Below are 71,045 nucleotides of genomic sequence, written 5' to 3' on the forward strand. Positions count from 1 at the left end.
CAGCTATAGCCTTATGAAGAATTTTTTAAAAATAAGACTTCAAATTTGAAATGACTCCTTTATCTACTAACTACAGAATAGATATTGTGTTAGCAGACATAAAAACAACATTCTTCTCATTGTACATCTCCATCAGAGCTCTTGGGTGACCAGGTACATTGTCAATGAACAGTAATATTTTGAAAGGAATCTTTTTTCTGAGTAATCATTCTCAGCTGTGGGCTTAAAATATTTAGCAAACCATGTTGTAAACAGATGTACTGCCATCCAGTCTTTGTAGTTCCATTTACAGAGCACAGGCAGAGTACATTTAGCTTAATTCTTAAGGGTCCTAGGATTTTTGGAATGGTAAAGGAGCACTGGCTTCTACTTAAAGTCACCAGTTGCATTAGCCCCTAACAAGAGAGTCAGTCTGTCCTTTGAAGCTTTTTTATTTTTTAATTTATTTTTTAATATGGCCTATTTTAAAGATCAATAGATCACACAAAACATTACATTAAAAAACATAAGAGGTTCCCATATACCCCACTCCCTACCCCCCCCTCCCACATCACCATCCCCTTTCATCAGTGAGGCACATTCATTGCATTTGGTGAACACACCCTGGAGCACTGCCACACCACATGGACCACAGTTTACATTGTAGTTCATACTCTCCCCAGTCCACACAGTGGGTTATGGCAGGATATACAATGTCCTGCATTTGTCCCTGCAATATCATTCAGGACAACTCCAAGTCCTGCAAATGCCCCATATCACACATCATCCTCCCTCTCCCTGCCCTCAGCAATTCCTGTGGCCACTGTCTCCACATCAATGATACAATCACTTCCATTGTTAGAGTCACAACAGTTCTAAAGTATAATAACAGCAAGTCTTTCCAATCCATATTATATTCCTCCATCCTGTGGACCCTGAGATGGCAATGTCCACTCCACCTCTACATCAAGAGGGGGCTTAGATCCCACATGACTGATGGATGAGATTCTCCTGCTTGCAGTTGTAGACACTCTCAGTTCTCTGCTGTGGTAGTTGACCATTCTCACTCCCCATCAGCTGACCTGGGTAAGTCCAATGAACTGGAGAGTAGGCGCTGCAACTCTGCTGAGGCTCAGGGGCCCAGCTGGCCCATGAACTGTCCAGAGATTCAAGTCTCCTGAGCATACACCAACCCCAGCACCAACCACAGGTTCAGTAAAAGTGACAGAAGAGGCATGTGTAGAGAGGTCACATCTGAGTTCAACTCCATCACATTCAGGAGCACAAATCCAAAGTAGGGCCCACTGGCATAGCCCTGAACTCCAGAGTCATCTGTCATGACCGTAGAACCTGTGTGCCTCTGTAGCCTTCAGGAGCACCAGTATTTGGGGTTGTATCTACTTTGGTTGTCTCGGATCCTACTGAGACGTGCATAAGTGCAACCCCTATGGTGATTTCCCAACTCTTTTTGAAGTCTCTTAGTCATGTAAACTCATTTGTCTTTACCACTTCCCCCTTTTATTCAAGGTCTTTTTCTGGTTGCATCACCACCTGGTGATGGTAGTAATCCCTCGGTGCCAGGAAGGCTCATCCCCAGGAGTCATGTCCCACAGTGAGGGGAAGGCAACACATTTACATGCTGAGTTTGGCTTAGAAACTGGCCACATTTGAGCAACATGGAGGCTCTCAGGAGGTAGCTCTTAGGCACCCTGCAGCTCTAGGCCTAGTTGAAATTTCAAGCACACAAGCTCATGAGCATAGTCATCAGTATCAAGGGCCCATCATTAGACCATCCTTCTTCACTGGTCTTTGCCGTTGCACTTGGGGGATTGTTGCTTTTCCATTGGGGAATGTAACAGAGCTCCCCAGGGTGGGAACTCAGCACTCCCTCAGTTGTCATGTGTAACTCTATCCACTACGACAATACTCAATGAACATCTGAACATATTTATATGCCCTATATGCATGCCCTGGAGAACTCCCTTCCACCCATACATCCCCCGTCACTGACACCCCACACCAGTGCTCCTCCCCTGCCATAGCTGAACCCCTCTGTGATCCAAAACGTCTTTAAAAATGAAGCCCAATATATTGCCAAATTCAATTAGTAGGCAAATGAAATAGTATTGACAGGTTTAAAGATTAGAAATAGAAAACATATTACTTTAGAAAAACTAAAATAAAGTAAAAAATAAGTTGGGGTATTAAAAAATGAAAAATATCAGGCCGTGTGCCCGCATGCGCCCCCACATGTGCATGCACACTGCTCACTTGGGAAGCAAGAGCTGTGGTGACAACGGCAGCTGCCCACTGGGTGAGAGGGCTCTCTGAGAGAAGGAGGGACCCTTGGAAGGAGAAGAGGAGATGTAATGCCTTGAGCTGAAAAGTAGCAACAGTTGTATGCAAGCTCTCTGAGGGCTGTTGTATCTGTGGAGGCATCTTAATTTCCCAGGTGGACACGGGAAGAAGGAAGCCCCCAAGACACGGTGTTAGAGGGAATACCGAATGAAGAGGGCACCAATGCAGCCTGGGGCTGCCTCACCGGGCGTTCTGCTCCAACTGTTGGGAAGGGGAGATGCTGGTGATGAGCTGTTTACAGGATTCACTGGGATTCGATCCTGGGGACCTCTGATGTGGAGAGAGGTTCCCAGTCAATTGTGCCACATTAGTTCCTGGTCTCTGCTGCGCTTCACCTTGACTCTCCTTTCATCTCCCTTTTGTTGCGTCATCTTGCTACTTGACTCACTCACACGGGCCCTGGCTCACCACGTGGCACTCAGCTTGCTGTGCAGGCACTCAGCTCACCACCAGGCAGTGGCTCACCACACAGGCACACTTTCTCTTCTTTTTCACCAGGAGGCCCCGGGGATTGAGCCTGGGTCCTCCCATGTGGTAGGCAGAGGCCCTATCACTTGAGCCACATCTGCTTCTCTGATTTAATTTTAATTGCAACTCATCCATTATGTAATGTTAATTATTTAATTTATATAAATTAGGAGATGTATCTAAAGGGCAGGATTTGTAGTTACAAGTTTGTTACCTGTTTTGTTTTTGTTTTTGTTTTTTGAGGTACCATGACCAGAGACTGAACCTGGGACCTCGTATGTGGGAAGCTGATGCTCAATCACTGAGACACATCAGCTCCCTTGAGTTGGTTTTTTTGTTTGCTGCTTGTTTTGTTTCTTTGCTTTTTCTAGGAGGCACTGGGAACTGAACCCAGGACCTCCCACGTGGGAGAGAAGTGCTCAACTGCCAGAGCCACATCCACTCCCCATTGCTTTTTTTTCTAAGTTGTTCACTGTTTAATAGAATTTCAAACACATTTTTTGTATGTGTTTTAAACAGTGACAATATGTAGATATTTTCTAGAACAGATTCAGTGTCAAATAGTTGGTTAGTAGATCTAAAAACAGACTCTTGTCAAACTCATATACACTATCACCATGGTTTTGCTTGAGATCACTGAATTAGAACGTTTTCTGATTTGGTGAGGTTAATGAAAATTAGTTCATATTCAACTGCAATGTTATAATTTGTAGTTTAAATTAATTCATATTAACATGCAGTGTTACATAGGGTTTTCTAGCTTGGCTAGGTTAACCCAGAGAGGCACATTTTTCTCTTGCTCAGTAAATATTTAAAACTTTTTTTCTAGTTTACATTTCAGGAGAGAAAATAATATATGCAAAGACAAAAAAATGCATACCATTTCAATTAGATGTCACTTATGGATCCAATTGTTTAGATATTTTGAAAGATTAGCCCCAAACCTCTACACCTGTGTACATTAGCATTGTCTAGGTTATGAGTTGACATACATACTGAAAGTAGTGTTCCTTATTCAATTCCAAACAAGTACTAGAGGATTTTAAGGGATATACTTACTAGGGCTCTCAGAGTCCAGTGGAGGAGACATATATAGACATAACAACTTAATTATATGTTTGTTATAAATACTGAGATGTAAGCAAGTATTAAGTACCATAAACAAGGAAGAAACTCCTGTAGCTGCAGACATTATCACCTTAGCTTTGATATGACTTTTATTAGGACAGTAGACTGTGTGCACTAGGAAAATTGTCTTTCTTTTTCCCTCATCAGCCTATTTTCCCCTTAGCCTCACATCCTACCTCTGTAGAGAGCGACTAACTTGCTGCACAAATGCTGTTTCTGGCATCTCTGTGGATGATGGAATCCTCAGCCAACAGCCCCAAGTGTTTTCCTTTCAGAACAAGCTGCCAGAAAGCTTGGAGTACAGCATTTGCCCTGTTTACAGCAAAAACATGCTCCTGGGAGCTAAAGCTCTAACTTCTCCCTGACTCAGATCTCTTTACTAAAATTCCCTGGTGGAAACTCATGTATGGGTGAAAGGTGCACCAAGTACAACTTTGTACTTGGGCATAATGTATACCTGGTGTCAAAATCATAGTAGAGAAATGTCAACTTTTATATTTTTCTTATAATTTCCTGTAGGTAAATAATTAAGATTTCCCATTTTGAGGAAGTAACTGTAGAGGTACATAACCATCCAGTATAATCTAATTAGAAAGAGTATCCAGGAGAACTGTGGGTTCACAAAACAGACTCACCATCTTTGAGATGTACTAAATTGTCTGCTTTATTTGTTTTGGCAGATTATCCAATACTTTTCTTTCATTCTTCTACTGCTCTATGCCTGTCTGTAAATTGATAAGTAGGGATTGTTTTTTTCCCCTTTTTGTTCAGGAAATAGTAAAACTCTAGGTATTTGCTTGAGAAGTTAAGAATTAAAATTTTAAATCACATCTCTGAAGGTTGAAGTTCATTTTCAATCCCAAATGATTATATTCTTAAACAAATCTATTCCTGTACCCTTTGATTGTATTACATTCACTTTAGATCACTTGATTACATTGTTGTTTTAACAAATTTTATTGACACAATTAATAAAGCATAAATCCATAAAAATATGAAAAATACCATAAAACTTTGTTTTTGACATTTTGCCTTTCATCACTGAAGTGGTGTTGCCCTGCATGTACATTGGCAAGGCAATCTCCCCCATTCTTTCCTCAGTATCTACATCCTTTTTTTTTTTTTTTAGTCTTCTAAAAAGTTTTAGATCACAGTAAAATCACATATACAAATAGGGGACTCCCACATACCCAACATCAAACCCTTTTCCCATTTCCCCAGCAATGATCTTTTTACATGTGGATGTTATATTTGCTACAGCTGATGCACAGAAACATAGCTACCAACCATGGTTCCATCATGGCTTACCTTGTGTTTTATATTTTAGACTGCATACTTTTCCAAATTTTTTGTAACATTATGATTTACATTTTAGACTATACACTTTTATAAATTTTTGGTGAAATTTAACATGGCTTATATCCATCGTTGCACAATCTTGTGGAACACTTCCATTGCCCCCTTGTTACCTTGCTTCCATCTATTCTATTCCTCTCTCCTTCTCCCCTTGGGACCCACAGTGACCACCAAGCTTCACTGCTTGAAGGACAAGATTCGTAGACACTTACAACAGTGCTGAGGGCTTGCACACTAGTCTGCCCTCCCCCATTGGGAGCCACCCATGCTCTCGAGAGACACCCTCTCCTCTGAGAATATCGGCCTGCCCCAGAATGGGGGTACAGCAATGCCTGGCCTTGACTTCTCTCTAGCTAAGAGACAGCTGCTTTCGATATGAGGCTGTTTCATCTACCTTGAAAATCTGTTGTTTAGTGCGGTCACCTTCATCAGTCATCTTAGCTAGATCTTCTGGATACCTTGCTGCAGCTTCTACATCAGCATTTGCTGCCTCACCCTCCATTGTCACTCTATAAAAACAGCTTCTTTCCTTAAACCTCATGAACTGACCTCTGCTGGCTTCAGACTTTCCTTCTGCAGCTTCCTCACCCCCTCAGCCTCCACAGAATGGAAGAGTCAAGGCCTTGCTCTGGACGAGGCTTTGACTTCATGCATCATCGTGGCTGGTTTGACCTTCTGTCCAGGCCACTAAAACTTTCTCCAGATCAGCAATAAGGCTGCCTCACTTCTTATCATCTGTGTGTTCAATGGAGTAGCACTTTTAATTTCCTTCCAGAACTTTTCCTTTGCATTCACAGCTTGGTAGCTGTGCAAGAGGCCGAGCTGTGTGCCTGCGGTGGATTTCTAGGCCTTCCTCTCTATCCTTAGTCAGTGCTGTCTTTTGATTTAAAGTGAGAGCCCCAAGACTCTGCCCTTCACGTCAACACGTGGAGGCCATGGTAGGGTTATTAAGGGGACTAATTTCAACATCCTGTGCCTCAGGGAACAGAGAGGGAGATGAGGAACAGCCAGCTGGTGGGGCAGTCAGGAAACACGTTCACCAATTTTGAACGGGTTCAGTTTGTGGCACCCCAAAACACACACAAAAGTAACATCACAGTTCACAGATCACAGATCACCGTAAGGGATACAATAAGGAAGTTTGAAATGTTGTGAGAATTACCAGAATGTGACAGGCGTGCAGTGAGAACATGCTGTTAGTAAAATGGTGCTGATAGACTTGCTCGAGGCAGGGTTGCCACAAACCTTCAATTTGTAAAAAACCCAATATCTGCAGGGCAATAAAATGAGGTATGCCTGTAAATTTAACTTACAAAGAATCATTGAAAATGTTGTCCATATACTAGGGAAAATTGAGAAAAAACAAAACCATAATCCCACTCTCCTAAGGTGCCAATAGTCATCAGGACCGCATGCTAATTCTGCTGCTTCGATACAGCCACAGCCTGTACCCCAGGGAGCAACACAAAGCCCCGGTGGGCCCCTCTCACGCACATCTTCAGAGGCCACGGAGGAGCCTCCGGGGGTTGGCTACCAAACGGCACGTCTTCCAGAGAATGATTCTTTTAAATTAAAGTAAATGTGGCTATATTATGAGGTGGCCTGAAAAAATGTGCAAGAGTTAAATTTTTAATGCAAACTGAGACTTGAAGGAAAGTCTGCACAGCTTCTGAGTGAAGAATGCGCTCATGGGTTAGAGGCAAGAGGCTGCAGGGAGGCCCTGGCTGGGGCAGAAAACCCAAAACGAGGCCCGCGAATGAGGCTGGAGGCCATAAGGAAGGAACAGCTGTCCTTCCAGAGTTAGGCGGAGAGGACTTGGGGGGTGGTTGCTTAGAGGGTGAGGGAGAAGAGCCTTACAATGTTTATGCCTTCCCTCGGATGATTTCCAGAAATGAGATTCGTGCAGCTCTTAAGCCACATTGCAGCACCTTGGCTAATGCACTTGCCTATTGATAATGCAGCCGGCAGTGGTGCTGGCTCACACTGACCCCACTGCCTCTCTCCGCACGCTCATTTAACTGCCACACCAGCCTACTGAGCAGGTTCTCCTGTGATGCTGGCTCTGCAGATGAAGTATGTGAAGCTCACAGAGAGCCTTGCCCAAGGTGATACGCTGTTCCTAAACCAGCCCCTCGTGGCTGCACCATCAGGGGCGCCTTCCCAGACACGGAATCTTACATAAATACAAACTCACTCCGCGGCTCGATTCGGGCGGAAGCCTTCGGCATCATCTACTCTCCTGATATTAGAAGCAAAATCCTGGCTAAGCGCCTTAAAGAGCTATTCCCCAGCTCCGTCCTCTTGCATGGGTCGTGTTTCCTGGCATTTAACCTGTTCTCAGGCTGTGACTCCGAGGACCTGGCGCGGAGGTGAGTGGGCCCTTGGCTCCCAGGTGCCCAGCTGCCTCGGTTTCTCCGCATCCATACGGCTCTCTGCCAGGTCTGCCCGGCACGCGCTCTGAGCCAGGCCCTGGCGTCTCCCTCAGGAGCCCAGGGAGCAGGCTGCATCCCTCCTGCAGGCTCCCCGCCCTGGAGCGCGGGCGAGTCTGCACCGACATCCAGGTGCCGTGCAGTCAGCACCATCCCTCGGGCAGAGGTGGGCAGCCGAGCCCTGCGCGGCCGGCGGCGAGGCGGCCTTGGGGCTGACACTGCACCTGGCTGGCTGCAGGGAGCGCTGGGAGCTTACGGGGGAAGGCAGGGACGCAGGCGCAGCCTCCCTGAGCACGTGCGGCTGGAGCCCTCTGCCAACCCTCTGGGCGGGCGCCACCAGGGCCCCTCTCCAGGCACGAAGAGGCCGGCGGCTTGCTTGCCAGGGCGGGGACCTGCTGCTCCCACCGGTGCGGGCGCCTCGGCTCCCTGGCCGCCCCTCCCCCGCCTCTGCGTCCTTCTCCCCCTCGCAGGCCTCCTCCCCGCTGCGCTCCTTTCCCCCCAGGCCTCTAGATGCCCCAAGGCTGATTTGAGGCTCCTTCGGTGCTGGGGAGCCTCAGGGGGCCCCAGGTGGGGGATCTTGACCACAGCCGCACCAAGGGGACTCAGGCAGGAACATCTGTCTAGCGCTCTTTTCTACCAGGACAGTGTAAACTTCTCTTCAGAGGAGGGGGCTGGAGGCTGGCTGGGACCCCCAGAAATGCCGGCAAGATCCTAACACGTTTATGGGAAGACCCAGAGTTGTTCCTCTGAAGCCCATTTTGCATTTTTGTGTTGAAGCCAGTGTCTGGGCAGGACTTTTTTTCTTTTAATTTAATTTAATTTATTTATTTCTCTCCCCTCACCCCATTGTCTGCTCTCTGTGCCCATTCACTGTGTGTTCTGTGTCCGCTTGTATTCTTCCCAGCAGCACTGGGAATCTGTGTTTTTGCTGCGTCGTCTTGCCGCGTCAGCTCTCCGTGTGTGCGGCACCACTCCTGGGCAGGCTGCACATTTCATGTGCGGCGGCTCTCCTTACGGGGCGCACACCTTGCGCGTGGGGCTCCCCTATGCGGGGGACACCCCTGCGTGGCAGGGTACTCCTTGCACACATCAGCACTGTGCGTGGGCCAGCTCACCACACGGGCCAGGACATTTTGATAAAACATGGGAGCGACTGGGGCGTGGAAGGCAGTCCAGGAGGGGCCGAGGCGGGTCAGCCCTTAGGGACAGCCACACATTCGTTTTCTGTCGCGGGGAGCGGGCGCTGGTCAGCTGCCGGAGCACGTGGAGATGTGGGCGCTGGGGACCCACTCTATGAGGAGGTGGCAGGGCCCCCCTGGGTCCCAGGGCAGTGGGAGGCACCGCCACACCCCCCAAACGGCACCTCATGGGCTGGAGCCCACCTGCTCCCCCTCCTCTGGAACCAGCCCGGCCCAGATGTGTCTGAGAAGCCCTGACCTTGGCTTGGACAGACACTGCATGGCGCCGCAGCGGCCTGAGCAGGTGACGCCCTCCGCCCGTCCAGCAGGACCAGGAGCAGCTCCTGAGGGGCTGTGTGAGCAAGGGGCTCTGCTCCGGCCCCTGGAGCGAACCATGACCCCCTCCCCAGCTCCAGCAGGACTAGACCTGGCCAAGGGGCCCAGGAAATGCCTGGTTTAAGGTCAATCGCTTCTCTAAATCAAAGACCACTGCGGGGGGTTTCCCCTCACTTGATGGGCCTCAGAGGATGCACCTGTGCACGCACGAGCTGGACTTCCTCCAACCAGGCCTCCAAAGCTGGCAGGGAGGGCCCCGCACAGCTGCTGGAGCACTCGCAGCCGGCGCCTGGCGCTCTCCAGCCGACAGGAAGAGGACAGGCTGAAGCTTGCAGCTTTACCTAGAGGACCATGCCTCCTACCAGCTCCTACGCCAGCGCAGCCACAGAAGCTAATGTGTGGACATGCTGGGTCTGCAGAATAAGCTTTGCCCAGGTCTGCCTGACGGCAAACCACAAGGACTCCCACTGGCTGCCCTCACCGCAGCCCATGGGCCTGTGCAGCTGCAACCTGCGCGTGACGCGAGCCAAGGTTTCATGGGTGCAAGCCCAGAAGGAAAGAGGAAGCTTGCCGGAGGTACGTGCTGCCTCACCTCTGGGGAGCTGCCTCCCTCTGCAGCACTTGTCCACGGGCAGACCTTTCCTCTCCCCACCCGAGGGCCCCTGGGCTGCAGGGTGGCGTGCCGGCCTTCGCCGTGCCCTTCATTTCAACAGCTTTCACACATTTACTCCGGAGCTACTTGACCAACCTTCACTCAGGCAGTCAACATCTGTGACCCCGAACCACGCAGAGGGGTACAGCGGCGACAAGGCGGGCCAAAGCCTCTGCCTTCGTGGAGGGGAGGGGGAGGCAAAATGCAGAAGATGAGGACAGAGCGGGGAGGTGCGCGGCAGGCCAGCGCTGGGGGGAGGTGCGGGTCAGCAGAGATGGTGGCCAGAGGGGGGAGGGGAGGGGCGGCAGGCGGGCGGGCGAGGGGGGTCTGGGCCATGCCGACGCGTGGAGGGGAAGTCGCCGACCCAAGGACGAGCTGTGCACAGGACGTGCCTCCCTCCAGGACATCGTGCACACTTCTGAGAAACTCACGAAAATACCACCGGCAGCCTTATTTCTTTCACTTCGCAGCACTGTACGTCATTCTACACAAGTGCAAACATACTGCAATTTCCACAGCCGCAGAATTCTGCTGAGGACACGTATAGATTTGTGAACCGTTCTCCTATCTTTGGACCTTTCAGCTGTTGCTGAGCCAAGCACCCTGTACATCTGTGTGTGCACATGAATGCACATCGGTGGGACAGTGTCACGAGAGGTTGTTTCCCCCATTACAGGCTTTCAGTGAGTTTTGTTAAAAATCACATTTTACCATTTTACCAATGCCAGATAATCATTTTAATAAAAGGTTAGGAAAAACTCTAGCCTTCACTTTCTGCATCCCTGACTTTTGCCATATGCCAAAAAAAAGATTTTCTTTTTGTAGCCACTGCTTTTGCACGGCCACAGCTGAACATCACCATGGGGTGGTAAGGAGAGTTTCGCTCCAAATTGCAAATATGGCAAACTTTCCTGCTATGGTTCTCATACTTCCACAAGAGTCGGTGAAGTTTGTAAGCGTACCTCTCCTTCGACAGTTCGCTCTGCTGGGCCTCGTGCTGCCCCGTGGGGTTTGAGCTGAGTGGCCGACTGGCCGCCCTTCTCCACTCTGGCCGCTGTGGACCCTCTCGGGTTTAAACCTGTTCCCCTTCCGAGCACCACACTTCTGAGATGGTGGTGGAAGGCCAACGAGGAATTCACCCCCAATGGCATGTGTGTGCACTGTATGCAAATACGTGTGTGCAGTGTGTTATGTACATGTGTGCACGTGTGCATTGTAGAGTGCATGTATATGAACAAGTGGGCATATGTGTGCCTTGTGCATGTGTGCATTGAGTGTGTTGTGTGTATCCTATGTACTGTACACATTGTGCAGTGCACATATGTATGAACATGTGCGCATAGTGTGTGCACTGAGCATGTCTTGTGTGTATAGTGTGTACATGTGATCATGTGTACACTGCAGTGTAAGTGCATGTGCATATGTGTGCACTGTGCATTATGCATTGAGTACTGTGTGTATTGTGCTTGTGCATACATGTGGTTATGAGTATACATGTGGTTACGTGAGCACAGGTGCGTGTGCATGGCGCACTGTGTGGGCATGTGTTTGTGCATGTGTGTGCCATGGCACTGCGTGTGCCTGTTGGTGTGTCTGTGTGTAGGGGCCGCCACGTGTGCTCTGGTGGCTGATCAAGCACCATCCGCCAGCCAGCCTGCAGGAGCTGCTGGGGCGAGTGCCTTGTGTGTGTGCTGCGTGAGTGGCATTCTCACTCCAAGCCCGAGGAGGGGGCCCTCCCCGTTCACATGTGGGGGCTTGCGCGCACAGACGCACAGACGCTCGCCCCCCGCACACCCGGAAGGCAGCAGACCTGGAATCGGGAGCTGGTGCGTGTCTCGGCCTCAGGCACCTGCCTCGCTTCCTGCCTCCGCGGCTCCGGAAGGCACGTCCGGCCCAGGAACTCGCTTCCCCTTAGTGCGCACGGAGCCGCGGCCAAGGCCGGCGCTGGGTCCCAGAAACACCTTGAGGGGCGTGACGCTGGCCATCTGGGCAGCCTCCTCCAAGAGGACGCTCTGCCGCGGTGTAGAGGCGCGCGTTCCCGGAACCTGGAGGGAGGCGCGAGAATGCGCGGAGCGGCCTGTTTCTGAATTTGGAGCTGGGCGCCACTGTACCTCTTCTGGCAGTGTAAGAATGGGACCCACAACAGCGCACCTTTCAGTGTCTGCCAAGGTCGGAGATGGCAGAGAGTTTCATGAGGAGAAACAGCGAGAGCTTCGAGCTGAAGCCGTCAGGGCTTCCGGAGCCTGGAGAGCGTCTTGGAAAGAGGAAGAAGCCACTCGCCAGGCCAGGCCCTGGGAGTTCCCGCCCCCGTGGCTTGTGAGGAGGGGCTGCAGAGAGAGGGGCTGGCTCAGCCGTGCCTGGGGTGGTGCAGGGCTGCTGACCGCTGACGGGCGTGCGGGCTCCTGGGGGATGGAAATGGTCTGCCCGTGATTGTGCAGACAGTTGCACGACTCTCAGAATATACAAAAACCCTTCAACTGCACACTTAAAATGGATGAACTGTGTGGGACATGAGTTACATCTCAATAAAAAATGTTCTGCTAAAAAAGGGTTTCTGGGATATACTGAAAGGAAATTGAGAAATACCATAGCTTATTGTGGGTGTTTATATTGAATACATGTCTCAAAAATAAAAAATCAAATGCTGGCTCTTTTCTGACCAGGGCACTCAGGGCAAAGTTTCAACATAGTGGTCTTCAGCATTTGGAAAGTGTTCACCCCAGGAAGAGAAGATAGAAGGAAAAAGATGAAAGCTGGAGATGAGCCTGTCTGTAGGTCCACACTTACCCTGACTCACGCCGGGGACGCACGGGCTGCGCTGTTGCTCTGAGTGATGCGACGGCCGTGACACGATGGCCTCGAGAAGTCGCCCTGCAGGCACCCCGTGATGCGCCGCCAGAGGAGGGCAGCTGGCGCCTGCGGAATCAAATCCCGATGTCCGAACCCCAAGGATCAGCCCCATTCAGCGCCATCTCCAGATACGGAGAATCCACGGTAGGTTATATGCACCTAAATATGAGACATGCAAAAGCAGCTGGACCATAGATGCATCGTCTGTTCTCTCCAGAGAGGACAGGAGAGAAATATCTGTTAAAGCCCCTGGCTCACGCTAGGACATTCGTGGATGTGTGTGGAAATTTGTTGTGGGGTGAACCCAGAACAAAAGATCTTGTGGCCGTGACTCTAACACGGTTAATTCAGTGGAGAAAGGAGCTGCGCTGCATTCTGACGTGCAACTAACTTTTGCTTGGTTAGTGCCCACAGCTAACGAGCACTCCTACTTAGGGAGCTCCCTTGATCCTTGAGCAGCAAACGTGGGAAGGCTCAGAGCAGCTCAGGGCAGCCAGCACCAGGGCTAGTGTTCCAGGTAAAACGTGGCACGTGGCGACCGTGAGGCTGACCCGTCCAGCCACCGCCTCCCAGGGCCGAAATGGAAGACTCCGGCTGTGTGGGAAGGGTTGGAGTCCGTCAGTCAGGAAAGTTTACCATTTCATGGGCTGGGCAATGAGCACAGGGAAGCGCTCACCGAGCCCTTTCTCCACATGGCCCGTGCCCATTTCTCAGCTTCTCGTTGTCATCCTCTTCATTGTCCGTTGCTCAGGAAAGGGCAGAGACCCCGTAATTAGGCACTTAGACCCCTGGGAGGAGTAAACACTTGCGCCGTGCAGGTCCCTGTGCGTGGGGACGGATGGAGAGCGCCTCTCGGTTTCATGTTGAAATCTGCAGTTTCGCTCCCCTCTTTCTCCGTCACCACTGACCCATCCCCTCAGCCCAGAGCTTTGTTCCTTCCCTCATTATCCTCTGTTAGGCCCTCAGGGTGCTCTGCACTTAAAGCAAGCCCTGGCCACCCCTGGGACGGGAGAGCGGCCCTCGTCAGGTTCAGCGGCAGCTCTAGGGTTCACTGACCAGGAGGATGAGGGCTGGGTGGGCAGCTGGGCAGCTGGGGCATTCCACAGGAGTGAGCGGGCCAGTACCAACCCCTGGGCCAGCGGGAGAGCAGAACCAGGTGGAGACCCATGTTGTCCAGCCAAACTAGGAGGCACGGCCGCGGCCTGGCATTCGGCCGGCCTGAGGTCAGAGCACAGGGGCAGTGTGGTCAGTCTGGGTGTCCTGAGGCCAAGGCCAGGGGGTCACAGCAGCCGAGGCATCTGTCTGGTTTCTCCCTGAAGTCTAAGCGCCTGCACCTGAGGCATCAGTTCAAAGTCTGGGGGAGTTTAGAGGCCCCCAACCCATCCACCACACACTGGGAAATGACCATGTCCCAGGCCAGGGCTTTGCCCCCAAACCCATGAGACACCCTCCCGCCCCGGGCAGGTCCTCCTCCAGATCAGCACAGCACAGTCCTGGAGACAATCACCTGCAGCAGACGGTCCTAAAGGGAAGCGTGTGAGCTCGCAGGTGCCCACAAATGAGAAAAACGCAAACCAATAGGGGTTCACTTGCACAACCTTTTATTTCTCAGCCACTGCAGGAGTTACTGGTCCGTGAGGCAACTCTGCTGATCCCTGCTCAGAGAGGCTCATCTGGCTCCAGGAACCACCTGCTGTGTCTGCGATGTTAGCTCTGTGTGGCCACATTTCCAACCTCTTACCTTGTGCTAAAACTTTGGGTGTGTACCTGTGTAATAGGTAAAAATACACTCTTTGCATTTGACCGAGTTTGTGTCAGTACTCGAAGGTGAATTTTAATGACTTGTGTGCTATTGGGAAGGGTGCAAAATGCCACTGAAGAGATGCATTAAGAACTGGGGGACTCAAGAAGAAATACAAAATATCAACAAACTTATAGTAAGTATATAGGGCAAATCAATAATCAAAAGCCTTCCACCAAAGAAAATCCACACCAGATAGATTGGAATTAATACCAATCCTTTTCAAACTTTTCCAAAGAATTCAAGAAAAGGGAATGCTTCCTAATTCATTCCATGCAGACAGTGTTTCTCTGACATCCCAAGAAAAGGAAATTACAGACCAATTTCCTGTATGAATATAGATTCAAACATCCTTAACAAAATACTAGCAAACTGAGTCCAACAGCATGTTATAAAGCTTCTAACCATGACCAAGTGGGGTTCATCCCAGGGAAGATTTGCCATATGGAGACCAATCACTGTAACACAGAAACAGGAGGAAGGAAAGAACCATGGTGATCTCAATAGATACAGAAAAGGCATTTGAAGAAGTTCTTTCTTGATAAAAAAAACTCAGAAAAGTAGGAATAGAAGGAAGCCTTCTCAACATGATGAAGGCCGTTTGTGAAAGATCCACAGCTGACATATCCTAAGTGGTGGAAGACGTGAAGCTTCCACTGGGGTCAGGAATGGGAGAAGGGTGCCCGCTTTCACCTCTGCTACTCGGTTTTTGTCAATGCCATCAGACAAGAAAAGGAAACAAAAGTTATACAAATTGAAAGAAGGAAGCAAAACTATTTCTACATGCAAACAACATGATCTTCAGTACAGAAATCTATTAGAGCTAATAAATGAATTCAGCAAAGTGGTATGGTACAAGATCAACATGCAAAAACAATTGTATTCCTATACCCTAGCAATGAACAATCTAAGAAGGAAATTAAGAAAACAATTCCATTTACAATAGAATCTAAAAATTAAATATCTGGGAATAATTCCAAACTTTTGTTGGAAGAAATTAAATAAGACCTAAATAAATTTTAAGACATTCCACATTCATGGAGTGGAAGAGTTAATATTATAAATATGTCAGTATTACCCAGAGTAGTATACAAATTCAATGAAAACCTATTAAATTCCAACAGCCTTCTTTTAAGAAATGCAAAAACCAACCTCAAATTTACATGGAACTGTAAGAGGCTCCAAATAGCTGAAACAATACTGAAAAAGAACAACAGGGTTGGAGGATCCACACTTCCCGAATTCAAACTGTATTAGAAAGTGACAGTACTCAAAACAGCATAGTAAAACAACAAAAATGAGAAAAAGCCAGTGTGGCATTGGCACAAAGATAGACAAATAGACCAGTAGAACAGAATTGAAAATTCAGAAATAGATTCACACATCTACAGCCATCAATTTTTGGTGAAGGGGCTAAGTACATGCACTGGGGAAGGAACAGTCTCTTCTCTTCATGCAAAAGAATGAGGTTGGACCCCTACCTCACACCATATACAAACATCAACTCAAATGGATCGAGGCTCCAAATATAAGAGCTAAAACTATAAAACTCTTGGAAAATATTATAGGGGATATTCACAATCCAGGATTTGGCAGTGAATTCTTAAATGTAACACAAAAAACACAAGCAACAAAAGAAATAATAGGTAAATTTGATTTCAGTAAAATCAAAAATTTTTGTGCATTGAAGGAAATTATCGAGAAAGCAAAAAGATAACCTACAGAATAAGAGGAATTAGTTTCAAACCCTATATTGGATTAAAGGTTTAATATTCAGAATACATAAAGAACTCTGACAACTCAGTAACAAAAAGATAAACAACCCAAATAAAAAATGGTCAAAGGACTTGACTAGAGATTTTTCCAAGATACACAAATGGCCAATAAACACATGAAAAGATATTCAACATCATTAGCTATTAGAGAAATGCAAATGAAAACTGCAGTGAGATACCACTTCACATTCACAAGGGGGAAAAAAGAATGGAAATAATGAGTGTTGGAGAGGATGTGGGGAAATTGGAACCCTAGTGCATTGTGGGTGGGAACGTAAAATGGTTCAGGTACTGTGGAAAGCAATATTTACCTTTCTGAGGAACTGCCATACAGAATTACCATTTGACCTGGCATTACCACTTCTGGGTATGTATCCAAAGGGAGTGAAAACAGAGTTGCAAACATACTTGTACACCAGTGTTTACAGCAACATTATTCACAGTAACCAAAAGCTGGAAACAACCCAGATGTCCCTAACAAATGAATGGATAAACAAAATGTGGTACATACAATGGACTACTATTTGGCTATCAGAAAAGGTAGTTACGAAACATGCAACATGGAAGAATCTTGAAAACATTATGCTCAGTAAAACAAGCAAGACACAAAGACAAAAATTGTATGATATCACTAAGAGAGATAGCTAGAAATAACATATTTGCAGAACTATAAAGCAGATTAGAGGTCACCTGGGGAGGAGGAGAAGGGGGAAGGGAGAGTGTTTGTAAAAGTAAAATAAAATAAGATATAAGAAAAGCATCAGGGGAAATGCAGCCTAAAAGAAAGAGCACTGAGCCAGGATTGAGGAGCTGAATCTGGCCTCTTCTCTGCCATGACCTGTGGCTCGGAGTCACTGACTCTCAAATAGGGACAATACTTTACCTCACTCAACTGTCACAAGGATCTGATGAGATAATGCAGGCAGAAGGATTTGCTGCTAGTAGCATATGAGTTGCTAATAAGCTTTGCAGGCCAGGACATGGCAAAGAGATGAGGACAAACAGACTGGCACCCCCCGGGGTTTGGGAGGGGGCGGCCTAGCAGAAGAGCAAAGCCCAAAGCAGGAGGCAGTGGATTCAGACTCAACAGGGTGCCAGGCACGGAGGCAGAGGGTCAGGAGCTCAGGAGGGACTGTTGAAGAGATGGCAGTGACCCAGCAGTGATTCTGTACCAATAGGCTCTAGGGGACAGGCATTTTCAACATCTCCTCCTCTCACCACACCTGGAGAAAAGACTGCTGAGAAGGCTGTCCACAGGACAGCAAGCTCTAAGTGAGCATGGAAGAAAGCAGGGGTCCTCCAGCGTGAATGCATGTCAGAGCCTCTTAGACAGATTCTCAAGTCACAGGTGGTTGGCCCTACCCCCAAGTTTTCCCTTCAGTAGGTCTGATGTGAGGCCCTTGGCCAGAGAATCTGCAGCCTAAGGAGTTCCGAGGTGCCACCTGTTGGTGTCTGGAGGACACCCTGCCCACCACTGGTATAAAGCGCGCAGTTGTTGAGCATTCCTGGCCCGTGGGAGGAATGGTCTGGCCAGCAGAAGGGCACGTCAGGAACCTGGGCAGGTGAGCGCACCTGCCTCCAGTGCATCTTGGCCCTTCCAGGGTGAGCACGGGTAGCAGCCCCCGCTCTCCAGTCCACCTTGACCTCGGGCACCCACCTGTCCGTGGTCCAGAACACCTGCTCGCACCCTCTGCTTTACCTCCAAGGATGCGCCAAGGCTCAGAAGAGGCTACCAGGGCCACTGAGGACACAGCATCACGGTGCTTTCCTTCTGGGAATATTTGAAGATGGAGATGCCTCCGCTGCGTGCTGCTGGCTCTCCTCCCCAAGGCCGTGTGTGCTCCAGTCCAGGCTGGCAGGGGCTTAGCCACGGCAGCTTCTCCCACTTTCTTTGATTCTTCTCCACCAGCCCTGCAGCTGCAGCAGGGAGGGGGAAAGGGGCGCGTTTAAGTTCCCTTCCGGGAAAACTTTCCTTCGCAGTCCTAGCAATGCGACTGAGAACGTTTGCCAAGTGCTGCCGAGCAATCTCCCGAGATGAGCCAGCTCTGACGATGGGGATTTACTAGCTCACGAGCACGCGGTTCTGGGGCTGTGAACGTGTCCAGTCAGGGTGTCATCAGAGGCTCTGCTTCACGGGGCCGCAGGTGTGGCGACCGGGCACGGGGCAGCGTCTGCTCGTCCCTCCCCTGCTCTGGCCTTCAGCTTCTGGCTTCAGTGGCTCCTTTCAGCTTCGAGGAGCTTCTCTCTCTGTCCTAGCTGCTTTCTTCTGTCTGTGGCTTTTTATTCCTCCATTTATAAGGGACTGCAGCAAGAGGATCAAGACCCCTGAGCTGCCCCTGAAGTGGCCTCATCCAAAGGAAGTCCCTCAACGACTCCAAGGAGAGGACTGGCTTTAAGGGCAGCATTTTCTGGGATCCACAAAAGACTCAAAGGGGCACACATCCCCACCCCCACTACACCCACACAAGCTCTACGCACCCTTCCCTAATTGCTGTTACTGTGTGTCAAGGGACATCAAGTGACAGACCAACTCCGCCTGGAGAGGCGAACTAACGCCAGCTGTGCCTGGAGCAGGTGATCCAGGGCACGTGGGGGCGAAGGAGTGCCTCCAGGCCAGCGTTTCCCACCTGGACGCAGGGAGACTCACCTGGGGATCTTTACAGGTGCCTTTGCTCGGGACATGGGACTCTGACTCAGCTGAGACCCTGGCCTTGCAAAGTGTGACATCCCCAGGGGATTCTAATCTTGCAGGCAGGGCTGAGACTCGCATACAAAACCTGTTTTATTTCTGACACCTGGAGACTGGGGCCACCTGCATTCAACCGCAAGCTTCGTTAAGGTGAGCTGGAGGCAGACACCTGTCAGGTAGGTTATAGGTCAACACACAAACCTACCACTGGGCAGGTCACAGCAAGAGGTAGGGATCATGGGAGCAGGTGGGCAGCATCAAAACGCAAGCTGAATTCCAGGGTCAGGATAACAGGCGGGTCCGTTCCAGGGCCAAAGAGGCTCTCAGAGAGCAAATGGGCCGGGTTAACTGAGGCCTCGGGGACAAAGCGTGATGTCGTGTCCCGTGTCCTGGGCCATCTGTGGGTGGAGCGGCTCGGCAGGTGTGAAATGCACAGGCAGGGCTGGCCTTGGCAGCAGACAGGTGGAAACCTCGGCCAAAGCCCCCAGCTGACGGAGACGAAATGACAAATAACAGCTGGAGCCTGAGGTGGGGCGCCCTGGAGCAGCGCTGCTTGAACCTCCCGGGTGCATCGCCTGGAGACCTGCCACCTGCTGATGCGACTCCAGGCGGGCGGCGCGAGACCGGCCTTTGATCAGCTTCTGGGCGACGCTCTCTGAGGGCCTTGGGAGCTGCGCTCTGGCGCGCGCTGGGAGGCGGCCCTGCTGTCCTCCCCCTCGCACGCTCGCGGGAATCTGTGGTCCTTCCGGTCCCTGGAGCAAAGTCACCAAGTTCAGGGAGAGCAGGAGGCCGCTCCTCCTGCACCACCCCCCCACGCGCCGTCCCCCTCTCACACGCCTCCCCCTCCTCATGCACCGTCCTCCCTCACGTGCCGCCCCCCTCACGTGCCACCACGCATCTCCCCCTCACGCGCCGTCCCCCCCACGCACATCCCCCCCTCACACGCCTCCCCCCTCCTCACGCACCATCCCCCCTCAAGCGCCCCTCCCCACACACACGCCGTCCCCCCCACACGCACTGCCCCTCCACGCGCCGTTCCCCCTCGTGCTTCCCTCCCCCCACACACACCTCCCCCCCTCATGAACCCCTCCCCACACACACTGTCCCCCTGGCTGAAAAGGCTCCCACGGGCCAGCGAAGCAGCATAAGTCACTCGTCACCGAAGCAAAACGACCCCAGGGAGGTGTGATTCTCTTCTGTGGTAGAATTTCTACACCTGACAGTATTCTTAATACACTTTAATTAAGAGGTTAATCTGTTGTAGAAATTGCTTTTCTCTGAAGCCACCTGAAATCAATTCAAGCTCAATTAGCGCGCTTAGCTATTGTTCATGTGGTTAAAGGTTAGAGAATACATTTTTGCTTGTCAGGAGCCGTCAGAACAGGTTTCGAATGTCGAGATCAGAGGCCGTCTGCATAGCCGAGCGCTCTTAACGGGCGTGCAGAAGCCATTAGAACCGCGGGCAGGTGGGTGGCGCCTGACCTTGGGACGCCGCTGGGAAAGGGTCTGCGGCTGTCCCCGAGTGCCACCAGGCCTGCTCTGCTGAAATTAATTGCTCATTACGTGCTTTCTGAAAGCCTAATATACCCTACTTGATGGAACATAAATTGCAAAAGTAATCTGTAAATTATATAACAAGCCTCAGAATACATTTGCCCTCTGCCTCTTCAGCAGAGATTAAATCTGACAGCTGGTTTCAAAATGATCAAAATTGCTTAACTCCTCCAATAGTTTGGGATGCTCGAGTTTTACAGAGAAAAAGATAATCTATTGCACGGCATGTGCCCAGTGTATAAATTCGAATTAGAGCCCATTTTCCATCCATAAAACAGAGACCTAAAAATAGAGGTCCGAAAAGGCATTTTGGGCTTGCAGGCACTGCTCTATTCAGTTGCTTAGGAAGGTAGGGGGCTGCTATTCAAACTGTGGGTGCCTGTCAGAGGAAAGGAAGCCGTCTTCAATCGCATCCCCTCCAGGGCTGATACGCGCGTCCGCCTCCGACAGCCCGGCCAGCTTGCCAGCACCCCCCACACCTCTGCATTCCCCGACGGGTGCTCTGCCGGCTGTCGGGTTCTCGCCCGTGAACGGTCTCTCCAGGCTTTGTGCTGTCACCACAACGGGCCCGGTTACCAGATCTGTTTATCTGTCTTTTTCAGGGATCAAGACATTCTGCCACAACTGCATACACAATCCATGACATTTTGGTAAAGTCACAGTTTTCCACTAAACTTCTCTTTTCCCCCTGAGAATTGTTGAAAGAATTTTCCTTGGGGATGACACTTGGCATATTTGAAATAAACCCTCCGGGATTTTTCTCGACCACTGTTGGATGGTTAACTGCTGAGTTGAAAAAGACCGTCTGCTCCTGCCCCCTGGGCACAATGAGGGGAGACCACGTTTTTGGAGCCTTGGAAAGCAAAGGTGGAGCGGTTGGCTCAGAGCCGTGCTTGTGTGGGGTCAGTGGCGTGCGGCACTCTTGGCATGCGTGCGGGGGCTCCTGGGAACTGGACTTGGTGCAACGCCCGGGGGTTCAGGTGGAGCTCCGCTGTGGACACAGCACTGACCGTGAAATCCCCGCACACCACCTGACAGCCTGGCTCTGGAGGGTTTCTCAACAGCTCGAAGCCCAATTCCCCCAACTGTAAAATGGGGAGAATAACAGGCATAAGTGCAGCAATGCAGAGGACCCCTGGGGCGTCCCATATTCCCCAGAAGCAGGCGCAGCACCCCAAGGCTTGGAGCACCCCAAGGCTTGGTGGCACCCCAAGGTTTGGTGGCACCCCAGGCCTGGAGCACCCCAGGCTTGGTAGCACCCAGGCTTGGTGGCCATCCTTCCTGAACCTCAGACAGCAATGCCTGATTTGAGAATGTTTTTTCAACCCAGCTTCTGAAATGTTTGGTGTGAAAATTCTTAAGTTCTATCTGATTTTTCATCTCACAGCCCCCTGTGGGACAACTGGAGAGGGAACTGGGGGGCTTCTGGCCAGAGCAGCCTCCAACCTGCAGAGTCAGAGGGTGAGGCGCTGCCAAGCCGGGCCCCGAGACGCCCTGCGCCCCTCCGCGGGGTGGAGTGGGGCGGCGGGCTCACAGCGCCCAGCCTCGTGCCTCCTGACCCTCCGCTGGCAGCACGCACCCCACGGCCACCTGCAGACACATGCAAAGGCCACTTTGCAGAGTCGCGCCCGACTGGTCCATGCCTCTTCTGTTACAGGTTCAGACACAGTCAGCCCTTGAGCTTCGGGCCTTTAAGATTCTAATCCCCTTGTGAACTTGCAAAGCCCCCAAAACTCAGCACATAAGCTCCACTGGACTGAAGAGGTGAGGGCACATTTGGCCACGGAGAAGGGACACGTGGCAGCAGGACCGCGGGATGAAACCAGGCAGGGAAGGGACTGGGTGGGGCCGGGCGGAGGCCAGGCAGCTCTGGACGGAGGCAAGAGGCCGGGCGCAGGCTGGGGGTGCGCTCACCTCCCGCCACTCGCAGCCCCCTCCCTTGGGACCTCGGAACCCCAGGCCTTTGCTCTCTGTTGGGGAACAAAGAATCCTCGGGGCCAAGAGCTCAGAGGAGGACATCCAGAGCGGTGCCTCGCGGCCCCTCTGCAACTAAGTTTAGGAGGGAACCCACACAACTGCTTAGTGCCCCTGGCCTCCTCGCCCTCAGATGCTGAGCGTGTCTTAATGAAAAAGCGGGGGAAGCTGGTTTGGCTCAACAGGTAGAGCGTCCGCCTACCACATGGGAGCTCCAGGGTTCAAACCCAGGGCCTCCTGGCCCATGTGGAGCTGGCCCATGCGCGGTGCTGATGCACGCAAGGAGTGCCGTGCCACGCAGGGGTGTCCCCCTCATATCGGAGCCCCACACACAAGGAGTGCGCCCTGTAAGGAGAGCCGCCCAGTGCGAAAAAAGTGCAGCCTGCCCAGGAATGGCTCCGCACACACGGAGAGCTGACACAGCAAGATGACGCAACAAAAAGAAACACAGATTCCTGGTGCCATCGAGAATGCAAGTGGACATGGAAGAACACACAGTGAATGGACACAGAGAGCAAACAATGGGGGGAAGGGGAAGGGGAGAGAAATAAAAAATAAATCTTTTAAAAAAGGAGAAAGCGGCCGGCGTGCTGCAGCTCCCGGTGCCTGCGTGTCGCCATCTCCAGGTGGAAGCCCCGCGGCTCTGCGCCTGGCCCAGGACCTCACCTGACAGTTCTCAGGCTGAGGAGTCACTGGGAGGGCAGCCGCACCTGCAGCTTAGGCCCCCAGCGGACGCCCAGGAGCCTGGGGCAGGCGCTGTGAGCCCGCGGGGAGGGACTGCAGCGTGGGCTGCGCCACGCGGCTGGGAGCATCAGTTGTGCCCACTCCCTGAGACCCGGGGGCTCTGCGGAGCGTCCACGGTGGAGCAGACGCGTCTCTGTGCCAAGGGCGTCGCTCCTGCTCTGTGGAGAAGACCCAGACGCTCACGTCAACTCCTCCACCGCCCTGGGCGCCACTGCTTTCTGCTGCGTATTCGTCCTTTTACTGAATTAAGCTCTAATTGCAAACACAGTGCATTCAGGGAGTTGTGTGTTACCCTAGGGAATTATTGAAGCCACGGAGGGGATGGGAACCCCGAATTTGTAGCCATTTGGCCAGAAGTGCAGGTGGCCCGGGTCCTGACCGGCAGCTGGGGCCTGCAGCTGCCTAGAGGATGGCCCTGCACCTGCCAGGTCAGCCCCGGTCAGCCCTGGTGGAAGTGAATTGGGTTGAGAGACTTGCCAGCCCTTGCAGTTTCTGATAGAGGTTTCGACACCCCTCACGCCTTCCAGCTCTGACATCCAGGACTTCGGCTCTTTGCTGTGTTATGAGAACTGTGCTCTGGCCTGGCATGTGGGCATATCTCTGAACTTGATAGACTTCCCACGACATTCCAGTGTGTTTGCAATGAGGCCCCTGGTGAGTCCTGTGGGAAGCAACCCTGTAGAAACTGTACTCTAGGGGGCGGTGAACTTGGCCCAGTGGTTAGGACGTCCGTCTATCACATAGGAGGTCCGCGGTTCAAAACCCAGGCCTCCTTGACCCGTGTGGAGCTGGCCCATGCACAGTGCTGATGTGTGCAAAGAGTGCAGCCCCATGCAGGGGTGTCCCCTGCGTAAGGGAGCCCCACGTGCAAGGAGTGCACCCGTAAGGAGAGCCGCCCAGCGCGAAAGAAAGTGCAGCCCGCCCAGGAATCGTGCCACCCACACTTCCCGTGCCGCTGACGACAACAGAAGCGGACAAAGAAACAAGACTCAGCAAATAGACACAGAGAACAGACAACAGGGGGTGGGGGGGTGGGGTGGGAATAAATAAATAAATAAATTTCCTCTGTCAGGTGAATTTGCTGGCATGGAATTCTGGGGTTGGATCATTTTGTCCAAAGAAAAAAGAAAATAGGCCGTTTGCTTCTTTATGTTTTCCCTCCATAAATGTTTCCTACATTCACTGAGTACTTCAGTCAAATCCTCATAAAGGAATGAAAAGTGCTGTAGATGGCATGCAGATATGATGTGAGACTGGTTCTTCACTGATGCTATTGGTATTTTTAAAAAAATAGTTAAAAATACAAAATATGCCCTAATTTCTGTATTTCTAATCTAGCCTTTCTGCATGCATTTGTATGGGTACAATGAAAATTTACATCAGGTTTTTTATTTTGCCTTTCTAACTTTATAAACGTGCTACACAGACTTCATTTTTAATGACTGGCTCCTAATCCATGAAGTGAATATGCCGTTGTGGTAGATTGCAAAAGTGCTTCCAATTCGTCACCTCTCCCCGTTTCTACCTCCCTTGCAATATGCTTTCGCAGCTCCATCAAGAGGTGAAGTGTGTTCTCCCACCCCTGGCACATGGGATGACACTGTGCCTTGCTGTGGCCAATGGAGTATAGCAGAAGTGACCCCTGGTCAAGGTGGGGGAAGACAACGTCCCAGGGCGCTGTGCCCCCACAGCAGCTGGGAACAAACAGCAACAACTGGCAGAAACCTCCCAAAGCTACAGAAGACAGTTAAAGGACTGCAGTATCAGGGCAAGTGCTAAATCAAGAAAAAGGCTGCTTGAAAGCAGAGGGGTTTCATGTGCCCTGGTTGGCCCCTGCCCTACCCCTCACTGGCCCCGCTCCCAGGACGGGTCCCTGGTCCAGTTCTGGAAGGAGTATAATAGCCCTCACATGTCCTGGGAATGCATGGTCTGGCCCTGTCTCGTGGTGGCTGATGGTCTTGGTTTCCCAGAGCTTGACCTGAGCATATAAAGCAGCTCAGGAACCTCCTAGCCGATGCTGGAAGAGCAGGCAGTAAAGTGTCCATAGGACATACTATAGAGTGCCCGGGACTGTGAGGAAATTGATTCCTAGGGATGAGGGGACATTCAGAACCCTGTAAAGTGTGGATTTCCTAGTGCCAAACGTGCATGTCCAAAACAAGATGCAGAAGCAGAAAGGACTGCCTGGGGCTCTTCTCTAAACTCAATCTTTTAGATAAGTCATGAAGAGATGAAGGAGAAGACTCACACAGGTCAATCTGAAAAGACAAGAAAAGGAAAGTGTGTTCTTTATTTTCTTTTCTGTTTTGTTTTTTTCTTTCTTTCTTTTTTTGGCTAGTCCCTGGGTTCAAGGAAAGCTCTGTCATAATACTAGCTGGATACAAGTTATAGGAACAGATGCTTCCAAGTCTAAGTTCCAGCAATAATACATTAAAATATCAAATGTCCAGGTTTCAAAAAAAAGATTACAGAACATACCAAAAAAACCCACAAATGGCCCAAACAAAGAAGAAGATTAAAGCATTAGATACCATCAATGAGGAGGATAAGATCTGGGATATTCCAGGTTCTAAATAGGTTCAAAGAGTTAAAGGAAAATATGGCCAAAGAACTAAAGGAAATCAGGAAAATGGTAGATGAACACAAAGAGAATATTGATAAAGAGATGAAAGTTATGGAAAGGAACCAAACAGGGCTGAAGACCACAGTAACAGAAAGTCCAAGTTTCCTTGAGGGGTCCAACAGCAGACAGCAGATGAGACTTGGCAGAAGAAAGCATCAGTGAATTTGAAGATAAGATGAGTGAAATCATTCAGTCTGAGGAGCAGAAAGAGGAAGGAATGAAGGAAAGAGAACAGAGGTTAAGGAAGCTGTGGGACGTCCTCAAGCATACAAATATAGGCATGTGGGAGTCTAAGAAGGAGAAGAAAAGGGCAGAGAGAATGCTTAAGCAAATAATGCCTGAAAACTTTCTGAATTTAACAAAAGCCATGACTGTACTCATCCAAGATGTTCAACCAACTCCAAACATGGAAAACACAAATAGTCCCACACTGTCATGTTATAGTTAAACTATCAAATGCCAAAGATAGAGAATGCTGAGAGCCACAAGAGAGAATCAATGTATCACATACAAGGGAGTCTCAATGAGATTAAATGCCAATTTCTTATCAGAAACCATGGAGGCAAGAAGGCTGTGGGAGGGCATATTTAAAGTGCTGAATGCAAAAAAAAGCCAGCCAAGAATTTTATATCTGACAAAATTGTCTTTCAAAAATAAGGGAGGAAATAAGACATTCCCAGATAAACAAGAGCTGAACCAGCCCTACAAGAAATGCTAAAGGGAGTTCTTCAGATTAAAAAGAAAAGACTAGACAATTGAGTGAAGCTGCACGAAGAAATAAAGATCTTCAGTAAAGATAAGACATGGGTAAAAATAAGCACCAATACTTCTTTGTTTTTGATTAGTAAGTCCACTGTTTCTTCCTACAACATCTGAAAAGCAAACATGACATCAATAAAGATATAAATCAATGGTTTTGGACTCGTAATGTATAAATACATAATTTGTGACAAGAACTACATAAAGGTGGGGGGACAGAGGGTGTAGGAACACAGTTTGTGCTATTGAAGTTAGGTTGGTATCAAAGCAAACAAGATTGCTATAGATTTAGGATGTCAAACTTAAACCCCGTGCTAACCACAGGACTTGCAATAAACCCCTATTGTAAAAGCCAACCCACTTCTGGTAGACTGCTTTTGGCAGCTGTTAGCAAACTAAAACCAGTGGCGTTAATCACATTCACAACATTGCAGTACCCTCCCCACCATCCATTACAAGAGCTTTCCCTTCACTCTACCCTCATCTTGCATTAATTTCCCACTGCCCCTTCCCCCCACCTCGGGTAAACTGTACTCTACCTTCTGCATCTGAGTTTGCGTATGCTCTGATATTTTCTTTGTGGTCAGAAATTGTCCTAATCAAGGAAAAAGATGTTTCTCTCTCCCTGAAAGTCTGCTCCTGGCAGTCCTGGACCCCTGGGCACAGGGAAGGGACATGTGCATCTACAAGTCTCTGCCTTCTCCTCCAGGTCTGTCTGCTTTCAGCCTCTGGCTTCCTCTCTCCCAGGCTCCACGGCTTTCTCCCTCTGAGCTCCTCTGTGTCCTTTTTTCTCTGTGTCTTTCTGCATATTCATCCCATTTATAAGGACTCCAGTAAGAGGATTAAGGCCCGGGTTTGAGGGGGGCTAGGGATGGGCAGATGGGTAATATTGCCCAAGAAATTGGGGGGAGGGAGGGGCAACATACGAACATAGGAGATTGTCAGGTGTTGGTTGAGAGTAAAATGCTGAGAAAACCTTTTCAAAATATAATTAGGAAAGTTACCTGTTTAAGATACTCAAAGGGGATAATCTGATGCAGGACAGATTCCTAGGGAATATCTGAATGCTCATTTTGCCAGAGTGGGTTATACCATTGGGTAGAGACCCATATAATGAGAGTGAAGGTAGACCCACATCCTGGGGAGGACTAATGCCATCAAATAGAGGGAACTGTATCTCTCAAGAGAAAGGGTGGCTCCCAGGGCATTAGGGCAGTTGAGCAAGTCAAGCCCTCAACACTGTTGCAAGTATCTCTGAACATGACTCCTCAAGAAATGAAGATTGACTGTCACTGTGGGCCCCAAGGGGAGGGGGAAATAGATATTGAATAGATGGAACCAAAGTAAATGTGAGGGCAAAAGAAGTGTTTCACAAGAGTACACAAGGATGGATATAAAATATGTAATATTATACCAAAAACATATAGGGGACAACAGACTAATAATGTAAACCATAATGTAAAACATAGGATAACTAAAAAATTTAGAAAACTGTATAGCCTAAAGTATAAACCACAATGTAAATACAAATGTTACCTTGTTTGAAAGCTATTGTCTCAATATCTGTACATCAGTTTCAGTAAATATGATATGAATAAGTTAAAAGGTTATCGCTGTGGAAGGGAAAAGGTTTTATAATGGATATGTGGGAGTACTATATATTGTATATATGAATTACTGTGCTCTAAGGCTCTTGTGAAGAGAAGCTCAATAATTAGGAAAATAGAAAAGAAAAAGATAGGATGTAGAATTTTTCCAAATCAGTATGTATTCTATATCTAACCTTTAAACTCATCGCTATATTCCATTTTACTAGTAAGGGAACCTGACATTATATTGGGCTTCACTTTTCAGTAAGTTTTGGATCACAGAGTGGTTCAACAATGGCAGTGAAGGAATACTGGTATGGGATGTTATTGACAGGGGACATATGGTTGACAGGGAGTTATACAGGGCATGTGTTCAGGGTGCATGGAAATGTTTGGATATACTCATAGTAGAAACAATTAAAAACAACAGCTGGGGGGGTACTGGGTTCTTGGCGGGGGGGGGTCTCTGTCGTGGTCCCTAGGGGAGCAGCGGCAGTCCCCCAGGTGAAACAGTAAGGACCAGGAAGGAATGACGGTCCAACAGTGAGCCCCTGATACTAATGACTATTCTTGTGAGCCTATACACCTGAAATAAGAACAAGGCCTAGAGCAGCACTGTGACTAAGAGTTCCCTCCTGACAGCCTCCGTGTTACTCAAATGTGGCCAGTCTCAAAGCCAAACTCAGCATGTAAATGCAATGCCTTCCCCCCAGCATGGGACATGACACCAGGGGAGAGCCTCCCTGGCACCGAGGGATCACTACCAAGTACCAGCTGATGATGCAACTAGAAAATGACCTTGAATTAAAGGTTCAACGTGGACCAGCAGAATATCCCTGTCTACATATAATAACAGGAGTTAAAAATGCTGTTTGACCTAAAGTAAGGGGAAAATGGAAAGGACAAATGAGTTCATATGGCTATGAGTCTATAAAAAAGAGTCTGGAGGTTGTCAGAAGGATTGCCCTTATGCACACCTGAGCAGAGTCTCAGAGACAGATAAAGTAGATATAACCCCAGATATTGGTCCTTTTGAGGGCTAAAGAGACCCACAGGTTCTATGGTCATGGCAAATGGCATTCACTGCCATGTCAGTCGGCCCTTCTTTGGAGCTGGTGTTTCTGCGTGATGGAGCTGGACTCAGATGGGATCTCTTTTCACAAGCCTTTCATGCTACTTTACTGGAATTGTAGTTGGTACTGGGGTTTAAGATATATCTAGGGGATTTGAATCTCTGGACTGACAATATGATAGCCAGGCCCTGAGCCTCAACAGACTTCAGCTCCTACACTCTGATTTATTGGACTTACCCCACTCAGCTAACATGGAGTTGAAGAATGTCAACCACCACACCATGGAGCCTAGAGTGCCTACAACTGAAAGCTGGAGGATTGCATCCAGTATCCATGTGGAATCTAAGCCCCCTCTTGACATAGATGTGAATGAACACAACCATTCCAAGGTCCACAGGAAGGAGGAATACAGTAAGGATTAGAGTGGACTTAATGATATCCTATTCATGAACTATTGTGGTTAATAATCGAGAAAATGTGTCATTGGTGTGGAAAAAGTGGCCATGGTGGCTGCTGGGTACGGGGAATGGGAGGAAGAGATGAGATGTGGAGGCATTTTCGGGACTTGGAGTTGTCCTGGGTGGTGCTGCAGGGACAATTGCCGGACATTGTATGTCCTCCCATGGCCCACTGGATGGAACGTGGGAGAGTGTGGGCTATGGTGTGGACCACAGGCCGTGGGGTGCAGCGATACCCAGAGATGTACTCACCAGATACAATGGATGTGTCATGATGATGGCGGAGAGTGTTACTGTGGGGGGAGTGGTGGGGGGCGGGGTGAATGGGGACCTCATATTTTTTGAATGTAATATTTTTTAAAAAATGAATAAATTGAGTAGAATTTGGAAAAAAAAAAAAAAAAAAGACCCATCCTGGGCCATGCCCCACCAAAGTGATCGACTCAAATGGAAGGTCCCACCTGCAGTAGGTTCACACCCACAGGATGGACTAGCTCTGAGGACACCATCTCTCCTGGGACCCATAGAAGCCTCAAACACCACACACTGAACGGGGTGCTTGGGGGGTTTGGCTGGGAAGTTTGTTTCCACAATTTGAAAAAATGGAAACTAAAGAGATAATGACAGTTCAATGCAATACAGAGACTGGACGAGATCTGAGAATGGAGGTGAAAAGGCTGAAAATGACATTATTGGCACATAAAAAATGAAATAAGGAATATAAGCTTTATATCAGCATTAAATTTCTTGAACCTGTTAGTTGCACTTAACGGGATGGCATAAGTGAAAATCCATGTTGGAAGGAAATGTGCATGGCAGTATTAAGTGTTCAAGGAATTTGTGTTTGTACCTGCTCTCAATTTTTCAGAAAATAGATAATTAGGTAGATGCTGGATATAATGACATGACAAAGGTGGTCTAATGTTAAAACTGGTGGGTCTGGATCTCCCGGGTGGGATATGCTCGAGCTCTCTGCATGGGTGTTGTATTATTTTTGCAATTGTCCTGTAAGTTTGAAGTTACTGTCAAAGTAAAAAGTTTTAAAAAAGAAGCCTTGTGGACTTCTGCTTGCCTTTCTGGGACCCTGGAACTCCCACCATGAGGAAAGGCACCGCTAGCCTGTGAGAGGCCGAGAAATGGCGTGGAAAGAGGCGCCAGTCTTCTTGCCATCACAGACCAGCTCCCCAGCCCAATCCCCTGCCAGCCGACCTGCCCTGACCACAGAGGCTGAAGGCGTCTCACTGACACCAGAGCCATGGCCTGCCAGCTGACCTGTGGACTCATGTGCAGAAGCAGGCGTACTGCTTAATGCCAGCGGGTTTGGGAATAGTTAGTTACACAGCAGTAGCTGATCGAAACAGCCATGATTCCCTGAACTATTTCCCTTTATTGTTTATGCACACATTTCCAAGTTTTCTCTATAATAAGACGATGCTTGATGACTACTTGGTGCCAGTGAAGAATGTGTCTATGAGTGTTTTCATTTGATTTATGGAAGGAGACAGATCTATTCTGTGACATCACCAAACTAAGCTACTGAGTGAAATTTTGGGTTCATCTGCACAGAATTACTGTTGTCAAGTAAACCTAAGGTTTTTGTACTACATAATTGCTTTCTATCCCTACATGTGGAGCAGTAATTTGCATTTTCCTTATAGAAACAGCATGTGACCCTACCCGATTTCATACTGGGCGATTCTCAGAGAACGTTGGAAGCTTTTGGAAATTCTTATTTCAGCTGGGCAAACCCTGAACTTTTTAATAGTAGCTCTACTTTGATACAGTGCTATACTTCCTTTTACTGGATAATAAAATCTATGATACTCACCCCATTGCCCTTTTTCTTTGACTAGCAGGAAGCTCAGTCCCAGTTGTTCTCTTCACCGTGATTTCCTTGCATAACTCTTCTCCCCTCTACAGGCTGCACTGAGTCTGGGGGTGTCATGTCCTCAGCATGCCTGGAGGAGGGAAGGGCCTCGAGGAGGGGAAGGGGGGCACAGCAGGCAGAAGTGGGGAATCCACAAGGACCTAAAGAATCATAATTGTGCTGCTGCTGGTGGCTAACGCTTACGGAGTTGCGTTACGGATGGTCAGTTCATCTGCCTCCTCCTCCTTTTTAGACTTAATTATTTGTTCGTTCACAAATTCACACGGAGGGCAGATGCCTGAGGAGGTTGCCTCTTGGTCCACGCTCGTTGGGTACCTTCTGACGGCCAGGCGGCACCTGTAGGCCTGGGGCACGGAGAGCACAGTGCAAAGTTTACATCGCAGTGAGCAGGCCACAGGTGATATACTAGTAGGTATCTGTATATGGCATCATCTTTAAATGCCATTTAAAAAAAGAATCAAGCACAAGAGGGGTAGAGAGCCATAGGAGCAGTGTGGAAAGGGTATAATTCTACAATTAATGCTGCCAGAAAGAGTATAAATGCAAGTGCTGGTCTGAAGTTTAGAAACTGTTGAAGATTTTCTCTGCTTAGAATGAATTCAGATAAATCTCTTTAGGGCAGCAATTCTGAAATTTGGACCCTAAATTGCCGCGAGTCCCCTTGCTGTGCACACACCTTTAGAGACGGTGCCTGGAGGAAGGGAAATAACCGACAGCAGCATTGGCCCCAGAGGTCACCTGTCGTACCTCGGAAGGCGCAGGCCACATCCCACGTCAGCCACAGCGGCGGTGACTCACGGAGCTCGTGCTGTGTTCTCGGCTCCTGTTGTTGTTTCTCCTCCAGCACCTGGCTAATCATTTGTTAGAGCTGGGTTAGACAGGCCAGGCTTCATTAACCCTTTGCCCGCACCCCTCTGGGCGCACCCCGTGGTGACAGCACAGGCTCGGGTCTGGTGCTCGAGGACCACGTCCTTCAAGGAGCCCTTAGCACAAAGCCACAAACGTGCGCCCCTCTCCACAGCAGACTCACCTAAGAGGTCCTCTTTCTACCCTGAAGGTGAATGTAAAACAGCTCTGCAATGAGGCGTTAAGCTGTGCCCCACCATCGGGCCAAGAGAAGGGGCTTCTAGGACTGAAGATGGAGACTAGAGTTCAAAAACGCCCGTCCGCTGACAAAGCCCACTCACACCCGGAGCTTTGGAGATGAAGAGTGGCTGCTAAGACATGCGGACACGAAGGGGGCAGAGTAATGCATAATTCTTTCTCCAGAACTCCCCCACTTCCTCCTGTGGGCGAGGCGCCATGTACAGCCCAGCAGCCCAGAGCCGCCCCTCAGCCTCACCGCTGGGGGCCGCGCTCCCCGGCCCTGGCGTGCTCGTCTCCTTGGGAAGCCCGCCTTCCGCCTGGCCTAGAAGACTCTCTGTCCTCAGACTCAGAAAGGGTGGCGCTCGCAGCCGCCCTCGGCGGATTCCTGACCAGGCTCCAAAGGAAACTTGGGCCAGGCTGAGGTCTTCCCTCACTGGGCGCCACTTGCAGAAACGCTCCCGGCTGGCCGGCAGCACCCCAGCCAGAGAAGCCGACAGCACTTGAAACAGCTTTGGAACTGAAAAGAAGTTTCTTCTTTTCCCTCCTCTCATCACCATCTGGCCAGCTTTTATAAGTCTTACTGCACTATGATTAATTTTTATGCTGTAGATTTCTGCTAATTAATTGTAATTACCAAGAAATTTCAGCACGACCAAATCATGTCTACCCAGAACTGTTCTTTGGGGGACAATCTCGGCATTCTGAAATCAACTGCGTTAAATCATTCATTTATGATGAAGAAACCTGGAACTATTACCCTGGTTTTACAGCTAGTTAGCAACAGAATTGGGATGAAAATACTGCCCTTCCCTTTCCTCGTCCAGGGATGTTTGGACCACATTAGGCTGCCCCAAGAACTAGCTAGAACCAGAAGGAGTCACTCCTCCCTTTTGGGTGGATTCACCAGACCCAGGCTGGACTTGCTCAAATGGCTCGTTGCGTCATCACTTTGCTTTGAACTCCAAGTTCTTTGGACATAGAGTTCTTGTCTGTGTGATCGGGACCAACAAATTATCTGGAAAAAAATCAGTCCAAACACTTAGCTGGTGTGTTGGAGGGAAAGAAAACATGTCTGCATGACTGAGTTTTCAAAGCTGAAGTAAGCAGCTGTTTTGGCATCCCACAGACGTTCAAATCAGGCCCAGACAAACGTGGTCAGAGCTGTGACTGGACCACAGAACTCGATGGACACGGTTGTGCCTCTGCCATAGACACAGGCAGCTTCCTTCTTTGTCCCGCTAGCACGTCACAGACCAGTTCTTGCAAGACTTACTGCGAAGCTTCATGTTGTAGCTCCATCTCCATTCATGTTTTTAACCCACCCCTCCCCAAAATAGGCATGCAGCCAACACTGGCTGGGTTAGGAGGTGACGGGTTTCTATCTGGAGAGCTGAGCAAATGGTGGTACCTGGCAACCTCAGAGGCGCTGAGCAGTCCCATCGGTGAGCTTGGTGGTGTGGTCCACACTTTGCCCACGGCTCAGCCTGCTTCTACTCCCTGATGCTTCTTTCCATTAGCGGCACCTCCATCATCTGGACAGGGCTCTTCCAACGCCTCCTCCCCTTTCGGCAAGTGGCAAGCCTTAGAGATTTTGTCTCCTGGTGGCTCTCTGTGGCCTCTTCAGACCACCCCCATGGCCTCTGCACATGGACTAAGGCAATGACAGTCAAGCTCAGGCACGGCCTCACAGTCCTCCGTCGGCCTTCCTGGACTCCCTGGCCAGGATTTCTGCACGCGTGGCTCAGATTCGCCGCCTCCAGCGCCACTTTGGATGGATCAGACGCGCCTTAGGAATCACAGGCCCTGGAGCCTCGTCACCTGTGAGACAAGTCCAGCAGCATATTCAGACCCGACTCTCCCCAGCGGGCCAGTCTCTGGCCGCTGGGACCTGCCCTGCGGCACTGCGTCTTGCTCCGGAGCGTCTCCCGCAGCCCCCTGTCCTGGGCTGGCCCTTCCTGGGAGGACGTGAATAGCCACGGGAAGCTTACGGCACCAGCCCTGTCCTGGGAGCCATCGGTGGGCGCTGGTGTGAGACCTCCCTCTTGCCTGGCTCCCAGGAGGTCAGTCTCAGGGTCCAGACACACCTGCTCTCTACCTCCTCCCGACCCCCTTGTTCCACCAGCCTCGCCTGGGCTAAGGTGATGCCAGTGACTCCACCTACAGGAGCCTCCGGAACACCTTGGGGCTCTGTTTCTGGCCCCTCCCCACCCTGCAATCAGGATCCAGCACAGACACTTCTTAGCTTAGTTTCCATCATCTTTCAAAGTCTGCTTCCACCCTACCTTACAACAAAAGCTCTCGCATTGAGAGACCATTAGAATCCCCCGAGAAGCCATGTAAGCTGCATGTTTCTGAGCCCTGCTGGGAGCTTCTAGGGGTGGAGACCTGAGCAATTGAAGCCCCTATCCTGTCTAATTCCACACAGGAGAGTTAGCGACCACCCCGAAAACATGCTGAGAGTGGCCGCCAGCAGTTCTTCAGTGTGAATCCATCATCCATCCGTCACCCATCATCTGTGTATTCATTTACAAACAGGCATTTCATCTACAGCAATGCTTTTTTAAAAACTAGATTTGGACATCAGGAGACCAATTAATTAGAACAACACATTACATCTGTTATTAGTGCTGAATAACTGTCTTCTAAAACTAGGCGGTAATCATGCCTCCTTAAGAAAAAAAAAGACTCATGTCTGCCCCACACAGTTGTTTGGAGAAGCTGTGTGATTTACTTGGTCTAGGAGTAGATAAGAAGATGTGAGAAACTCTGCCCTTACCACTTCACGTGGCGATAGGAACAGAAATGCCTCACATAAGCTAGGTGAATGGATTTACTCAGTGACATTTAGCTTTTTTAGTTATGCACTTATCATTTTTAATTTCCAAAGGGGAAAAATAACTTAGTAATTGCACATCTGAAAATGCAACCCTCAAGTCTCTAATATGAATTTTGGTAACTATTCATTAGGGACACAACTCTCAAAGCATAGAGAAAAAATTGTATTGATGTGGCCTACCAGATACCAGGGTGGGAATGTAATGATAGAGTTGTAAACAGGACTTACTTCCCTGGCCTTACGAGGTTCAACGGGTCAAGGTTTACGTGCTAGTGACATGAGGATGACTGTAGTTTCCCAAAGCAAAACGTAAGGAACATGATGGGACATATCATCTCAGAAATCTGAAAGTGAGGGTCTGAAACTGCTGGGAGAATTCAGCTCCAGCCAGACCCATCCGTCCAGGTCCCCAGCCTTGCCGGGTACTTGGGCTGCTGGAGCGGAGCGCGTGTTCTCCTGGTCTAGAACGCTGTCCTGTCTATTGTTTTACTCACCTGAGTGCTCCTCTACGTCCTCCGTGAAGCCCACCTACGCCAGCTTGGTCCATGCTAAACTTCCGGACACTTCCACCTGCTCTCCCCTCTGCCTTGGCACTCAGCAGAGGCCCAGGGGCATTACAAGCCTTTTTACCAGCTGGACCGTTCCCCCAGCTGCACTGCTACACCGTCCTTCTGAGGCCGTGATCATGTCTTCTCTCTCTTTGCGGTTGAGTAGAGTATCTGATCCAAAAATGGGCATTCCTTAAATCTGAAATATGGACGAGAGCTTGTCTTTACTCTCTACTTGGCAAATCTCATTGCTGGCTCATTGCATCACACAGCTCTGAATTCCACTCGTGTCTGTGCCAGCTAGAAGTTCAATGGTTGGTGTGGTCAGGTTCAAAGTTATGCCCCAGGGCAAGGTCCATTTACAACCAGCAGCCTCGAGCTCATGCACCTCCTGGGCAGGAGCATGCCGTCAGCTACAAATTCTTGCCCAGAGGAACGCCAGGCAGGCCAAGCCACGTCCGTGTGTCTGGGCCATGTCCGGCATGTGGGCAGCTGGGCTGTGGCCTCTGTGCAGGGCCAGCAGGTCTGAGTGCCTGTGCCCACAGCGTGGGCCAGCGTCCGGTCTCCATTCCAGTGCTGCCTCAGTCCTCCAGCTCACTGCCACGGCAGGTGGCCCTTGAGCTGAGAACCCTGCCAGGCTGGCCCACGTGCAAATGCTTGGCGGGCGCCTGCCTCGAGGTGTGTCCTGCCCTGGTCTGCGCCTGCACTGAGCCCAGTTCCTGAACCTCAGTAAAGGCTGGCTGGGCCAGGCTGCTGACCAGCTCCCTCTGTGCGAGCCTGAGGGCAGGGCCTGGTCATCTGGTTCCTCAGCAGGCCCCTGGCCCCACCGCCTCTGCGTCCAGCCTCGTCGTGCCTCCACACAGTCCTGCTCTTCGTGCAGAGTGACTCTGTGTGTTTGGTCAGTAGTGGTTCTGGCTGTGCATGGTGGGGGGAGCGGGTGCTGTTTTCTGGACTAATCTCCAGTCATAGGCGGGTCTGGCTTTTCCTCCTTATGTACACAGAATCTTTCTTCTTAAAATAGCAGTACTAATGATGCAGGTCAACACTTGGGTAAATACAGAGCAATTCCACTGAAAGCGTGTGACACTTGGAGTCAGACAGATCTTGGTTTTAATCCTCATTCTATGAGGCAGTTTTTTTCTGTGCTTTCCTCCACACATGGGGCATTCTGCAATAATGTGCAAGCAAAACTGACTCCTCTGCGGTGCTCTGCGCTGCTCTCCTTTTCCTTCTTGGTGAGTTGTTTTCACCTTGAGTAGCCACAGTTGCCTGGGAGGCATCTGTAACCCCCCACTGCCCTCTGTGGTCTCAGGGTCAGGGTCGGGGAAGAGTGAGAACTGGACGGAGTATGGAGCATCCAGTCAGCAAGATGACCTGCGTGGTCTGCTACGTCCTAGTAAATTAAGCCTCTCTGCAAGACCGGGGTGAGTTTCTAAGCACAGTGGCCACCTCTGGCTCTACCAGCGGCCGCGGCCCTGCAGGACCTGGTTTCTATTGCCCTGTGCTGCGTTCCTCCCGCGTCAGACCCTTTGTGCAGCCTTCTGTGCCGGTGATCATTCCTATCGAGAGATGGGGCGATTGCAGCTCACATGGTTAATTCAACCAAGGTCAATAGCACAAAAAGGTCAAAACTGGGATTTGAATCAAAGTCTGCTCCTATCTGCTGTGCTAAACCGCCTCTAAAATGCAGGCAATTCCAAGAGTCAACCATGGCGAGGTCAGCCTGCAAACACTAGAGCCTAATCCTACATCTTTTATTGCCCTCTGGAGACTCGTAAAGGGTTAGCAGAAGGCCTGTTTTAACTAGGACGCTGTAAAATAATGTCAGAGCATCACCTTTTGTCTATTGCCATTCCAGTGTTGAATGAGAGACTACATTTTTACAAGATTGCCTTGGTAATTCATGCTTTATTACTCCTGAAATAGTAGACTACCTCAAATCATCTTGTTGTAATCCAGCATAACTATCTAAAATTAAAATAAGTTCCTGTAGGGTGAGAATATTGATGTGCATCTAAATCTCTTCATTTTGGGTGTGCTGATCAACCGTCACCCAGCTCCCACCCCACAGCTCCCGTCCCACAGCTGTGAGCGCTTGCCACAGAACTGACTGTGCTTTAGCCACAGGATTTAGACTTCCCGGGGGGACACTGAGTGCCCCCCTCTCTCTGGGACAAGCTCGTCAGGCAGTTCTCTTTGCCTTTTGCCTTAGCAGTAATTCTTCAAGTTGTTGACGTGTGCTTGTTTGTTTTGTTTAACTCACTTTGAGTCTGGTGAAAACTATGAAACACACACGAGAATCAAAAGAGACACATCCGCACGAATCCCACGCAGGCTCCCAGGAGAGCTGGTGTCCTTGGACCGAGGTTCTCCAGGCACAGCGCCCAGCGCAGCCGCGTCGTCAACACTGCTGGGAACTTGTAGAAAAGCAAACCCTCATCTCCACCCAGTGGGAAACCCTGGGGTGGACAGGTGACCCGTGTGTTAACAAGCCTCCCAGCTGGTTCCTGCACCCTAAAGTCTGAGAACCTGCAGGGGAGGAGCCAGCTCCCCGCCCTTGCTCACTGCCACTCGACATGCTGCAGCAAATACCAGGACTTCTGAGGCCAGACGCAGCATGGCCCGGGAGGAGAAGCCCCCGGGAGACCCAGGCACAGGAGGAGAACCCCCTGGGAGACCTGGGCAAATGCTCCCTGTGTCGTTCAGGAAGATTCCAGAGGCGACAGGAGTGGCAGCCCTACATCTGGACCCACCCAGCAGCTGGGAGGCTCTTTGGCTCAGAAGCAAGGCTGCCGGGGAGAGTCGCGCCCCATGAGGCTGCAGGGAGAGCCGTGCCTTCTACAAGGCTGCAGGGGAGAGCCGCGCCTTCCACGAGGCTGCCGGGGAGAGCTGCGCCCCATGAGGCTGCAGGGGAGAGCTGCACCCCATGAGGCTGCAGGGAGAGCCGTGCCTTCTACAAGGCTGCAGGGGAGAGCTGCGCCTTCCACGAGGCTGCCGGGGAGAGCTGCGCCCCATGAGGCTGCAGGGGAGAGCTGCGCCCCATGAGGCTGCAGGGAGAGCCGTGCCTTCTACAAGGCTGCAGGGGAGAGCCGCGCCTTCCACGAGGCTGCAGGGGAGAGCTGTGCCCCATGAGGCTGCAGGGGAGAGCGGGCGCCTTCCACGAGGCTGCAGGGAGAGCCACGCCTTCCACGAGGCTGCAGGTGAGAGCCGCGCCTTCCACGAGGCTGCAGGGGAGAGCTGTGCCCCATGAGGCTGCAGGGGAGAGCCGCACCTTCCTCCAGGCCCAAGGGAGATTAAGGAGAACAGGTCTGGTGCTGAGCATTTCAAGAAACCGGCTTTTGGAGTAAACCCGAGTTTCTCCGTGCAGCCAGATCCGTCATTAGAGTGATCTTTCAAGTATGTTTCCATGTTTCTGTTTTATTATGTGAGGAAAAACTACTTCGATTCAAGAAGCCCTCATAAACGCCTGGATCTTTTTGCATAAAAGCTTTAACACATGCGGTTTATTGCTCTAAAGAACCACAATCACTTGTCTTCATCTCAGTGGTCCCCACCAGCTCTTGGCCAACCCTCCTACCAAACTTAGTGCAAGGAATTTTAAATATAGAAGATTCTTTAAAAACAAGCTCCCATTAACATTGTGTTAAATGTTTACATTTGTCTTTTCCTCTCTAAAATGCAAGAACCTTAGGGGTGCTTTGAATTTAGTCTTATTCCTATTTCTGTGTGTTATAATTTCCCTTGAGTACTGCAAGCAGATGCTGGGATGGTTATGTGGGCTGTTGGGTTCTCTCTTCTCAGAGGCCAAGTCTCTTGTAGTTTCTGATCACTGGTTTCAAGGAAGAACCAGACTGGAGAAGGTGGAAAAATGGGGGGCAGAGGTGAGATTACTTCAAAGGAGCATGAGCACGTTCTTTTTTTTTTTTTAATATTATTATTTATTTATTCATTATTTATTTCTCTCCCCTTCCCCCCCATCCCAGTTGTCTATTCTCTGTGTCTATTTGCTGTGTCTTCTTTGTGCACTTCTGTTGTTGTTAGCGGCACGGGAATCTGTGTTTATTTTGGTTGCATCATCTTGTTGTGTCAGCTCTCCGTGTGGGCGGCGCCACTCCTGGGCAGGCTGCACTTTCTTTGGCACTGGACAGCTCTCCTTACAGGGCACTCCTTGTGCATGGGGCTCCCCTACACGGGGGACACCCCTGCATGGCAGGGCACTCCTTGCGCGCATCAGCTCTGCGCATGGGCCAGCTCCACACGGGTCAAGGAAGCCAGGGGTTTGAACCGCGGACCTCCCGTGTGGTAGACGGACACCCTAACCACTGGGCCAAGTCCACTTCCCAAGAGCACCTTCTTTATACAGCATGTTCTACCTTTTCGATGCCCTGCCAAGCTCGTCCTCATTCTTTACTACCCAGACAAAATAGCACCACCTCTACACCCACACTGCCTTTGGGTTGTACTTCTATTGTACACTTCTAGCACTATTTTGTAAGTATCTGTTTCTGCAGACTCCTTAAATTTAAGCACTATATTATTCTTTTTTTGGCCAGTTTATCATAAATGCTCAATAAATGCTCCTTGAATTTCAGAAATGTTATCACGTAAACTATTATACTGTAGTATAAAAGGGGTTTGGGGATAAAAACCAAAAGAATTTTGGTGAATGATAAAATCAGTAGACCCAGTATAAGGCTAGAGCTACAGTCTTTTAGCTCTAGGAAATCAAGATCCCTTCGCAGAGAGGCTCCACTGCTCTTAAAAATTTTGGGTTAATCTCATTCTCTTAAAAAGAAAAAAAAATAAAGAGTTTCTATAATTGAGTATTTGCTTGGGCCGTAAACTGCTCAGCACACCACATGGTCTAAACATGGGCCCCCGGGCTCGGCCGGCTCTCTTCTCCGCTCACCAGCACGTCCCTGGCAGGCTGTCTGTCCTTGCCGCCCCCACTCCTTCACGTCTGCCTTCCTCCAGCCCCCTCCATCCAGGTCAACGGCTCATGCCGCCATGAGCAACGGGACCCTGTCTACCCAACAGCACCCCCTTCTCTCCCCAGCGACGCCTGGCAGTGGGCAGTGCTGGTGGCCACGCTGCCTTGTTTCACGCCCCTGCTCTTGTTTTGAGCCTCTGAATCTTAGCGTCCCCGTGGGCTACGGGTCTCCCCAGGGCCCCTGCTGGAGAGGGCTGGTTTCCTGAGCTTCCTGGATCGCCGTCCCCCTCCCCCTGGGAAGCGCCGCACACTCCGCTTCCTCTGCCCGGGCTTCTCTCCACTTTGCCTCCAGACCTCAGCACCTGGTGACGGGCACGACACAAACTGCCGTCCTACTGGACGGTCAACTTGTGGGGCAGGGCCCGCCGGCCTCCCTGGAGCGGGCTCGGTAGTGTTAGGCTGCATAAGTGTATTTGCAGTCTCACTGAATCACTGAATTTCCAAAACAAGGCGTGGGAGGAACCCGGCCTGCCTGGGTGGGGGCACGCGCCCAGGGCCGCAGCCCTGCCTCAGCCCTTTCCCCTCACCCTCCACAAACCAGAGGAGCACTGGGAGGAGAAGGAAAGGCCCGGAAAGGGGGTCCTCATCACGGGCAGCGCCCTGGCCTCGCCGTGGGTGCGTTTAGGGTGAGTGGACTTGGCGCCGACAGCCCGCATTCACCGGCCTGTCGTGGTGGTCTCAGGGAGACCCGCTCTCCCAGTCTAGCTGCATCAGTAACCTGAACTCTTCACTTCCATCTCAGGTCCCGCTTTCAGGAAGAGAGCTGAGCGGGCAGATCACAGTGGACGCAGGGCAGCTGACTCTAACTGGCTTGTGGCCTGTGAGGCAGGCTGGCAAAAAGCTGGTTCAAATATGGCGAGAACGTGATTAACCAGAGCAAACAGAATTCTTGGAGGGGATTGAATGGGAGACGCAGCAAGAGTCCCTGGGCCTGGAGAGCACAAGAAGGAAAACGCTGAAGCGGGCTGCGAGAAGCTGCAGAGGGAAGTCAGGGAGCTGGAGCCGCGTGTGTGCAGGGGTCCTCAGGGGCCCCGGACTCTTGGGGACCCAGGTGCCTCTTATCTTTCCTGCAGCCAGCGAGGCCCAAAGAACACCCGTCCCAGGGCTTCTGTGTGTTCCTGGAAACCGCTTTGCTGCGTCCCTCAGAACAAGAGCAAGTCTGCCATCCGGGCCCAACCTCGGCTACTCCCAATCCACTTCCGCCCTCTGGCCAGGCCCACGTGCTGGCGTGACAGGGCCGAGTGCAAACATGCAGCTCCCTTCCGTGGGCTGGGCCGGCGTAGAATAAGAAAAGATTTTTGAGATATTGCCAACATTTAAAAAGAAGGCTCTGCCCCACAAAGTCCAGATTTCTAGACTCTTCTGACCGCCTGACCCCTGACAACCCTGGCCCGCGCCCCGCAGTGAGCACACCTGGCTCGAGAAGCCGTCTCCTGCCTGACCCCTGCTGCCTTTTGTACCAGTGGAGGCAGAACAGCCTAGAAGAAGATATTTCTCAAGCTCAGGCGGGAGCAGCACCAGGGAAGGATCCAGGGGTGCTGGAGCCAGGCGCTGAGGCTGGAGCGGGGCCACGGGCTCGGTGGGGAGCAGGCACAGGCTTCCAAAGCGGCTCCCGTGAGCCACGAGCGGCACCGAGGAAGCTGGCCGCGGTCAGATCGGAAATGCACAGGAGACGAGCAGCGTCTGAGGTGTGAAATCCTCACCCCGACAGGGCCTGCCGCTCCAGAGACCCCTGGAGGGCCCGAGGTTAGACCCGGGTGAGGGACCGAGCCGAGACGGTCCCTCGGGCATCCGGGTGACACGGAGGCTGGCTTACAGGAGCTTGTCCCTGACGCAGTACGTCCATATTTCAGTTTCCTTTTAAAAGGGAAGGAATCTGGGAAAGTTTAGACTCACCATTGGTAACTGCACTTCCTCTTAAAGAACGTCCCGTCCCGTGTCCTTTTTTGTTGTTGTTGTTTGTTTTTGTGTTTTGAGCATTATCTTCTGGTCTGTTTTCTTTCCTCAGTGTCTATTCGTCAGCCAAAGGGGTGCTGCTGCGAAATACCAGACATCTGTTTGCTTTATAAAGGGTGGTTGTTTGGGGTAGAAACGTACTGTTATCAGGCCATAAAGTGTGAGTTACTTCCCTCCCCAAAGTCTGTTGCCACATGTTGGAGCAAGATGGCGGGCGACGTCTGCCAGGGTCCAGCCTCCCTCTTCTCTTCAGGCTCCTGGTCCCAGCTTCTTCCCATGTCAGCTGGAGGCTGGGATGAGCCTCGTCTCTTTCCGGGGGCTCATTCCTCTCCAGGCTCAGCTGCTCCGCTCTCCACAAGCCCAGCTGTAGACTTTCAGGCGAACATCTTGTCTCTTCCCGGGGCCTCTGCCATGTCTGATGGGGCCTTCTCTCCTTCCTATCGAAGCTGCTTCTCTGTGGGCTTACTTCCCAGGGCTCCAGCTTTCTCCTCTGTTGTGCTGTTTTCTCTGTGAGTCCCTGCCCGTCATCCTGATGGTGGCCTCATCAAAGCCCTAATCATCATATAATGAAGTAAATGGGAAACCTCTGACAGACCAGTTTATAAACAATGCAGTAGTATTTTTGGAATTCATAAATAGTACCAAACTTCTACAGTGCCCTTGGGAATAATATCTCATGTGAAACAAGCACCTCAAATTTCTATGAGGAATTTGATTAAGAAAATGCTATGTAATATCTGTTAACTGTTAATGATGCCATCGGCGTATAACCACCGAGGATTCCTTGTTTCCTTTTACAATTGCACTCGCCCCACACCTGCTGCTGCTCTTCCCACCAGAGGCCGTAAGGGGGTCTCTGAGCAGCACCACCTCCTGAGGCTCACGCTCTGTCTGCAAGCTCCCACACTAGGAGTGTTTTCTCTCTCGTAACTGCTGCCCCAGGCTCGCCCTCCTAGCCCAGCAATGGCCGGCGCTGGACGGCGCTCAGGCTGACTCTTGCCAGTGGAAATGCCGCTCTGCTCTGCCGGGCCTCGGGCCCTCACCTCTGCTCCCCTGAAATCCATGCTGGGATACTTGCTGCCTCTGGGGCGGAGCTCTGCCCGCAGCCCTGACGGTGAACCCCTCCTGTTCTGCTGGCGCCCCCCCTTGGTGCACCCCGCCCTGCTCTTGCAGGAAGCCAGCCGCCATGCGCCGCCTGGGCCCTCTGGCCACAGCCACTTGACATTTGCTGTATTTATTGCAGGGAAGTTCCGATGCCTGTGGGCTCGTTCTCCCACTCCCTGCCTCTTTACTGATCCTTCTAAATATCGGTCACCGTGTGGCGGGACTCTGGCTTGGCCCCACCATGTGGTGATTTTCAAAAGACTAATGACAGCACCGCACTCTGGAGCTGGAAAGACCCAGGTATGTCTCCGAAGACGCCGAGCCCAGGGCGTCCATCAGCTGCCAGAGGCCTCTGGCCGTCCCCACGCCGAGGCTTTGTGCGCCGGTGGGCACTCCTCTCCAGCTCCTGGTCTCCGCCGTGAGGACCGTCATTCCCACGTCCACACACCGGACAGAGATGGACGTCTGCCTGCGGAGCCTTCCAGTGCAGTGCCTTGAAGCAAGACAGTATGGTGGCCTGTCACCTGCACTGCACCCCGGAGGCCGGGCTGGTGCTCGAGCCTGCTTGCCCCCAGCGCCCACGCCCCAGTCACTGCTCCCAAGCCCCGGCTTCCCAGGGCTCCAGTGCAGGCCGCTCCCTCTGCAGGCGCCGCGGAGCGCCAGGCCCTGCCCAGGAGGGAGTCGGGCCTTGGGGACCTGGGATGGGGGCGCAGCTGTGCCTCGGGGCTAAACCCCATAGCTCCCCACCGAAGACAGGTCATCTCGGCCTGGAAACCACGTAATCGCCACGCCCAGGGCCTGCACCCACAGAGACCCCGCGCCGCTCAGGAGCAGCACCCCTCAGGCTGGGTGCCAGGGTGGGCCCAGGTGCGTGGGTAGGCCGCCCCTGTCCTGAGGCCGGCCGTGCGGTAAGCAAGGTGCCCCCGCCCTGCCGACATCGACGGCGTCTGCGTCTGCCCGGCGCCCTTTGTGCACGATGACTCTCGGGTGGACTTCGGCCTCCTCTTCCCTGCGGATGGCCAGGGCGGGGTGGCGGGCCTGGACTCCGCCCCTCTGGCCACACCCAGGGCTGCCCAGGCTGGCAGGAGCTGCCTGTCCCTCGGGTCAGCCCTGCCAGTGTCGCAGGGCCTCAGCCGCCTCTCGCCCGCGATGGCAGATGGCTTCGCCCCAAGCACCCCGGGGCCAGCGGTGGAGGCAGCCGAGCACCCAGCCTCCGGGCAGCTCAGGGCGGGTGCTGGCTCAGACCAGAGCCCCCGCAGGAGCCCAGCGGGGAGAAGCGGAGTGGCTGGCCTTGGGCATGAGGGCAGAGCAGGACGAGCACTTGTGAGGCCCATGGCCAGTGAGCAGACAGCCTCCTCGGCGCGGGGCCACCAGCTCTGGAAGGGGCGGTGGGCCATGGGGAGAAGGCGGCCGCGGGCCGCGGGGAGAAGGACGCCGCGGGCCACGGGGAGAAGGCGGACGCGAGCGACGGGGAGAAGGCGGATGTGGGCCACGGGAAGAAGGCCGAGGTGGGCCGCAGGGAGAAGGCGGACGTGGGCGACGGGGAGAAGGCGGACGTGGGCGACAGGGAGAGGGCGGACACGGGCCGCAGCGAAAAGGCCAACGTACCAGAAACGGCAGGGGCTTGGCCCGCGTGGGACGACAGCTGGAGGACACTGAGCGTCCAGGCCCTCGGACCTGGGGGGCGGGAGCCGTGCTCTGCCTGGGAAGTGACCCCTGGCACCGCCTAAGGGAAAAGCAGCCTTTCTAGTCTCAGGCCAATGCCGTCGGTGGACGTTGCCATGAGGCCCTTAAACGACAGAGAAGGTTGACAGACTTGATAAACTGCATAGGATCCAGGACTGCGTTGCTGGAGCCACTGCCAAATAGTAAATTTGGGGTTAAAGCAATTTATACACAGATGCAAAGATGGCGAGACAGGGGAGAGAGGGGTGGGACAGAAGAGAGGCTAGGGAGTCAGAAAGCGTGGATACGAAGAGCAGGAGGTCATGGTGTGACACCAGCACTGCCAAACGAGAGCAGCACTGCATGTACAACACCGTGTTAGAGCTGGGTACAGGACCCAACAGAAATCCCGGTGTTCTTTTCAGTGTGAGTAGACCCTTATTACATTTAGACATTTAGCAGTGTGTTTTTAACCTTTTGTAGAAAGAAATATATACACAACTCAAAATTCCCCATTTTAGCCATTTTCAAGTATACCATATTTAGTTTCGTTTCCATATTTTTTTAAAAAAAAAGGAAGAAAGGAAAAGAAAATGACGTAGGAAAAGATTGGCAATTAAGAGAGTAGAAGGAAAGAAATAAAAGGGATGTAAATAAATAGTTGGATTCCTTTAGTGTGGGAATTGTTTTTAAAAAGGCTAAAACAGACTTAAAAATTAAGCCTCAAAATCCAAGGGAGCAGATGGGTTGACAAATTAAAATCAGAGAGAGAAATGGGGAGGCAAAAACTATTGGCCAGTTGATTGCCAAGCAACCGACCAAATTGCAAAACACCAAGTCAATTCTCTTTTAACAACAAAATAATTGGGCTGTGTCAGAACTATGTGAAATTATCTCCATCTTAAAGACACCAAATGAGTTCAATTATTCAGAAATCAATTCATTCCTCAGCACTCCACAATTCACTCTGTCAGCCAAAAGGCAGATTTAACTCCAAAGATGTCAATTCAGTGCCACTATCTACACACAGCCTCAGACAGAATATTCCAGAACCCAAAGTAGAATCACCACCCTGCAGGAAGAGGCCGCGACATGAAAGCTGGAGCACCACACCCGCTCTGGGGCCTTGGCGGTGGGAGGTGGGGGGCTTTAGTTCCTTCCTGTTAGGGTCGAGTTGCGTCCCCCCAATCTGTGTTGCAGCCAGAAGCCCCAGGACCTCGCAATCGCCCTGACGGGGAAACAAGGCTGGCGTGGAGGGGCCCGATCAAAGGAAGAGGGCTGAGCGCAGGAGGGCCGGCCACGCTGGGACGATGGGGACCCTGGCTCCTGTCGGGGAGCCTTCACCTTCCCGAGTCGCTGTGCGTGGTCTGCCCAAGCCGGAAGCAGGAAGCACCGTCAGCCTGAGGGAAATGCAGAGGGGCGGGATGCGTGGGGAGGGGCAGGCGGGGGCAGCGGCCTCTCCGCTTGCAGTGGTTTTCCTGGAGAGACGCCTCCCGGGAAGTTTTGCCCCCAGGGGCCTGGGCCGGGAAGAAAGGAGAGGAGGGGGCCGCCGGCTTTGCTTCCCGGCCCAGGAGCCCTGCAGGGACGGCCCCCTGAGCTGTGAGGGGCAGCTCCAGTTGCGGGGTCCAAGAGGGTCCCAGCTTCGGTTACTAAAGACGCTCCACCCAAGCCACGGAAGCCAGATGCTCCTGGGGGGCCGTGCAGGGCGGTGGGGGCCCAGGAGGCGGCCGGCGGACGGGGCTGGACCAGGCTCCGCGGCGAGGCCAGACGGGAGTTCACAGGACGCTCCGAGGGGGAGCGCTGGGACCGGGGGCCTCGCTGGGGCTGGACGCGGCACCGAGGCCGTGTCCAGAGCTCACTCCAAGGTGACTTCTGTGGCTTGTGTCCTCCACCTGGCGTCCAACCGGTCACGTTACTTTCCATGTTTCATTTATAAATATTTTGAGCCCATTCAGGGTAGCAGAAAGTTAAAGTTTTCCTTCTCCAAGGAATCTCCTCCCTGAATACTCTCAGAGATGCCCAAGGCGGGGCCGGCCCATTGGAAACCCGACGCTTACTGGGAAAGTGGGGCTGGGTGGGCAGTTCACCCACCTGGTGGGAGGTTCAGACAGACACCGGGGCCCCGTGCGACTGCCGCCCTCCAGCCACAGGGCCGTCCTGCCCCCGTCTTCATCCACACTGCCTCCTGCGGCTCCCACCTCCTGCGGCTGCCGCCACCAGCTCCCAGGGGAGACGAGAAAAGTGGGGGTCATTGTTTTGTTTCCCACTTGCCTCCCAGAGGCTGGGGCACTGCCTCCTTCTCCTCCCCCTGTTTTTTTGGTTGGATTTTCCATGTCCTGGGGTAAATGACAGTGAAGTACTTATCTCGAGGCCCCAATAGAAGCCACACAGGCAGTAGTGGGCGCTGGGCCACTCTAAAGGGCTGGGCGGGCGCCTGCCTGCTACCCCTCATCACCTTCGTTGTCATCGCGCACGGCAACCCAAGGCGGCCACCGCTAAGCGCCTCGGGGAAGAGCCCCCTGCATGTTTACGGGCGGGCACGACCAAGCTGTGGGGAGGGGACAGCAGGCGAGCAGCGCGCCCCACGGTACAGTGGAGGGGACAGGCAGCACCTGGGCAGGCCTGCCCCTGCAGGAGATGGGAGCCCGGCTGGCCGGCGGCGTGTGGCCTGGCAGAGCCGTTCATCGGTCAACAGATTTATCAAGGGAGGGGGAGAGGGAGCTGCCCGCAGCGCCTCGTCGTCCGGGCACAGCGTGGGACAGGAGCACACAGCAGGAGACTGGAGGTGCCCTAGAGGCCGGCGACGCACTGGACACGCCCAGGGACTTGCCGCTCCCTGGGTCAACCAGTCGTCCCGGAGACACGGGGCCCCCGTGGTCCCCACTTGGTGCTCAGGTGTGCGGTTAGGGTGCGCTGGCGCCCGGGAGACTTGAGTCCTGGCGAGCCCGTGGCCAGCTGTGCCTCCTCGGGCGGGTGGCCTGGCCCGGTTGGGCCTGCCGGGCCTGTGAGTGTGGGAGATGCGCCTTCCTCAGACGGGGACGATGACCTGAGAGGATGCGCATGAGCTCCGGTCTCACCTGGCCACAGCTCACCTCAGCCTGTTTCCTGCCCGCCTGTCCTCGGCCTGTCTCCTGCCCGCCTGTCCTCAGCCTGTTTCCTCCCCGCCTGTCCTCGGCCTGTTTCCTCCCCGCCTGTCCTCGGCCTGTCTCCTCCCCGCCTGTCCTCGGCCTGTCTCCTGCCCGCCTGTCCTCGGCCTGTCTCCTCCCCACCTGTCCTCAGCCTGTCTCCTGCCCGCCTGTCCTCGGCCTGTCTCCTCCCCGCCTGTCCTCGGCCTGTCTCCTGCCCGCCTGTCCTCAGCCTGTTTCCTGCCCGCCTGTCCTCGGCCTGTTTCCTCCCCGCCTGTCCTCGGCCTGTCTCCTGCCCGCCTGTCCTCGGCCTGTCTCCTGCCCGCCTGTCCTCGGCCTGTCTCCTCCCCGCCTGTCCTCGGCCTGTCTCCTCCCCGCCTGTCCTCGGCCTGTCTCCTGCCCGCCTGTCCTCGGCCTGTCTCCTCCCCGCCTGTCCTCAGCCTGTCTCCTCCCCGCCTGTCCTCAGCCTGTCTCCTCCCCACCTGTCCTCAGCCTGTCTCCTCCCCACCTGTCCTCGGCCTGTCTCCTGCCCGCCTGTCCTCGGCCTGTTTCCTCCCCGCCTGTCCTCGGCCTGTCTCCTGCCCGCCTGTCCTCGGCCTGTTTCCTGCCCACCTGTCCTCGGCCTGTCTCCTGCCCGCCTGTCCTCTGCCTGTCTCCTGCCCGCCTGTCCTCGGCCTGTCTCCTGCCCGCCTGTCCTCGGCCTGTCTCCTCCCCGCCTGTCCTCGGCCTGTCTCCTGCCCGCCTGTCCTCAGCCTGTCTCCTGCCCGCCTGTCCTCGGCCTGTCTCCTGCCCGCCTGTCCTCGGCCTGTTTCCTGCCCGCCTGTCCTCGGCCTGTCTCCTGCCCGCCTGTCCTCGGCCTGTCTCCTCCCCGCCTGTCCTCGGCCTGTCTCCTGCCCGCCTGTCCTCGGCCTGTCTCCTCCCCGCCTGTCCTCGGCCTGTTTCCTGCCCGCCTGTCCTCAGCCTGTTTCCTGCCCGCCTGTCCTCAGCCTGTCTCCTCCCCGCCTGTCCTCGGCCTGTCTCCTGCCCGCCTGTCCTCAGCCTGTTTCCTGCCCGCCTGTCCTTGGCCTGTTTCCTGCCCGCCTGTCCTCAGCCTGTCTCCTGCCCGCCAGTCCTCGGCCTGGCTCTGTAGGTTTTCTCGAGGACTTGAGAGTTGTTTCCAATTTTCTTCCTCATCCCATTTCCCCTCTTGTATTTCTAGTTTATTAAACGTAGATGACTTTTTTCAAAAAGCCATCCCAAATCTTTCTTGGAAGAGGAGAACACATTTCAAATGAAAAGCAATCCATCCCAAAACTCTAGAATGTTAGACTTTTTATTACGAGCAATTTAAACACCCAGAGAGACATATACATGGCACGGGCCAGCCCAGGCGCCGCTGGAAAGAGCAGCTCCCTCTCCAGGCGCCGCCCGAGCCCAGGGCCAGAGCAGCCCTGACGGCGGCCTCGAGGGGACATTCCCCGCTGCGTGCGTGACGTGGGCGCCCCGCGCCACCGTCCTGTCCGCAGGGCTGGGCTGGTCGTCTCTCCTTACATCGGGCAAGCGTGTGGAGTAGAACCGTCCTCCGGAAGTCTCAGGCTCGTGGCCCCTGCTGGCGCGCCCTCCCCAGGGCCACCGGAAACCGCGGGGACTGCGAGGCAGCCACGCCTGCCCCCCATGTGTGGACACCGCATCAATTCAGTTTATTCACTTGGGACAAAGTTCTGAGCTGCGGAGGGCTCCGACATGCACGGTCAGAACACGAGGACACGGGGACGCGGGGACGCGAGGATGGAGACTTGCCCAGCCCTTTCTGACGAGGCTGTGCCCGCAGCCCGCTGGCAATGGTTCTGCTTGCATGTGGGTGGCAGAGACAGCAGGCTACAGATGCCAGGTGCTGCCATGTCTGCCAGGGGAGGGGACCCCGCCAGGGCAGCGCCTGCCAGTGTGCCAGGGGGACGAATGTGCTGGGGGATGTGAGTGTGCCGGGGGCCATGTATGTGCTGGGGTGAGTGTGCTGCAGGTGAGTGTGCTGAGGTGAGTGTGCTGAGGTGAGTGTATTGGGATGAGTGGGCTGGGCGTGTGTGCTGGAGGTGAGTGTGCAGGGTGTGGGGGGTGGGTGTGCAGGGGGTGAGTGTGCATGGGTGAGTGTGCAGGGGTGTGTGTGCTGGTGTGAGTGCGCAGGGTGTGTGTGCCGGGGGTGATTGTGCAGGGGTGAGTGTGCAGGTGTGTGTGCAGTGGTGAGTGTGCAGGGTGTGTGTGCTGGGGATGAGTGTGCACAGGTGAGTGTGCAGGGGTGAGTGTGCTGGGCCAAGTGGAGGGCGTGGACGTGCCGTGTGTCCAGCGCCACCTCCGGGGTCCGCAGCCCCTCGGGGGTCCTGTCTGCACACAGCCCTGAGGTCCGGCCACAGGGAGCCCAGCTCTTCTCCGGCCACAGCTCTTCTCCAGCCACAGCTCTTCTCCAGCTCAGGGGCCGGGCGGGTCCCGGGTCATGAGGCCCCGCCTGTGCAATGGAGACCACGAGCCCCTTCTCCCGGGTTGTCGGGCACAGGAGCTGCACAAGGAAACCCTGAGGAGGAGAGGGGAGCCGCGGGGTGGCAGGCGCGGCCCCCCACGAGCCTCCCGGTGCCCCGGGCTCTGCCCCCTGCAGTGGGAGTTAGCCCCGCCTGGGGTTGAGAGGTTTGTGTGAGCTCGTGTGGGAAAGCGCCTGCCCCTGAGTGAAAGTGCTCATCGCGTTGGTTCTCAGCCTCCGCACAGGGTTTGTGCCAGGTGAGCGTTAGGCCCACGGCCCCCCAGGGAGGTCCTCCCCTGGGGGTCGCATGCACTGGGAGCCCGCAGGGAACCGGGCGGCGCACGGCCGTCAGGAGTCACCACCTTGTCAGCCGGGACTCCTGGCCCGGCCCCTGCCCCCTGCAGCTCGGCCCGGCCCCTGCCCCTGCCCCCTGCGGCCTGCCCCATGACGGCCAGTCCAGGAGAGCCTGTGTAGCCAGCTCGTTCCCTCCTGCCGGAGTCTGCTCGCTGGCTGGGATTGTTTCAGAGGTATGCGGCTCATAAAAGAGCACAGCACGTTGAATGGAAAATCAAACCGCAAATGCGCGGCTTTCATCATAGCACAGAGGTTCTTTGTCCCAGGTGATTTGATGCCAGCTCAAAGGCTGGAGCCAGGCTTCAGCAAAGGCAGCTACTTGTCAGCTGTTCTGTTGGTTGGGAATTTCCTGATAGCTGAGGTCCCCATGCCATGGGCATTACTAAATTTGTTGTGTGTTCCCCAGGCAGAAGGAGAACATAAAGCCGCAAAAACCTGAGACGACATTGTGCTCTGGAGTCCAGTTCCCTGGCTTGAAATTCCGGCTCTGTCACTTACTAGCTGTGCAACTCGGGGCAAGTTCCTTAACCTCAGCAGACCACGATTTCCTGCCTACGTTACTGCCTCCCAGACAGGGCCACCCAGAGAACCTGACCACACACGGGGAGCTGGCTCTGCCTGGGGCGTGGTGAACACGTTTCGTGGGCGACAGCACTGGTCAGCCGTTCAATGCCCTGAAATGCTGTAGAAGCAAGAAATGGTGAGCAAGTGCCACCGCCCCGATGCCACCAGGGCCTTACGGCGGTTTTCAAATCCACAGGCCATGGGGTTCGAGCAGGCGCGTGCCATGGCCAGATTTGTGCCTTGGCTGCCTCCCCCAGGGGTCTGTGGGGGGCCTGGTTTGAGGGGGACATGCCTGTTAGTGGCACTGGAAGTCCAGCTGAGATGATAAGGACTTCCTGCCCAGGGGAAGGGCAGGAGGGGCTGGAAGGAAGACGCACGTTGGAGACCTTGAGGAGGTGAACGCGGCAGGAGCTGCAAAGGAGAAGCTGAGCACACGCCAGGTCCCTACCGGGTGCGTGGAGGAGTGGAGCTTCCCTGCCCTGGGAAGAAACACAAAAGAAGCACATTTAGGAAAAGGCCAGGTGAGATTGTTCAGAAGGGCCGAGTTGGGGGGTCTGGGGGCAGTGGGCGGAGAGGCCCTGTAGGCCGTTGTTTATGTGGACTGAAACTCACCTGTAGGGCCCAGGTGAGACACAGGTGTGGCTGCTGCCAGCGTAGTGGTGACGGGGAAGCCCAGAGAGGCGAGTTTGCCAGGGAAAGCATGTCAGGGGAAAAGAAGAGGGCCACGCCCCTCAGAGGAGGGCCACGCCCCCCAGAAGAGGGCCACGCCTCCAGGAAGAAGAGGGCCGTGACCCCCCATGGCCCCCCTCCAGGGGAAGCACTGTCCTTCAGGGAAAACCGGCCTCCAAAGCCAAGGCTGAAGGAGGAGCAGGCGGCGTGATGCGGCCGGCGCAGGAGCAGAGCGTGTGAAGGAGGGAGAGGCACGCACAGGCCCACCGGGTAGCAGAGAAGGAAGGCGACGATGGCCGAGGAAGGAACAGAGGTCGAGGAGGTGGCAAGGACGTGGCCTCTGAACAGAGAACCAGCTAGGGGAAGGAAGGGAATAGAGCTGGGGACGCTTGTGGCCGAAGAGATGGAAGAAAGTTCACACCCACAAGAAACGCGCTCACAGAGAGGAAGAGGCTGTAAGGACGGGAGCAAAAGAACGGATCGGACGGGTCAGTGTCCTGAAGGTGGACGTGCTACCAAGGCCACCTTTCCCTTCGCTCGGCACCTAGACAGGAGGGTGAGTGGATGACGTCTTTGTCAGTTGAACAGGAGAGGTAGAAGCTGACAGTTGCTGGAACAGGGCCCGTTTCACAGCTGGGGCAGGGCAGGCTGTACCTTCAGTGAGGGTAGCGGAGACGTCTGGGCAGTTTTGGAAAGTTAGGGGATGTGGTGTTGCCCGGAAAAGACAAGGACAAGAAGAGAACTGACCATCTGCCCTGAAGATGAGAGGAGGAAGGCTGACTTTGCGGCAGCTCCCATGTGAGCTGATGGCTATGGTTCCCCTCCTGTGTGGTGAGGCGGGTACAGGTGCTAGTGACCGCCCAGTCGTGGTGACCACCCAGGCCTGCAGCTTTGCCTGACAGCACAGCGGATGTCCAGGAATGCAAGGCGGGGAGCAGGGGTGCTGGTGGGACGGGAGCTTCAGGGAAGAACCACGAGAAGGAGATAAGCAGCCCTTCTGTTGTTCATCCCAATGAAGCCGAAGGGAAAGAAATGACCTCGGGGAAGCTGGGTGTCTTATGGTTACTCTTATTTACAGATGAGACCCCAGTTTCGTTTTTGCTGTCATACACAAGCATGAAAAAACATATTTAACCTCAAATGCCTTCTTGTCTTTGCCTGGGGGTGTCAACTGAGAGGAAATGCAGCATTATCAGATGGACTTCGCTGCGTCAGGCCTGTCCCTGGGCCCAGCTCCCACGTGTAGCACTTCAAGCACAGCAGGAGGGGACCTGCTGAGGGGGCCACCCAGCTCCAGCCAGAGAGGGCAGGAAGGCCCAGGGTCGCTTAGCAAAAGAGCAGGGGAGGAAAGAACCCAGGTACACGACACAGTAAAAAGAAGGGCCAAGGAAGGAGGTTATTTTATAAAGAGCCAGGCTGGGGCCTACGAGAAGTCAACTGGTTGGTGGGAAAAAGAAGAAGCTGGTGAATGAGGTTATGGTGCCCCAGACCGTGAGCTGTCTTTGTCTTGGTGGCAGCACATGTGCAGTGTTCATTTCCTCTCCCTGCTGCTCAGAAAGGATGGGGAAGACAGAGCCCACCCACTCTAAACGTTCACGGCCCCTTCCTCAGGAGGCCAAGGTTCTCTGTGAATGCACGTTCTCACTTCTCCAACATTTTAGAAAGACCTCTTGTACTTGTCAACCACAAAATAAAAAGCTTGTGGAGATGGCCTGTCTCATTCAGTGACCCATGGAAACATGCAAGCACTTGGCTGTTTAGTCTTCTGGCTGCCCAAAGAAGTAAGCAGTGGGTTGGCTTTAACAATGGAATTTATTGGCACGTGGTTTTGAGACTAGAAGAAGTCCAAAACTGAGGTGGCAGCAAGTGATGTTTTCTCCCCAAAGCGCGTGGCGCTCTGGGGCTGGCTGCTGGCGATCCTTGGTCCTTGATTTTTCTGTCCCACGGCCGTGCACATGCGGCGTCTTCTCCTTTCTCCTCTGGGTTCCACTGATTTCCAAGCTCTAGCTGCTCCATGTGGCTTCTCCTTCCGTGTCCAATTTCCTCTCCTTAGAGGGTCTACGGCCCTTTTGAACTATGCCCACCTCATGCAGCTTGGCCTTGCCTTACCTAGTCAGATCTCCAAAGGCCATGCTTCCAGGTGGGCTCACGCCACGGGGCAGGGGCTGGAAGCTGGACCTGCCTTCTGTGGGGGACACAATCCCATCCCATCATCATCCTGCCTTTAGACTAACAGTGATGGCACTCAGACTACAGAGGCCTGACCAACTCCCTTGTCATTGCTGATTTTCACAAAAGATCTGTGGCAGGTTGTTATTCTATGAAAAACAACCCCTTCCTTCCATCTCCTTAGCCTGAAAATGTGCTCTTTAGTTATGTTTGAGTATTCCTCTATTGATTTACTCTGTGACTCTAAGTCATTTTTATTTCATGTCCCTGCTGCTCAAACCCTCCATAGACCATGAGTTTCACAAAACCTCCCTCCAGTGGCCCCTGTGCTCAGACCCAGCGCCCCTCCATTCCGCCCTCATCACCTCATTCCCTTCTTCCTGTGGCTTCTCCACTTTTACAGCTCTTGGACCTTCACCTTCAGCCCGTTCTAAACACTTCCCTTTCCTGCCACCACCCTGAAATTCAGAGGTGATCCTTACCTTTTCAAAGTCCCCAATGTAGTTTTATCTTTGTTTCAAACACTAGGTTATAGGGTGTCAAAGGACCTCTGAGGGCCGTGGCTTCTCTCGTTAGTTCAAGCCCCAGCTCCCGCGTCTTTCCCACAGGAAGTCTCATTCCTGCCTGCCCACCCCCCGGCCTTTTATTTTACACAGATGTGCTCACCATCGTGAATTGCAATGATCAGCTCTTGACACTCATCTTCCTGCTAAGCTACAAGCGGCTCCAAGGTGCATAGCGGGTGGCCACATGGCCAGACTGCCGGGTCCGAGGCCCAGCTCTGCTCCTGATTCACCATGTGACCGCACCAAGATGCAGGTGAGAGCTGGGCCTGTTTTATAGAGCTGCTTCTTGAATTAAATGAGCCGGTACCTATAAACGCTTGTCAGGTAGCAATTACATGATTATATTTGCTGTCCTTCAAGTCTTTATTAGCCAGAACGATGCATAGAACTAAGCAGACACATGAGCAGGTGCTCGTTGAATAAATGAATGAACCAATGAGGGAAGGTGCATATTTTGGTTCTTTGTATGTTCTAAGCTCAAAGATGGAGACCCTGCCTTCCTCCATAGCTCTCTCCACAGCAATTAATAAGAGATTGGTAATAGGAAATCAATAAATGCTTGCATAGCATGTCTCATAAATATTAATCCAGTACCTAGAAAAGTAATAATAAAAATAATAGGCTATGCTGTGAATTTGTTCATGCCAAACTCCTGGCTGGGAAGAGTATTCGACTTGCCCTTTGCCAGACTCCTGCTCCCCATCAGGGTGGGAGAAACCCAAAGGCGAGCTCTGCCGGCTCTCAAAGGGAGCCCAGAGCAGGCGACCGGGGCAGATGCGGACCCCGAGGCCCGGGTGGGGGGCTGCTCCTCACAACGCCTCACAGTTCTCTGAATCCCAAGAGAGAGTCAATTGACAGGATTTTGCGGGGGGGGGGGGGGGGGGGGGAATGTGAAAAACAAAAAGTTCTTCTTGGCGGACTAATCAGGCAGGGGCGAGCTATTTCACACGCACCCTCAACCCTCTCCTGCCAGGTTACATGGCAAAAAGGCAGGGGCGGCCAGCCATGCAGGTAGAAGTGCTGCCAGGCCCCACTGCCCGCCTGCTGTGCTGTCACTCAACTTCCCTAATTCTGGGCTGGGGTGGATATTTTTTCTCCCCTTGGCTTTTTAAAGTAACATCAGTGGAGCAGCTAATGAGGCGGTGGAAAGCAAGCTGATACGTTCCGGCTGCAGAGAACTCTGTTCCCAGGAGCCTAATCAAAGATTTGTACATTTAATTGCTGTCAAGTCAGTTCCAACCACCTGCCATTTCTGCACACCTGAGCTCCTGCTTGTGCCTGATTCTAAATGAATCCATCACCATTTCTAAAGGCCAGAAAGCAGGGCTGCCCGGCAACCAGATCGGCTCATCAGAGAGGGTGCAGCCAACGTCATCTGCTTGACGGGGAGGGGTGGCGTGAGAGGGCGGGGGCACACAGGAGCCCACGGTTGCTTTTCAAACTCTGTTCTGCTCTTACCCTCAAGCGGGACCTGGTTTCCAACCTGGATCAATGTTTGCTGGGAATTTTTCCAAGTAAAATGGAAACTATTTTATTTCCTTTTCCAAATTCTGGTTTTAGTTGTCCTCTGGGATCTTCTGGAGATTTGGAAATGAAAAGACACAGCTAATCTGAAACTGAGTTTAGTCAAACAGGCGACCTCGGGGGTATGTTAGTGAAGTAAGAAAATTGTCATTAGCCAAAGATCTAATTGAAATGAAACTTCTTTAAGTGCGTATCCTGAGCTCTAACTTTATTCCTTTCACCTGCAGCTCCTTGTAGACCTGGCCTTCTGGAATCAGGCTCTTGGGCAGTGCTTCTCCAACCCCAGCAAGGACTTGTGGGCAGATTGCTGGGCCCCCGGGACCAGTTCCTGGGCCCGAAGGAGGGCCTTGGAATTTGCATATCTGATGAGCTTGCTGGTGGGCCTGGTTCCCCACGCAAGGAGAAACACCAGCGAGCCTTGTGGAACCTGCTCACGTCCAAGAGGACACGCCGGTCCCCTACCGAGAACGCTGGCCTTGTGAAACCTGCTCACGTCCAGGAGGACGCGCTGGTCACCTACCGAGAACGCCGGCCTTGTGGAACCTGCTCACGTCCAGGAGGACACGCCGGTCACCTACCGAGAACGCCGGCCTTGTGAAACCTGCTCACGTCCAGGAGAACGCGCCGGTCCCCTACCGAGAATGCCGGCGAGCCTGCCCAGGACGACAAGCAGCAGGGCAGTGGCGTTGGATGAGGACTCCGTGGGAGGTGAAGGGGCAGCTCCTCTGTCCACCAAGCTGTCCTAGGCTTGTGTATCTTGTCCAAAGAGGGCGAAGGCAGACGGGCCAGTGCAAGCCGCTGGTACTGGGGAGAACGTCTGGGTATTGGGGAGACCATCTGGGTATTGGGGAGACCATCTCGGCTCCTGGGGAGACCATCGAGAGTACTGGGGAGTCCATCTCGGTACAGGGGAGAATACCTTGGGTAATGGGGAGACGTCTCGGCTCCCGGGAAACCCTTCAGCCTCACCTGCCGCCAAGAGCCGCCCTGCGAAGCCAGGTGGACAACAAAGGAACAGTAATCCTAAGCAGTGTACATTGTCCCCACCCCAAAAGGGGGGCTCAGGCATTTGGGTGACTCGCTGCCTACCCGCTGTCCCCAGCCAGCCGGGGAGTTTCATGCTCTGGGCAGCGGTGGAGCTGGACCCATTTCAGTGTTTCCCAACAGTGAGGAGATTTTGCTTCCTTATGCACTTTACGAAGGTGCCAAAGTTGAGCTCATTTTTTAAATAAATGAGGAGACAAATCTCTACTGCTTCCCTGAAACCCACAGCTTCTGCCTGGCCTGGATCTGAACGTCCAGCGGCATTTTCTTTGGCCGAGCTGAGCCCTGACGAGGCCTGCGTCCTGGGAGCCGTGTGCGTGCCGCCGTCCCTCCCACACCCTGCCCAGTTGTCACCACGTTCCAGACAACGCGCACGCGTTTGACTTCCTCCTTGCTGCTTCGTTTATTTATATCAGGCGACCCTGGAAGTGTGCGAGATAACCTTACTAGAAAGTTAGTTCAAATCTAAAGTGCAAACACCATGCCCTCTGCCAGTCAGGCAGGAAAACACTGCTGATTGCACTCACTCACTGCCCCAAATCCCTCCCTCAAGGGCCTGCCTCAGAGAAACGCAGTACCTTTGCTCTTGAGTCACTCTGGACTCTAGATCTGAATGCACCAGGACCTGGGAAGACCGAACAAGAAGTAACTGCCCTCCCTCAGACTGAGAAGCGGTGTGCGTGCACTGCGCCCCTGGAAACCGGCCTGGCAGCCCCGGTGGAGGCTAGCACTGTGGGCCCAGGGGGCCTCCTGCTGGCCCGGCTGCACCCCAGGCCCGGCCCTCAGGGCACCCCCCCCCCCCCGCCCGGGCAGAGCGCTCTCGGCCCCAGGCGGGAGCGCTGGCACCTTCCCCGTGTCACGACTCCGCCGGCCCATTTGCCAGCACGTGGTGCCTGGTTCCAAAGCCTCCGTCTGGGCTGGACTCCTGCCTGGACTCCTGCCGCAGTGGCCCGGCTGCCCAGGTGGAAGCCAGGGACTGCTCAGCCTGGCCGACTGCCGCAGAGTGCACCGTGCGCCCGTCCTGCCGACGGGAGGGCGCGGGACGTTCTTTGCGTCCTGCCCACAGCACAAAGCCACGCAGGGTCAGCCTGAGTGGTGGGACCTGGACTCTAGCTTCACTCACGCTTCCTGCACTTGCTTCACTCCCAGAAACACAAGAGCGGTGGGAAGCAGAACCCCAAGAAGCGCCGTCCTCACGCCTTACTTCTCCCTGCCCTTAGAGACGCTGGTTTTGTCCCTCGAACGTGGCAGGGAAAGGCTGTGCCAGCCGGGGCTGGCTCAGGCACACGGCGCGATCCACGTGTGCACAGCCCTGCCACGGCGTGGAGGCAAAGGCGGCTGGAGCTCTCGGGCCCCTCGATGCCCAGGTGCGGCTGGCTTGGCAGGGCCTGCGAGAACCGCCCTTTAGCTATCGTCACGTTTCATGCACCTGAAACGTGGGGAAAGTGGCTCTTTAACAGGTGCGCAGAATACGTGCACGGTGAAGTGTCACTTTTGTTAACGGAATATGAGTCCGTCATTGTCCTCCCGTGAAAATCCAGAAGGATGCCTGGCCTCAGAGGAAGAGCAGCCAGAGGACAGCAGCCCCTGGGGCCCCGGCCAGCAAGTGGGCTCCAGCCTCTCCCTGACCATGCCCAGGCAGCAGGGGCGCCCGCAGCGCCGCGCAGCCGGCACCCTGGCACTGGCCACCCCACCTTGCCCTGGAGGCAAGGCTCCACCGGAGGACCTGAGCGGATTCAGGCTCCCGCAGGTGCGTGGACGTGGGCTTTGCGCCCACTCTTTCTTGGGAACAGGCAACGGTTTCGAACATAGCAGCTGCGCTCCAGGAGACGCGCTTGTGCAGCCTCTTGCCGCCAAACCAGTTCTGTCTCACCTGCTGAGGACAAAAATGTCATTCAATTAATCACAAAACCCCAAATCGCAGGTGTTTTAAATTGTGTGGTCAAAATGCCTAAACGCTTCACTGAAACGAGCTTTGTCCTTCAGACTTGCAGCTCCCAGTAGCAGCAGCCCGACCTTTGGACAAAATCTGGGCATTTGCGCTATGTCCTTTGCAGAAAGTCCCCCTGTTCTCGTCCTTTCTTCCTATTCTGATGACACCTCACTTCAGGCCTGGGGCACTGTCCTGTCGTTTCAGCACCAGCTGTGACACGCAAACACACCTGGAGCCAGGAGACCATGCCCGCCAGCTTTGGGGTCCAGCTGGCACATACCCCACCCTGCTTGTACATAGCAGGCCAGCGGCCCTACCCCAGCCCAGAAGGTCTCGGGGGCCACAGCCGGGGACCCCACAAACTTAGCCACCGAGTTCTTCCTGTTTCTGCCTTAGTGGGAGGTCACTGGCAGCCACGCGGCCGCAGGAGGACACGGCCACTGGGGACACACAGCCATGGAAGGACACAGCTGCTGGGGACAGGCAGCCATGGAAGGACATGGCCGCTGGGGACACACAGCCATGGAAGGACACAACCGTTGGGGACACAGCCACGCGGCCACAGGAGGACACGGCCATTGGGGACACACAGCCACTGGCGGCCACACAGCCACCCGGGGACATGCAGTTACTATAGGACAGGGGGGCCACGGGGGGATGTGGCCCTGGGGCACCAAGCTCGGCTTTGGCTCTCTGTCACTCTCCACCCCACAAGCACCGCCTTCTTCACTTTCTTCAACACCCCGGATGTTTTCTGAGACATCAGCGCGTTCCGATGCTGACACTGGTGAGCCTTGTGGGGTGGAGGTGCCCAGTTCTGAGCCCCATTTAGCTATCCATTGGAGTCCCGGTTAAAGCCTCTTCCTGAACACTTGGAGAGCTAACAATAGAGTCTCACTTAGCCATTTGTTTTTCTTCTTTTCACAAAAGCAAATTATTTAAGAACTATTTTTAGTTGGTGTAGCAGTTTGATATTATTGATGAATTCCTAAAAGAAATATTGGACTATGCCTGTAATCTGATCTGTACCTGGGTGTGATTGAGTTATGATTAGGGCATTGAGTCCCCGCCCCTTGGTGGCTGGGGACCCACAGATAAAAGGCATGGCCAAGGACAGAGTTGAGGGTTTCTGATGTTGGAGTTCTGATGTTGGAGTTTGATGCTGAAGACTTAAGTGGGAAACGGGACGTAACCTCACAGAGGAAAGAGAAGCCAGCCCCAGGAAGGAAGGAACCTTGAACCTAGAGAGAAGCAAGCCCCAGGAGCATAGGCGCCCAGGAAGCCTGAGCCCTCGCAGATGTTGGCAGCCATCTTGCTCCAAATAGACTTCAGTGAGGGAAGTGACTTATGCTTTATGGCCTGTATCTGTAAGCTCCTACCCCAAATAAATACCCTTTATAAAAACCAACCAGTTCTGGTGTTTTGCATCAGCACCCCTTTGGCTGACTGTACAGTTGCGTTTATTGGAGTATACTTTACATACACTAATATTCACTCACTTTAGCAAGCTGGTCTATGAGTTTGACAAATGTGTACTGTTGTGTAACCACGACCATAGCCAACACATTGAAGAGTCCTTTCACCTCCCCAAATTCTCATGCCCTTTTGTAGTCAAGCCTCAGTCCTGGCAACCACGGATCAGTTTTCTGTGCCTGCACTTTGCCTTTCCCAGAATGTCACGTGAATGCAATCCTGCAGTGTTTGGCCCTGGCTCTGGCTCAGAAGGCTGCATCGGAGGTTCGTCCGAGCTGTGTGTTCTTTCTTATTGCTGAGGCGTCCACTGCAGGGTGTGCTGCAGTTCGTGGACCCCTCCAGCAGCTGAAGGACATTAAACTGGGTCTATTTTTTCGAGCTCAGATAATCGTCAAGGTATAAACGTTTTCCTTGTGTGCACATACATTGTTATTATTCATGTGGTTTTAAATGTATTTGAGTCTGGTTCCAGATGACACTCAGAGCCTGAAAGTCTTGGGGGACCCCTGGGAAGAGGAGAGAGATTCTCCCCATCAGTCACCAGTCAGGCCCAGACCTGTCAGCTAAACACGGGCTAGTTGAGACGGGAGGTGGCTGCTGCTGTTCTCATGAAAGCATTCGTAGAGCAGGAGTTACCGAGCTCTGTTTTCCTGATGGGTGGGGGAACGCCTAAGTACAGGCTGGAAACCATCAGCTGAGTGGGCGGTGGCTGGCAGGTGGCTGTAGGGATACTCCACAGGCCGTGGGCCACCTGTGGGCCCAGCGGTCACCTTTCAAGTCACAGGTGCCTTTCTTCAAGGGTGAGGTAGACTGTTCACTGGTAAAGTGCTTGGGGTCATTTAGGGTGCCCCTTTCAGCTAAACCGGGGCAACCCATGTTTCTTAGAATAGAACAGAACAGGAGCTGGGGAGGGGGTTCACCACGGCACACTCAAGCCCTGACTCTCCACCAAGAACCTCTAACCTCTTCCCCCACAGTTTTCTTCCTCCAGGAAACCTTCCTGGGTTCCTGTGGGGCCACGCCCTTGGCCTGCGGGTACCCGACTGCGCTGATGACCTTCGACCTACAGCCAGACGGCAGGAGCTCTACAGTGTTTTGTAGCAAAGGCAAAGAAGGCACCCTATTAATGCTAAAGGTCGAAAAAGAGAATATGGGATTTGGTTATGGCATAGTGAATTAGTCAGCCAAAGCCATGCTGATGCAAAATACCAAAAATTGGTTGGTTTTTATAAAGGATATTTATCTGGGGTAGGAGCTTACAGATATGAGGCCCTAAAGCATAAGTTACTTCCCTCACCAAAGTCTATTTCCACGTGTTGGAGCAAGAAGGCTGCCGACGCCTGCCAGGGCTCAGGCTTCCTGGGCTCCTCTCTTCCCAGGGCTTGCTTCTTTCCAAGCTTAGGGTTCCTCTCTTCCCGGGGCTCCAGCTTAAGGCTTCAGCATCAGACTCCAACATCAAAACTCCAACACCAAAAACCCTCAGCTCTGCCCTTTGCCTTTTATCTGTGAGTCCCTACCCACCAAGGGGCGCCCTACTCACACATCCAATATAAGCTCATATGCCCAGTGGAAAAGACCAGTTTACAAACATAACCCAGTATTTCTTTTTGGAATTCATCAATAATATCGAACAGCTACGCGTGGGAATATGGAACTTTTTTCATTTTCTTCATTAAGAAGGAGACCTTGGCCATGGCCATCTAACCCGCCTATGCTCATTTATTCACCTTTTGGAGCACTGGAGAAATAATTGTTTTCAGGATTAAATAAGATAAATGAACCTGGACAGGAATTTTTAAAGTAATGCTACCATAGTTTGTTAAGCTGCCTTTTGTCTGTTACTTTATTTTTTTAAAAAATTTATCCAACTATATCAGTTATACATAAACATACATAAACAATAATGTATAGTAATAGTTGTGAACTTACAAAACAAACATGCATAACATCACAGGGCTCTCACCCCACCACCAATACCTTGTCTTGTTGTGAAGCATCTTTAACTAATGATAAAAGAGCATTGTCAAAATATTACTATTAACCAAAGTATCTTACATTTGATGTTTTTTTCCCCAACCCCACCCTATTATTTGTTGAATACATTTTTATTACAGAAGTTGTAAACTTACGAAACAATCATGCACATGTGCAGAATTCCCATGCAACACCCCTCTATCAATATACCACACTGTGGTGGCACATTTGTTACATATTATGAGATAATATTGTCAGACTATTACCAGATCCATAGGAAACATTTGGCACACTTTTTCCATTATCTCCCATTGTCAACACAGTACATCTTTGGCATAGATGCATGAATATTACATTACTGTTAACCACAGTTCATAAGTCACTCCAGTTGTATTTTCCCCATGCTTCTCCACATTCTCACCACCCTGCAATAGTGACATACATCTGCCCTAGCTCACAAAGGACACTCTTGAATCTGTACCATCAATGACAATTCTCATCCATCTCTGGGTTTACTGTGTGAATCAGTCCCTAGATTATTCTCTAGCTTTTTTCAGTTGGCATTCACATCCCTGGACTACCCTTTTCAACCACACTCCCATTTATAAATCAACTGCTACTCACTTTAATGTGTTACCATCAACTCTATACATTTTCCTACTTTTACAGTAAAGTTAATTAAAACTTCCACATACATTAAATGTCAGTAGTCCATCTCCATCCTACTCTTATCTCCTTTAAGAATCCACCACCTACTACCAGGTCTTGAAGATGTTTTCCTACATTTTCTTCCAGAAGCTTTATGGGTCTTGCTTTTAGATTTCGGTTTTTGATCCATTTTGAATTAATTTTTGTATAAGGTATGAGATAGGGGTCTTATTTCCTTGTTTTGGCTATGGATGTCCAGTTCTTTTAGCACCATTTGTTGAATGGATTGTTCTGCCCAAGCTGAGTGGGTTTGACAGGCTTGTCAAAAATCACTTGACCATACCTGTAAGGGTCTGTTTCTGAACAATCAGTTCAGTTCCATTGGTCTATGTGTCTGTCTCTATGCCAGTACCATTCTGTTTTCACCACAGTAACTAGGTAATATGATTTACAGTCTGGAAGTGAGAGTCCTCCAACTTTTCTTTTTTAAGATGTTTCTGGCTATTCAGGGCCCCTTATCCTTCCAAATAAATTTGATAATCATGTTTTCCATTTATTTTTTAAAATGCTGGTATAATTTTTATCAGGATTGCTTTGAATCTGTATATCAGTTTGGGTAGAATTGACATCTTAATGACATCTTCCAATCTGTGAGCATGGAATGTTCTTCTAATTATTTAGGTCCTTTTAAATTTCTTTTAACAATGAGTTGTAGTTTTCTGAATACAATTTCTTTACATCATTGGTTAAGTTTATTCCTAAATATTTGATTCATTTTGTCACTATTTGTATTAGTCAGCCAAAGGGGTGCTGATGCAAAATACCAGAAATTGGTTGATTTCTGTAAAGGGTTTTTATTTGGGGTAGAAGCTTACAGATTCCAGGCCATAAAGCATAAGTTACTTCCCTCACCAAAGTCTATTTTCAAGTGTTGGAGCAAGATGGCTGCCGATGTCTGCCAGGGTTCAGGCTTCCTGAGTTCCTCTGGGCTCAGCTCCTCTGTTTTCTCCACAAGGTCAGCTATAGACTATCAAGTGAACAGCTCTGTTTCTCTCTCCCTGGGACTCCAGCTTCAGCATCAAACTCCAACATCAAAACTCTAACATCGAAAGCCCGCAACTTTGTTCTTTGGCATGCCTTTTGCCTGTGAATCCCCACCCACCAAATGATGGGACTTAATGCCCTACTGGCACAAGAGGTTTACATGATTACTTAATCAAGGAAACCTATGAATCCAATATAATCTAATATGCTCAGAGGAAAAGATCAGTTTATAAACATAATCCAATATTTCTTTTTGGAATTCATCAATCATATCAAAGTGCTACACTATTGTGAATGGAATTTTTTTCCTGACTTCCTCCTCAGATTGCACATTATTAGAGTCTTTTAAGCTATATCATCTGATATAATATAGCTACTCCAGCCTTATTTTTATTTATTTTTTGTTACTGCATGTGTGGAATATCTTTTTCCAGCCTTTCAGTTCCAATTTATTGGTACCCTTGGGTCTAAGGAGAGTCTTTTGCAGATAGCATATATGTGGCTCATATTTTCTCATACATTCTAACAGTCTATGTCTTTTGGTTGGGGAGTTTAATCCATTAACATTGAATGTTATTACTGTAATGGCAATTCTTATTTCACCCATTTTGATGTTTGGGTTTATCTATCATATTTTATTTACACCACTGTTTTGAGACTTTTACTGGTAAAAATCTTCATTTCTAGACTCTCTTCCAAGCCTCTCTCTCCTGTCTTTCATTTTCAGACTGTAGCACACCCTTTAGTATTTCCTGCAAAGCCAGTCTCTTGGTTATAAACTTTCTCAGTTTCTGTTTAACTGTGAATATTCTAAACTCACCCTCATCTTTGAAAGAAAATCTTGCTGGGTATAAGATTCTTGGTTGGAAATTTTTCTCTTGTAGTATCTTAAATATATCATACCGTTGTTGCCTCCATGGTTTCTGATAAGAAATCAACACTTACTCTTATTGGGTATCCCTTATATGTTATGCATTGCTTTTCTCTTGCTGCTCTAGGAATTATCTCTTTGTCTTTAGCATTTGAAATTCTGATCGTATGTGTCTCAGAGTTGGTCCATTTGGATTTATTTAGATGGGAGTATGTTGTGTTTCTTGAATATGGAAATCTATGTTCTTCAATAGGGTTGGTAATTTTCTAGCTTTATTTCTTCAAATATTCCTTCTGCTCCTTTCCCTTCTGTTCTCCTTTCAGGACACCCATGACACGTATGTTTGCACATCTCTTGCTGTCATTTAGTTCCATGAGAACTTGTTCAATTTTTTCCATTCTTTTCTTCAACTGTTCTTTTGTATGTTTGCTTTCAGAGGCCATTTCTTCAAGCTCACCAATCCTTTCTTCTGCCTCCTCAAATCTGCTATTACATGGTTCCAGTATATTTTTAATTTCATTTATTGAGTCTTTCCTTCCCATAAGATCTGCTATTTTTCTATGCATGCTTTCAAATTTTTCTTTGTGCTCATCCAATGTCTTCTTAATATCCATAACCTCTTTAGCCATTTCATTGAATTTATTAAGGCAATTCATTTGAACATCTCTGATTAGTTGTCTCAACTCCTTTATGTCATTTGGAGTCTTACCTTTTTCCTTTAACTGGACCATATCTTTTTGTTTCTTGGTGTGGATTTCATTTTTTTTGCCAGTGTCTTGGCATCTGGCTTACTAGATGTATTTATTCTGGGTGCAGTTTTTCTCTTTAGTTTAGGGCTCCCTGTCCTTTCTCCCTTGCTGGTTGTGCAGTAGGAGCCAAGCATGTAGTTGGTCCTGTAAGCTGTGGAGCCTCAAGATGCCCTCATTGCCCGAGGGATTGATGAAACTTTCCCAACTTTCTCCTTTGCCAGGAGTAGGGACAGAGCCAAAGCTGTGTGGAATAATTCAAGTTGTGCAGGCCTAGACTAGTTGCCCAGAGAGACTGATAAAGCTTCACACCCCTTTCTCCCCTACCTAGGGTGGGGATGGAGCTGCAGGTGTGGGCAGCAATCTATGCTGTGCAGGTGAAAGATGACCGCAGTTGCCCAGGTAGTCTTCTGACTCTGTCCAGCCAAATGTACTTGCAGGAGAGGCTGGGCAGGTTCCCCAGCTTCCTCCCTGTTGGAGGTGGCACTGGGACCTAGGCTAGAGCTGCAAGCTGATCTGGATGGAAAGAAGCCAGTACTTACCAGCACTGGATTTTCAGTCCACCTTGCTTCCCCTTGTGCCAAGAGCAGAGTTAAAATGGCAGCTCCTGGCCTCTTTCTGACTTGGACAGGTTCACACTTAAGCTGTTCTTAGGATTATACTTTAGCCCACTGAATTTACTAATCAGTAGCTGAAGTTGGTGCCCAAGCTTCACTTCCTCCCCTGTTTTGGGGAGTGGAGCTTCCAATTCCAGCTGCAGAATAGCTCCCAAGGTGGCTTGTTTTGCTAGAGGAGGATGAGACTGCCCTCCATGTCTTAGATCGCTCTACTCACCAATCTTCTCTGCACGTGGGCATCTCCTCCTTCCGTTCTTTCAAGGATGCTGCAGGATGCTCTTCTGGTCTCCTGGAGCCCCTAGACAGGTGCTTTAAAGAGCTCTGGGTGATTACTAACTGCCTTGTAGCAGGAGCTGACTCTAGGAGCTCCTTGCTCTACTACCATATTGCTGGTTCTGTTACTTCATTTTTTGAAGTTGAAATTAAGTTATTAAAATTTTAACTTAAAAGAGGGGAAAATAAAATATTTATATAAAGGAACAAGAAAACAATGTGGAGCGCAGCTCATGAATAGTTTGGGGCATGACATCAATGAATGACTGGCTTTCCTTCCTGCTGGCTTTCAGGTTAGAAGCCTTGATGCTGGGGGCAGTAGGTGCTGAGGTTTAAGTTTCCTCAGTGCCACCTTTCAGATCTTAGCAATATTAATATTGTCCTCAATAATGACAATAGAGACAAGAGCTAATGTTCTATGAGCACAATGGCTGAGAGTGGCTGCCATAGCCGCAATACTGCACAGCGCAATGGGTCTCAGCTGGAGCTGGAATACCGCACCATGCAACAGGCTCTGGTTGCAGGTCTGATGTTTGTTAGCTGGGATTGTTTAGCAAGCCACAAATCTCCGTAAACGTGGATCTTTATCTGAAAAATGGGGAGATTCATAAGTCTGGTTCATCATATTGCTTGTAGCTGCTATTGTCGTGATTGTCTGTTACGTGTGTATAGCCAGACTGAATGAAGTTGAAGAGAAACGAGAGAAGAATTATGCTTTGATAGGATTTTTAAAAATGGAAGCCCAGAACTTGGTGGGGACGGCCCTAGCTCCCCACATTTGGAGGAGAAGCCTGGGATCTGGACGAGATGCCTTTGTCCAGAGCACGGTGGGGGCGTCTCCACACCTGGCCTGACCAGGCACGTTGCCTCACGTATGACAGAATGAATCCCCTGTTTCTTTCAAGCTCTGTTTTCTCCAACAAAGGAGTGATTTTCAGACCAGAAAGGATCAAACCAATGTGGTGAGTGAAAAGATAATGCAAACACGGTGCAATGAGCACTGAAAGCATCCGGAGAATCATGAAAAATGGAAAAGGTTCTGGAAGACCGGAAATGAGAAATGTCTTGCTGTTCAAGACCCTGTGTGGTAATAAATAGATGACCTGAAACGTCTCCAAAGGCAGAAGTAAGTATGTGGACCCACCACCGGTCTACAACGACCAGCCCACACCAGGCTCCAGTGAGAGACTTGGCAAAGTCACAATCTGAAATTTGGAAAAACTGGAATGATGGACCAATAAAAATTAAGATGTAATAGGAATAAACATAATGCTTAGTTCTTGAAATACAAAATTTCGCAAACCAGGGCTCTCTGGTTTTAAGCAAACAAATTTCTGAGTGTGGTTTATTTGCATGTGAGAGTGTTGGGGGCTGGGGTGGGCGAGAGGATGAAAATCCCAACAGGGGCAGCGTGCCGCCGTCCCCGAGCCACGCCGGGCCAGCCCACCCCCTGCCCCTCCACCACCTGCCTCTGCCTTTCTCCTGCCCTCTCCTTCCCTCTCCCTCCCCCCCTCCCTCTCTCTGTCTCCCTCACTCTCTCTCTCATTCTCGCTCTCTCACTTTCTTCCCCTTCTCAGTCTCTTATCTCTCTCCCCTGGTCTCTGTTCCATGTGCTCACTTTTCTCTGCAAACTGTCTTTTTCTGCTTATTCCTCAGTGAGCAAACTGACCAAAAGGCTACCTGGCCGTACCGTGTGCAGCCTTGTAGCTCAAGGGCCCTCCTGATCCGCCCTCCCCTCCCCTCCCTCCTTCCTCCCTCTCGCCCTACCTTCTCCCTCCTCCCTCTCTCCCCTCTCCTCCTCCTCCCTGCTTCCCCTCCTTCCTTCCATTTCCCAAGTGCTGAGGAGGCTCCTGCTTCCTCGCAGAAGCTGTGCCCACCCCCAGGGCTCCAAAGAGGATGAACCCATGGGGCTCTCTCTCCGTGGGCAGGTAAATGTTTACGTAAATGTCCCAAAAGCAAGTGTGTGATTGTGGTTGAGGTGGACATAAGGCCAGCGCAGGCAGGTGCCCGGGAGACTCGCTGGAATCGACCGAGGGAAGAGGATGAGGGTAGAGGTTCAGGAGAGCAGGGGCAGCTCTGTGGCATGTCCTGGAGCTCACCACGGCCGCGCGTGCATCCGAGCATGCAGTGGGAAGCTGTTGGGGGTCTTGGGTGCACACGGGGGAGCTCAGCAGGCCTGCTCTTGGGTGCTGGGGGCCTTTGTCCCCTGCTCGTCACAGTCACAGGCAGGCCTGGGCATGGACTGCAGGGGCCGAGCACCGAGGGCAGAGGCCGAGGGCAAAACCCTTGGCGAAGCGTGGGGCAGAGCCAGAAAGTGGCCTGAAGGGCTCCCTGGCTTGGGAGGACGCGGGCCGGGACCCCGGATTCTACGGCGGCAGCCGCCCTGCTCGCTCGGGGAACGGAAGAGGCGCTGGTTGGAGCGGTACGAGGACATGTTCTGGCTGGAGAAAAAAGGCTCTTCCCGACATGGCTGTGCAGAGGAGGTCCCCGTCCCCACGTGCTTGGGCAGAGCTTGCACAGCCACCCCAGATGGGCTGGAAGCCGGAGTGCAGGGTCTTTAAAACCCCTTCCCACTTCTAAGGTTCCCTGGTGCTACAGGAGCAGTGAAAGGGCTGTTCACGTCATAGCTTGCTGGCAGAGCTGGTCGGATTTTAACTGCCTCTGTGGCTTGGGCCGTGAAAGCAAGTAGAGAGAGGGAGGGTGAGCAAGCGAGCTGTGTCTGCGAGCCGATTGCCACACTTACTTCACACTCGTTCACGTGAAGTTACACCCAGAGCTTTAGTCGCTGTTTAGCAAATCAACATTCGGTGTTGGCGTAGGCCGAGGCAGGGACTGCGGACAGAGCCAGCGCGGCGTGTGTGTAAATACGCACTGAGGAATGTGTAAATAAGAAAGAGGCCGTGACTGGTAACAAAATGATTGCTATTTTCCATTAAGGCAGTAGCCCTTCTGTCACCACAAAGCAGTCCTTTATAAATCTCTCACAAGGCAACGATGCTGAGAGTGAAATATCAATCTAAGTATAACGCCAGTATGTAAACAGATTGGAGAATTGCTAGATTGCTAGGATATAAAACATATGGAACAACAAATAACGCTCCGAGGAGCTGGGGATAA

General features: G+C 51.9%; 1 long non-coding RNA gene across 5 annotated transcripts; it reads right to left on the reverse strand.

The window, feature by feature from the left end:
* Positions 1-20,095: 20,095 nt before the first annotated feature.
* LOC105746803 (uncharacterized) lies at positions 20,096-37,134 on the reverse strand. 5 transcript variants are annotated; one of them, XR_011645774.1, is made up of 4 exons: positions 36,078-37,134; positions 32,692-34,565; positions 31,602-32,512; positions 20,096-21,638 (listed from the first exon to the last, which is right to left on the reverse strand). It is a non-coding gene; the product is annotated as an uncharacterized lncRNA (long non-coding RNA). The 5 variants fall into 5 exon arrangements; XR_009180804.1 differs by lacking the exon at positions 20,096-21,638 and adding an exon at positions 22,987-26,766; XR_009180806.1 differs by lacking the exon at positions 20,096-21,638 and having other exon boundaries at positions 30,486-32,005; positions 32,409-32,512.
* Positions 37,135-71,045: the final 33,911 nt, after the last annotated feature.

The sequence above is a fragment of the Dasypus novemcinctus genome, chromosome 15 (genome assembly GCF_030445035.2).
Source record: "Dasypus novemcinctus isolate mDasNov1 chromosome 15, mDasNov1.1.hap2, whole genome shotgun sequence".
Classification (NCBI taxonomy): Eukaryota; Metazoa; Chordata; class Mammalia; order Cingulata; family Dasypodidae; genus Dasypus; species Dasypus novemcinctus.